Source organism: Daucus carota, chromosome 3, assembly GCF_001625215.2.
Source record: "Daucus carota subsp. sativus chromosome 3, DH1 v3.0, whole genome shotgun sequence".
Taxonomy (NCBI): domain Eukaryota; kingdom Viridiplantae; phylum Streptophyta; class Magnoliopsida; order Apiales; family Apiaceae; genus Daucus; species Daucus carota.
The window spans coordinates 31,293,636-31,365,724 of record NC_030383.2 but is presented as its reverse complement, the minus strand read 5'-3'; the positions used below and the strand labels follow the sequence as shown (position 1 = coordinate 31,365,724).

At 34.8% G+C, this 72,089-nt stretch overlaps 3 protein-coding genes across 4 annotated transcripts; 1 reads left to right on the top strand and 2 right to left on the bottom strand.

Annotated features, from left to right (window-relative positions):
• The first annotated feature begins 24,619 nt into the window (after nucleotides 1-24,619).
• Nucleotides 24,620-29,982, top strand: LOC108211008 (PHD finger-containing protein 1). Its single transcript, XM_017382487.2, has 6 exons — nucleotides 24,620-24,793; nucleotides 27,540-27,625; nucleotides 27,964-28,866; nucleotides 28,955-29,176; nucleotides 29,259-29,383; nucleotides 29,519-29,982. Exons 1-6 carry the CDS (start codon nucleotides 24,779-24,781, stop codon nucleotides 29,572-29,574), a joined length of 1,407 nt encoding a protein of 468 aa, XP_017237976.1. The 5' UTR covers nucleotides 24,620-24,778; the 3' UTR covers nucleotides 29,575-29,982.
• A 719-nt stretch (nucleotides 29,983-30,701) lies between these two features.
• LOC108210979 (F-box protein SKP2A) lies at nucleotides 30,702-34,037 on the bottom strand. Of its 2 annotated transcripts, none has more exons than XM_017382446.2 (5): nucleotides 33,849-34,037; nucleotides 33,294-33,565; nucleotides 32,278-32,626; nucleotides 32,054-32,195; nucleotides 30,702-31,257 (listed from the first exon to the last, which is right to left on the bottom strand). In XM_017382446.2, the coding sequence occupies exons 2-5, from the start codon at nucleotides 33,527-33,529 to the stop codon at nucleotides 30,893-30,895; spliced, it is 1,092 nt and encodes a 363-aa protein (XP_017237935.1). In that variant the 5' UTR covers nucleotides 33,530-33,565; nucleotides 33,849-34,037; the 3' UTR covers nucleotides 30,702-30,892. The 2 variants fall into 2 exon arrangements, with proteins under 2 accessions (XP_017237935.1, XP_063947001.1); XM_064090931.1 differs by having other exon boundaries at nucleotides 33,294-33,446; nucleotides 33,849-33,998.
• Nucleotides 34,038-47,874: 13,837 nt separating this feature from the next.
• Nucleotides 47,875-52,016, bottom strand: LOC135151478 (uncharacterized). Its single transcript, XM_064089938.1, has 6 exons — nucleotides 50,510-52,016; nucleotides 49,768-49,975; nucleotides 49,508-49,706; nucleotides 48,805-49,245; nucleotides 48,426-48,690; nucleotides 47,875-48,329 (listed from the first exon to the last, which is right to left on the bottom strand). Exons 1-6 carry the CDS (start codon nucleotides 52,014-52,016, stop codon nucleotides 47,875-47,877), a joined length of 3,075 nt encoding a protein of 1,024 aa, XP_063946008.1.
• Nucleotides 52,017-72,089: the final 20,073 nt, after the last annotated feature.

The window sequence follows — 72,089 nt, the reverse complement described above, 5'->3', positions numbered from 1 at the left end:
ACGTGATTGTTTGGTTGTTTTGATGATACCATGTTGTAGTACGTGTTTTTCTCGTCGATTTGGTATATAATATGTTGAATTTAGAGTTCGGAAACATAGAGAAAAGCTGGGTTGATTCTCGGATTAGGTGTTCATCAGTGTTCTTCATGTTCTTTGAATGTTTTTAATCGATTTTTAGGCGTTTTTAAATCCGTGAATCTGGGCTTGATTGGTTGCCACCGACACGTTTCCCTTGATGCCGTGAATCGTTTTATATAATTAGTTTGGGTGGGGAATTCACGATTGCACTCGCCGGAGTTTATGAACACCGGCGGTGTTCTTGACTTTCGGCCAAACATCCGGCCTGAATATGCAAGAGATGGTGAATTTGATTCCACGAATAGATTCCCGGTAGGCTAATCTTTATATCTGCACCTTATGGACAAGTTTGGAGCTCGGGTGAAGAATCCCGACGTAAATCCGACGAAAAGAGGGACGACCACGGCAAATTGTTGTTTGGTCCCCCAACGTTTTGTGATGCTGACCTTTGGTCACCATAGGTTCCATAGATGCAAATCAAACCCTGAGGTTGGAAAGGTTTACACCTGGCACCCTGCCGTATAATTTCAGAATTCTTACATTTTAAACTTTTTTCAAAATTTATTTTGAAAATTGATTTTTAATGATTTATTTTAATTTCAAAAATGCTTTTTAATTATCTCTTTATTTAAAAATAAATCTGAATTAGTTTATTACTTAATTTTAATTAGTAAATAATTATTATAATTGGTCAATTAATTTAAATATTAATTTATTAATTATTTTAATTATTTATCAATTGATTTTAATTGATTAATTAATTGGATTTAATTATTCTTTTTGATTTAAAACTCCGAAAAAATAGTTTCGAGCTTTGAAATATTTTTCTAAATTATGTTTAAGGCTTGATAATTGTTTATGAATGATTTCAAGTTCAATTTCGAGCATCTAGACTTGTTTATTTATTTATAAAATTGATTCTTTTGCCCGTTTTAATTCCGAAAAATGTTTAAAAATTTCAGAAAATTCCCTAAAAATCATTTTAAACCCGAGACTTGATTTGACATTAGTCGGGATGGGAAATCTTATGTGTTATGTGAGGTGTGTTATTGGAGTGATGTATTATGTGTTGATAGAGGAATTAGAAAACAGTTTTGATCATTACTTTTGATCTGTAATTCAGAATTGAGCGAAACGAAAAAGAGATAGAAGCTCGTGAAGCCTATTTTAATATAATAAGATAATATGATTGAACCTAGAATATGATTATATGTTATGTAATATGCAATATGTGTCAATATGTGACTTGTTTGTTGTGAATTAATGATTACGTGATATACGTGGTTATTCCTAGTTAGGTACACATGTGATAAATGATTTGAATGACGTAGTTTCATGTAATGATTGATATTGGATAAGAGTATATGGATTATAGGAATTCAAGTGGATTGATTGGTTGTTGGACAGAATAGGATAATAGGTGGATAGTCTTATTATAGATGAGACGATGTCAGATTTTCGACAGGATTTATATGATTGAATTGTAATATCTTATGTGGAATATGATTGACTATATGTTAGAGTCAAATCATGATTACGTGTTAAGTGATATGTGATAAATTTAAAGGGGTATTTAAGTGGGTATCGATATACGTGATATGTATATGCGATAAATTGATTGGTGACTATAGTATTATCTTATTCTCGTTAAGGATTGGACGAGACGTATATGACCGAAGACTTTCAGAAAGTCAAGTGGTGTTGCAAAGTGAATAAGGCACGAATCGAGGAAGCAAAGCTGTATTGAGAATAGAGTATAGCCAGGGATGGTCTAGAGATTATGATATGCACAGATTGTGAAAGTGGAAAGATGAGATTGAGATGTGAGACTGGAGTCAGATCTAAGGCAAGTATCCTATACCCTTCTTTTGGATATCTTGCAATTATTCTGATCCATTCTTTTCGTATGTCTTGCAAATATTCGTTCCTCTCTTTTTCATATTTGAAAGTGTAAATATTTTCTCCATCCTTTTCTAATCCTCAGAAATTCAGATAATTCTAGTTTTACAAATTAATTCGAAGTTCAGATTGTCATCGAAGCATGTGTTGCTCAGTGATGGTTAGAACCTAGAATGACTTGGGATTTTCTTGATTATTCAACCCGCCATTGTCATACTGGTTTAGCAGGCTAAATTTAGTTGCTTAGCCGATAATGGAGGATACTGAATAGTTAAGGATTTCCTGAACTATGATTTATAAAAGGATGGATCGTGGCTTATGAAAAGATGAATTGAAAGTTGATTTGAAATTATTCGGTTATTGATATTGATTGTGATATTGTTCTATTGATTTACTGACCTATTGAATTGAATTATAGAATTGGATTGTTGTTTTTATAAAATTATGTGGACCAAATGAGTGGTCAGACCAGATGTCATGTTAGGCCAATGAGTGCCTTGGATCCAGTGATAGAGCATGGCAGGGCCTGCTCGGGGTTAGGTATGACTGATCAGCATCCTAACCTTGGTTTTAATTAAAATGTGATAGTCCAATTCAATAATTCTTTTGGAAGAATTGAATTCCTCAGTTTCCATTGCTGCAAGGTATTGTGAATCATTTTATACAATACCCTATTCTTGTGATTTTCATATTGAATCTGTTGATGAAGTATCTTGAGCTTGTGAACTCTTTCTATATTGTTCAGAATTTCATTATTTATTTATACTTGCTGAGCATTGTTGCTCACTCTTGCTATTCTCTTTTAACCATTTTAGAAAGGCTTAAAGATGAGTAGCTAGACTGTGATGGTGAATAAAGCTAATGCTAGGAGGGGAGACCGAGTTGAGGATCCAGTGGTCAGAGAGTGTCCAGGAAGATTGATAAGGTTGGTGCTAGCTAGAGTTGTGCTATTGAGACTCAAATGTAAGTCATAACTGGAAAAGATTGGCAGTGATTCTTCTTATTGAAGATGATTTGATTTGGTAAGAGATGTTGTATAATAATTAGTGGTCGATTCTAATTTCAATACTGTAACCTGGATGCGATCCTGTTGCTTTTAGGGGGTTAAAGTGTTCTCTCTTTTAAATCTTTTACTAAACTTTCAGGTTTTAAATTCTTTGATTTTATTATCTTTTCAAAAAAAAATACAGGTTTTCAAAGTGTTTTAAAATGGTTTTTATGTGGTGACGTCAGAATCCAGGCCCCTGGATTCCTGGACCGTCACATGAAACTAACACCACTTCCGGTGAAGTAAATGTAAGTCTAAATGTAAAGACAACCCTATCTGTTACATAGGGATGATAACTCAACAATAGAACAGGACAAGTAAATAACACTACGCCTGCACCGGAATCGGAAGATACGAAGACAAAGGTTGAAGAAGCCATCTACAGTCTTGAAGGAATAAGCTCACTGGAAGAAGTTCATTAATATGTTCATGCCTCAGTGAAGAATAAAGATTGAAGTATTCAAGATTGTGGAAGCAATGAAGATGTTGTCCAAGTACTCGAAAGATTTCAGTGCAACCCCTGAAGCAAGATATTTCTATATATCTTGGTTGGTTATTTATAATCAACAAACTGAAGCATAAACTAACCCGGAACGGACTGATCAATGTTTGCTGACAAAGAAGGTACAATGTGTGACTTCAGTGTTAGTCGCTTGTGAACCAGACCAGTGCACTAAGCGTCAGCACGTACGGAGCTTGGCAAAGTATTTATCGATCGAAGAATTGATCCAGTCATATCAAGTCATTTGTTCCAAAGCCAAGTCAAGCCAAATGCCAGCTATGCCAAAGCTTACTGCTCAAATGCCATATGTCAAAGCTTCCACAGAAAGCCATATCAGGAAGTGACATTTTGTATATGTGTGCACTTATATATTTGTATATGTACAAATATAATTATATATGTATATATGTATATTTAATTAAATATAATATATATAATATATATGTATATATGTTTTTAAACATATGTATATGTATATTTATATGTATATATATTTAAATAAATATATATGTATATAGTATATGTATTTATATTTTACATAAACATTTATATATTTAAGTGTATATATATATATATTATATTATGTGCATAAATATGTGTATATTTATATCTATAGATAATTATATATATATATCCCTATATATATTTATATTTATATTTACATATAATTTTATGTATATTATATATATTTAAATATATGAGAATATATTTAAATATATGTATATATATATATTACTATATGTTTATATAAATATTATTTATATACATTTATATATATATCTTTATTTATACATATATTTATATAATATTATGAATATAATATAAATATATGGATGGAGCAAACTCAAGTCAATCTCAGTCAAAGGAGTGATAACAAGGAAAGCTCTTACTATGTGAGGAACAACATTTGACCGAAGTCAACAGCTCTTCCTCACTTAGAAAATTCTCTAAGTATCATCACAAGTGAAGACAATGCACTCTTGAGGAGCAAACTTTGACCAAGTCAAAGTTCGTCCCCAAGTGATGAGAGAGAACAAGGAAGCTATGTGAGGAGCAACATTTGACCAAAAGTCAACAGCTCTTCTTCACTTAGAAATTTTCTAAGTACATCACAATGGAGTATCCCACTCTTGAGGAGCAAACTTTGACCAAAGTCAAAGTTCGTCCCAAGAGATGAGAGAGAACAAGGGACCTTCACCATGGAGCAAACTTTGACCAAAGTCAAAGTTCGTCCCAAGAGATGAGAGAGAACAAGGGACCTTCACCATGGAGCACAAGTTGGAGTTTTTACTTAGAATTATTTTCTAAGTCTTGGCTGATCAACTGGGAAGCGCAACTTGGAGCGCAACCTTTGACCAAGTCAAAGGTTGCGACTCTAATTCATCTCACTGTGGCACTAGTTCAAGTAACTACAATTTGTCTAAGTAAGAAGACACACTGTGAACACAGGGAGGCGCAAGGTTTGACTAGGCGCCATGTTTGACTCCTGCTTGGCGCAACTTCAATTGCTTAGAATTATTCTAAGTAGAAGTTTTGCTTGAATCAGTCAAGCGCAACATTTGACTTAGTCAAATGTTGCGCCTCTGACTTATAATTCCTGGCGCAACTTTGAGTTTCTTTTAAGATAGTTTTATTTTTGGACAATTCAATTTAACCACAGTTAAATTGAATTCGTCCAGGACGAACTCAAGTCGTCCAGGACGAACTCGTTAACCATGGTTAGTTTATGAAAGCCTATAAATATGTGATTGTGATTCTCACAATTCACATCATCCTTCGGGATGGATGGCCAAGTGCTTTGCACAAACTCTCTCAAATATACACACACCCTAGCCTAGTTTTGTACCATAAATATTTGTAGTGGATAGGGCTTGTAATATTTAGAGGAGTGGTCATTGTAGCCAACCTTCGGGTTTGGATTTGTAGCACCTTCGAGGTATTTATCAATATACAGATATACCTTGGAAAATATTGTGTGTTGGTTTAATATTTTCATATCCTCAGAAACCGACCTAATAAATATCCGGAACACGAAACCCATTACAGGACTGCAATTTATTTATCCGCAAGATTCGAAAGAATTTTAAATTGTAGTGAGTATCGTATTCAACCCCCCCTTCTACGATACTTTGGACCTAACAATTGGTATCAGAGCAGGCTGATTGATATACAAATCAGGATCCTTATCGTACGGAAAATCAAGAACCTAGCTTTTGATATTTGATTAGGGGAAATGTTTTTCCGGTTTGTGTTGCTGAATTTGTCCGTAAGCCTAAGCAAGGATTATCTGTTGGATACTAAACTTTGGACCGGGACTTATAAATTTATACTTTAAATTTTAATAAGTTTATTTTATAAATTTGAATTAATTTATTTTAAACTTATTAATTGAGTTTATTATGAATTAATTAAATTTATTTTATGAACTTAATTAAATTTACTTTATAAACTTTACTAAATTCAATTATTAAATTTGTTTAAATTTATTTTAGACTTGTAAAGTTTACCCTTAGACTTTACCAAGCTTATCATAAATTTTTATAAATTTATTATTTAAATTTGTATAGTTTATGATTTAAATTTAAGTTAAAATCTAGAATATAAATTTAAGAGGATTTAACTGATTATGGATATAAGTTCAAGTTCAAGGGTTCAATTTAGTTTGTTCTGGAAGCTATGATTTAATTGGAGACGAGACACTTGAATATTTTCAAAAATTAAATTTATCAAATAAATTTGAATATATTTACTAAATGAATTTGAAATAAATTTATTCTAAACTTATTCAGTTTATTATGAATTTATTTGAATTTATTTTTTAAATATAATTAAATTTACTTTATAGATTTAACTAAGTTTATTTTATACTTTATTTTCTTTCATCTTTTAAAACTTTTTTAAATTTATTTTTTTTATAATTTAAACTTAGTTTAAATAATCAAGTGTCCCGTAACCTTTTTAATTATTCTACTCCAAGACAAATCAGAATGACATTTAGTTGAGACAGATCAGGCTGACAGATTACAAGACAAACACCGGGCTTTCAAATACCAGATTCTCAGAACCGGTAATGGAAGTACATTGATGACCCAATCCAATTGATTTCTCAAAGGATTATTAGAAGCAGTTTTCTATGTTCGACAAAGCTGATTGTGATTCGAAGAAGATTCTATTGAAGACTGATTGGACACTACTAACAGTGGATTTTGAAGAAGGTACTTCAGGCCTTGATCTGAGTAATTACTCCTAATTGATTATCAGATCACCAGATCAGGATGGGAACTTGCTTTATGTGTTGAGTGCATCTTCCCAGGGCTCGGAATATCAACTTTGAATGGCACCACTGGTATTAGGAAAATAGAAGTTTTTACGGATGAATCTTCAAGGATTTCAATCTAACTCAGTGATTCAGGGATATACAATTACCTAGTGAATTGTACCAATGCTAAATCTATCTGGAATCAGCTAAGATCAAAGACAGAGAACTGTGGAGGTTTAAGGATATAATTATCGAGTTACTACCGCACCAAATCAGTTTCGTGCATTTATGTTAGAACCTTAGGATTGAACAGAAGAGTTTGTAACTGCTGAATTTGAGGAAGCTCAAGTCGACAAAAGTTAACACTTTTGAAGAATGTGAGGACAGAACTTCAAGGATTAGTATAACACTGTCTGAGAGGTTTAGTCATGTCAGATTCAGATGGAATCTATTGGTTTCAAGCGGATACTCTTCAGGGTTCAGTTCAAGGAGGTTGTTTCAAAACTGAGTTGGTCAGTACACACAATATTGATTGGTATCTTTAGAAAAGAAGGGTTGTTATATATATTGAAGCCTCGACAAACAAGGATGATAGGGCTTGTCTGAAATTCAAGTGGATGTTTTGAAAGAAGCATCACAACAAGTTCTTATGCAATTTTAGGAAAGGTGTGAGCTGGATCAGTTGCTGATGAGAAGGATGATTATGGTTATCTGGCTATCCTAGCATTCTCTGAAGATGACTCAACTCGCACATCTCAGGTACGAATTCTTTCTAACTATGCATTACATATTTCTTTATATTCAAAGCATGTTATAAATCTCTGAGTAGAATTGTTTAACACACAAGCACAAGCATGATAGCATCACAATAGATAATGTTGAACTAGTATGCTAGATCACTGTTCTGGTAAATAGGATTGATGATAATCTTGTGCATGTGTCTTTAGCAGATTCTTAACATGTGTATGAATATTTAGGATTTGATTATTTGCAATAGTGAGATTAGAAGCTTTCCTTTGGAACACGACTCTTAGTTTTAGGGGTTATGATCCTAGCATGTATAACTTTGTTAAAACACGTTGTTTCAGATTCCCTAGTACAATTAGACTTGCTTATTTATCTGAATTGTTTGTTAAGGAATTTATTTGTTCTATGATGGAATGTCTACCTTGTGTCAGTAGAACTTTTAGAACTTCATGTTAGATCTAAAACTGACTTAGGTAATAGAGATAGTATAATGCCATATAACAACAGATTGGAATCAGATCCTTATGCTCTTAGAAGATTATTGAATATATGTAATTCTACTTTATACCTGTTGCACTTGTGTTAATTGGTTTAAGTAGAGAGTACTGAATCTTCTGAATTGCATAACTGCCTGTCTTGCTCTTGTCTTATCTTTGATTGTTTGCCATGTGTATTCAACATCATGTCTGCTTATTTTCATGTCATGAATGCATTTCTTTGTACTTGCATTGAATTTAGAAAAGCACATTAGGGCAATGTCTAGATAAGAATTAGCATGTTAAGGTTGCTTCTGTTGTTACCACTGTTAAAGAAAAATCTCTAATCCATCCGGACCCAGTTATGATTGGGGACCATAGAACTCTTTCCATTTGTGATTGCAGGTTACATATGATCCATATGATTTTTGGTGCACTCTGTTTGCTAAGTAGCTGAAATCATATATTCACCAAAAGTACCCTGTTAGCAAATGTGATCATGTGAGCAGTTCCGTCAATAATCTTTGAAAGATGACAACAAAGATTCTCTTGCGGGACATGCCTGTTTTCCTTGAATGTCATCATGGAAGCATATCTTTCTTGGAAAAGTCAAAGCACACAAATTCCTAGTATCAGACTGTTCTCTAACAAATGACAGTATGTCAGTTCATGGAATAGTGTTTTATCCCAAATCAGGAAGGATGTGAATTTTGCTCGTAGCTAATATGGAACTTCAACTGAAGATGGAGTGAGCTGTTTTGATAGTGAAGCCTCATCAGATGAGTATTAGCTATGGCACTTGAAGCTCTCAAACTTGTATGTCAAAACAAGGAGCTCTTTCTATTTGCAAGAAGAGCATTGGTGAGAGGACTGCCTCATCTGGAATTCATTATGGATGAAGATTATGAGGTATGTCAATAGGGAAGTCGAAGGAGCATCGCACAGAAGCAAAGATATGATCAACATTACTGAGCCGCTTCAGATGATACGTATGGATTTCGACGGAGCAGCTAATGTCATGTCTGCAAACAAAGCCAGATATCTTTTTGCGATGATCATTGACTACTCTAGATTTTTTCGTGTTGTTCGTATGTGTTCGAAGGACAAGACGTCACAAATGAAGGTTGATCAAGATGAACCCTGATCATTGATAAATCCAGAAAGACACCATTCTTGTCAGTGGCCAATCAGAAGCAAACACTAACTCTTGGTATGTGTTTGGAGGAAAATGCCTCTTTGCAAGTCTTGCATTTGAAGCTCAAAGAATATTTTCCTCTGCTACTCAATGGAGTCTACAGTCTACAGGGTGATTATGATTGATCAACAGAAGGTGATTGTAAGTCTGGATGGGACGTTGAACGACACTTTGCTCCAAGCTGTTAAAGGTGATATTATTGGTATAATGATAATTCAGATCCAAGCAGAATCTCTTTGCAAGGATAAGGATTATTAAAGAAATCTCAGCAACAGCTTAGGGGGAGCATTTGGTAGATCCACTAGTCAAACTCAACACCACACAAGATGAACAGGACATATCAAGAACGTATCTGCTTAGACAAAGGGTTTGGAGTCAATATCATTCCCAGGTTCTAGTTCTTAAATGTTCCTAACGGTGAAGTGAAGACTGGGAGAGCTATTGTGAAAGGATGTTATTTCTTTGGGTTTCAATCTGAAGCGAAACTTGAGGAAGATTCAGAAGCTCTTAAAGGGATCCAAATTGAGTGATTGCACAACAATATGATCTCAATCAATTTGAAAAGCAGATTGTGCGGATTCTGATACACTGACCTAAAGACAATTCAGTATTTAGTACTTGTCAGGTATTCAGATTCCAACTGGATGTTTTTGGCTCTGTTACGAGGGACAAGCCAAATTTGGTTGCTTAGAGTTACTTCAAAGGAGAAGGTCATGAAGATGATGGAAACAGAACCGTCAAGTTTAGGACTCTATATCTTAGAGGACTCAACGACCTTCATGATTGAACTAAAGCACCATTGACGAGACTCGGGTTCAGGATATTACAGTGAGCTAGAAGATGAAGCTTCATGCAACATTTCAAGGACTTTGCAGTTGCAGATCCAACAGAATTTATATTCTCTTTCTTCACCAGCTCTCTATGAGTTGCTATCCAACATCTGATGATCGTCACGGACATGGTATGACTTCTAACTAGCATATTTTTTTTAATATCTGTTTGCTAGAGTCATATTTGGTATCCAAATTATTACCTCTCATGATACAAGGCACACACAATACAACTATTTGTGCTGTGATACCATGATTATATTATATGTGGACTAACGTCACTTGTGCAAGATAATTGCTAAGTGAATGCAGATTAGTGATATGATGAGTTTGTTGGAAAGTTGCAATTCTTCATGGTCTACTAGTTAGCCTAAAGAATGATGGCAATAAAAGGAAGTCAAGGATCTTTTGAATATGCGCATTTTGGAAGATTCTAGACTTGCCAAGACTTATGCCAACAACCACTTGACTTGATCAGTACAAGAAAGGTACATCAACTGAAATGTCAAGTCTCAGAGGTATTCAACTTATCACTTTACTTCACTGCAAGTAGATCACATACTATATTTTCTATAAGGTATTACTTCTTTCATGAGCATGTCTATCGTATTTCTTGAATGAATTCATGAGTATTAAATTGTCTATACATAGGACTTGTGAATTTATTTAAAATCCAGTACCTCGTGCTTTTTGCTATTATATGTGATTGCCATTTTTATTGATTTGCATGCTTAGATGGTGATTATATGTTTTAGCATGAGTGTTTGTTATTTCAAATTATTTAAATTGTGTTGCATGATAATTAAGTGACTTACTTGCTCATGATTTAAATGATTAGAGATGACATGAAGCATGACTTAATTATGTTATTTTTCTTGATCTATACCTCTTCAACAATTGGTATCTAGTAGAGAACTTTGTCATAATCTAGTCGTGATATATCTGTTTTTGTGAACATACTTAGGATCATTTTCTAGGTTGAATTCATTTTTATAGGTATAAAATCTGAAGCATGACTTATTTGTTTCTAGACTTGTAACTTGTATCAGTAATTGGTATGTGGTTAGAATCTAGTTAGAATTTAGTCATGATATACTAGTATTTGTGGAGTTACTTAGATTCTCTCTAGGCTGAATCCATTTATATTAGTGTATATATTTGAAGCATAACTATTTGTGTTGGATATTTGATGATTTATTAATTGATATCTTATTTCATGTCTAACTGCATATAGTTGTGATACTTTTAGTGTTAGTGATATTTTGCATGCTTATATGTAGATCACTAATATTAATTGTTAATATGTTCTGCGAGGAGTTGTGTGAGTTTACTTGTACCCAATGCTTACATGTATAGGACTTGTGAATTTTTCTTCAACTTTTCCTCGGGCTTGCGAATATCTTTGTATGATTGTCATAATTTTAGTTGTTATATGCTGATCTGATAATTATATGATATTGCGTAGGTAATTATTATTTTATCTTAGTTAGATTGTGATCCATGACAATTATATGCTTATTTGTTTCATGATTGACTTTGATAGAATAATAGAAGCATGATTAATTCATCTTTGAAATATTTGATTGGTATCTTTTCTTGATGCTTTATTGATGTTTTATTTGTGAATTGATTGTGATGTATTGGCACTGGTGAAATATTGTTGCATATTTCTTAAAACCACTAGTGCAAATATATATTAGGTGTTTAATATTCTGAGTACAAGGGAGACAACAAAATCTTTATTTTGTCTCATATTTATGTTCTGGAGTGGTGAGTTTCTTCAAAGAAATTTTCTTATCAATTGATTTCAACAATTGGTATCCACTACTCTATTTCATAAATATTTCTTAGAATATTTTGCATCTATACATGTAGCGTCATAGGACGAGACATTGATTATCTTGTATTTGTGTACTTGGTGATCTTTGTCACTTGCAGCGTCTGTTTTGACGATGTGCTAGTATGAGGCTTTTTCACTAATTAGTGTGGCGAGTGCTTTATACACTGTAGCGCATAAATTTTCTTGTTTTCTTTTTAAATTGTAGTGAGAAACAAGAGTCTGTGTCTTTTTCAAAGACTAGTTCATTTAAACTTTTATGCATAGATTCAGACTCTCGTACTCAAACAAGTTTTTAATGGAAAACTTTGATTCTTTCATCAGTTGTGATTGTCGTTCTTTATGAAAATCATTTTTACAATCACAACTGATTCATTTTTCTCAAAAGATTAAATGCAATTGCTTTCAGTCAAAATCATAGATTTTCAAAAGTGCATTTATATCTCTTTCTGTTCTTTGGAACTTAATCAGCCTCTTGGCTTTCCTAGATAGTCATAAGGTTGAAAACCGACAATCTTTATCCCAGACTATAAAACCATATTCAGAACACATCCCAACTTTTCCCCTGGAGTAATAAGGAACTTATTAGACTAGAGGTCAATGAGGGAGAAACTGTACTTGTTGCAGCAAATAAGGATGTGAGGGATAGTGTACCCACAGCTCTACCTCTCAAGAAGAAAAGGTGTTTTGAACTTGAGGTAACTGTTGCTCATCTGTATTCTCTCAACAGAATATAGAGCTGAAAAGGCAATAAAACAGTCTCTGGAATCATTTTCTCAACAGGATGAGTCCATTGAAATTCGCTCGTCAGCCAGAGCATCTTGTATTGAGTCAAGCACATCATCAATAATCACTCTGATGAAGAGCCTAAACAGAAAATCTTATGGACACAATACAAGAGAGTGCACAGTAAGGTTAAAGGTTTTGTTCCAGAAGCAACTTCTTCATTTACCATTTTACGGTAAATAAGATGGTTGATGCCTTTACAGGTGTAAGGAGGAAACGAGGATCTCAATTGCCAAATCTTCAGGATTCTCGTCTCCCTCCCCAGATAAGAACAGATCTGGATCCAATCGGAATGGATTTTCTATTTATAGGAGATCGGCAACTCTATGACTATGAGTCAATTTATTGATGAGTCAGTTGAGGATCGGGGATTTACGAAACCCCATTGCACCGCCAGTGACCTCTCTTGAAGGGGCTATGGTGATTTTCTCATGCAGGTACAGAAGACCATACTTTGAGTGCTGAGAGAAACACTGTGAGCCAAACACTGAGAGTTAAACACTTGGTGAGATTCTGAGAAGAACCAGTGAGACATCAGAATGAGAAATATGTGAGCACGAGTGAGTGCAAACACATAGGATTTTGAGAAGAGTGAAACACTTGTGAGGTACATATAATAATAATTGGTATTGAAAGCTCACAAGTTGTTGAAAGAATTGACGGAAGCAACTACGGTTCATTCCATTTCACGGTGTGAACTTATGGTTGATGATTCTCTTGAATCAAGTGTCTTCACAGACATTGAGGAGGACTTAGGCCTTTGCCATAATTATGCCTTTGTCTAACCTCCCAGATCAAACAACTCTGGATCCTTAATTGGATAAGCCACTTAGTGGTTGGCAACTTGTGGACCATGATTCGGATTTATCTGATGAGTCTACAGGGACTGGGAATTACGAACTCCCAATGCACCACCGGTGACCCCCTTTAAGGGTGGCTAAGGTGATTTTCTTGCAGGTACTCAGCATTTTGGAAGCTCAGTATTTGTGTGGAGGGATACACTTACAGAACTCGTGAGTGACACCCTTACCCAAAAACCGAGAGAAAATTGAGTGTTGAGTGATACACCTGCAGAACATTTTAGTGAGACACCCACTAATTACCAAATTTATACCTAAAGACAAAGTGGATGTTGTTACTGGAATGTTAGTTTTTACTCATTACTTTTCCGTTTGGAACCTATTCTTTCAGCATAGGGACCAACCCAATCAAAGTAAACCCTTCTTCTGAACTCTTTCTTCGACCCCAGCTTTAGCGTTGTTTAGTTCTCTATGGGGAGATTATCTTTTGGTACAGGAAGTATTGTACACGTTCCTTGACCTATTTGATACCACATATCCTCGGAGGATTCCACAACTAAGGGGGAGAATATATTTAGGGGGAGAATATATGAAAGGGGGAAGAAAAAGTAAGTTAGCTTTCTTCTACTGTCTACAACTAAGGGGGATTAAACTACTCTTTAGCTGTGTACTACTGAGGGGGAGATTCTTCTTTCAACTAAGGAGGAGGATTGATCTTTCATCTAAGGGGAGACAACTACTTATCTCTAAGGGGAACCTGATCAAGGTAACGGGAGGAGAAGTATAAAGTTATATATTTATTCTTCAGTAAGTGGTAGACAGGAACTTATTCATTACCACTGAAGAATTCAATGAAGCTGCTGATTGTTCTTTGCATAATGGAATATTTTGAATTCTCTTCAAGACAGACTATGAGGATTATCTAGCAGGAAAGCAAGAACCAGAGAAATAAAGGTGATATGCACATTTGTTATTTCTATTCATGAAATCTGGAAATGTATTATATGATCCAGAAACTTTGTAGCATTATTTACTAGTCCAGGACTTTACTTTTTCTAGTGTTAGTTGAGTTATCCTCCAGAGGATTTGCTTGTTATGATTAACAAACAAATAGGGGGAGATTGTAAGTCTAAATGTAAAGACAACCCTATCTGTTACATAGGGATGATAACTCAACAATAGAACAGGACAAGTAAATAACACTACGCCTGCACCGGAATCGGAAGATACGAAGACAAAGGTTGAAGAAGCCATCTACAGTCTTGAAGGAATAAGCTCACTGGAAGAAGTTCATTAATATGTTCATGCCTCAGTGAAGAATAAAGATTGAAGTATTCAAGATTGTGGAAGCAATGAAGATGTTGTCCAAGTACTCGAAAGATTTCAGTGCAACCCCTGAAGCAAGATATTTCTATATATCTTGGTTGGTTATTTATAATCAACAAACTGAAGCATAAACTAACCCGGAACGGACTGATCAATGTTTGCTGACAAAGAAGGTACAATGTGTGACTTCAGTGTTAGTCGCTTGTGAACCAGACCAGTGCACTAAGCGTCAGCACGTACGGAGCTTTGCAAAGTATTTATCGATCGAAGAATTGATCCAGTCATATCAAGTCATTTGTTCCAAAGCCAAGTCAAGCCAAATGCCAGCTATGCCAAAGCTTACTGCTCAAATGCCATATGTCAAAGCTTCCACAGAAAGCCATATCAGGAAGTGACATTTTGTATATGTGTGCACTTATATATTTGTATATGTACAAATATAATTATATATGTATATATGTATATTTAATTAAATATAATATATATAATATATATGTATATATGTTTTTAAACATATGTATATGTATATTTATATGTATATATATTTAAATAAATATATATGTATATAGTATATGTATTTATATTTTACATAAACATTTATATATTTAAGTGTATATATATATATTATATTATGTGCATAAATATGTGTATATTTATATCTATAGATAATTATATATATATATCCCTATATATATTTATATTTATATTTACATATAATTTTATGTATATTATATATATTTAAATATATGAGAATATATTTAAATATATGTATATATATATTACTATATGTTTATATAAATATTATTTATATACATTTATATATATATCTTTATTTATACATATATTTATATAATATTATGAATATAATATAAATATATGGATGGAGCAAACTCAAGTCAATCTCAGTCAAAGGAGTGATAACAAGGAAAGCTCTTACTATGTGAGGAACAACATTTGACCGAAGTCAACAGCTCTTCCTCACTTAGAAAATTCTCTAAGTATCATCACAAGTGAAGACAATGCACTCTTGAGGAGCAAACTTTGACCAAGTCAAAGTTCGTCCCCAAGTGATGAGAGAGAACAAGGAAGCTATGTGAGGAGCAACATTTGACCAAAAGTCAACAGCTCTTCTTCACTTAGAAATTTTCTAAGTACATCACAATGGAGTATCCCACTCTTGAGGAGCAAACTTTGACCAAAGTCAAAGTTCGTCCCAAGAGATGAGAGAGAACAAGGGACCTTCACCATGGAGCAAACTTTGACCAAAGTCAAAGTTCGTCCCAAGAGATGAGAGAGAACAAGGGACCTTCACCATGGAGCACAAGTTGGAGTTTTTACTTAGAATTATTTTCTAAGTCTTGGCTGATCAACTGGGAAGCGCAACTTGGAGCGCAACCTTTGACCAAGTCAAAGGTTGCGACTCTAATTCATCTCACTGTGGCACTAGTTCAAGTAACTACAATTTGTCTAAGTAAGAAGACACACTGTGAACACAGGGAGGCGCAAGGTTTGACTAGGCGCCATGTTTGACTCCTGCTTGGCGCAACTTCAATTGCTTAGAATTATTCTAAGTAGAAGTTTTGCTTGAATCAGTCAAGCGCAACATTTGACTTAGTCAAATGTTGCGCCTCTGACTTATAATTCCTGGCGCAACTTTGAGTTTCTTTTAAGATAGTTTTATTTTTGGACAATTCAATTTAACCACAGTTAAATTGAATTCGTCCAGGACGAACTCAAGTCGTCCAGGACGAACTCGTTAACCATGGTTAGTTTATGAAAGCCTATAAATATGTGATTGTGATTCTCACAATTCACATCATCCTTCGGGATGGATGGCCAAGTGCTTTGCACAAACTCTCTCAAATATACACACACCCTAGCCTAGTTTTGTACCATAAATATTTGTAGTGGATAGGGCTTGTAATATTTAGAGGAGTGGTCATTGTAGCCAACCTTCGGGTTTGGATTTGTAGCACCTTCGAGGTATTTATCAATATACAGATATACCTTGGAAAATATTGTGTGTTGGTTTAATATTTTCATATCCTCAGAAACCGACCTAATAAATATCCGGAACACGAAACCCATTACAGGACTGCAATTTATTTATCCGCAAGATTCGAAAGAATTTTAAATTGTAGTGAGTATCGTATTCAACCCCCCCTTCTACGATACTTTGGACCTAACAGTAAAAGGTATGCACTCTTTTACTATGGTTAAAGACCAGTTTCCTTGCATATAAATGAAAATGCGAAGTAGTGTGACACCTTTAAATATTTGAGGCTGGACACGGTCAGTACACAACACACGACGAAACTGATAGCAGAGCAGAACTGCCAAGTGTGTTTTATTTCATTATTTGCATATTTTGATAATCCTACAAAAAAAATACTACAGTTTCTATACATGTATTACTTGAAGCAGTCAACCTGTTAGGCGCCACTTGCCTATACAATTGACTTGGTTATATATATGTATAACCAAGTGGCACCAGTATGTACACTGGAGGCGCCACTTGAGTTTATGCCTATATTTTCCAAGGTAATTGCTTATACACTGCATACACGGGAGATATTGGGCGCCACTTGGAGTTGCACACTTGTACCTGGCGCCAGTTGAAATGAATTAACCATACATGGTTAATTCTAGTGATCTAGGATCACTTGGTTAATTAACTGCACTTGGTTAAATAGCTAGTGATCCTGGATCACTTGGAAGCCTAACCACCCGTGGTTAAGCATTACAGATGCTGGATCACTACTCATAACCAGGATCACTACTCAGAATCGGGATCACTTGACTAACCATGGTTAGATGTTGAAGCCTATAAATAGAGCCATGTAGTTTCATTTGAAACTAACTACACACTTTGGAAAGTGCACGCGCTATACACATATGAGAACAAGATTGAATATCTGTGATTACGAGTGTTTGTGTTTAAAGTGACTTGTAGTCTCTATAGCCGACACTTGTGTTGGAATTTGTAACAGCCGAGGATTATTTCCAATACAAAGAATATTCCCTGAACTTGCTAGAGTTGTTTGATTACGATTGAATTTAGAACTGAACATAAATATATTCCGCAATCGAATTATCGACAAAATAGTAAAAGACGTATTCACCCCCCCCCCCCTCTACGTCTGATTTGACCTAAAAATTGGTATTAGAGCTTGCCAATCGATATATAGATCTGTCCGTTACCATTCTGATAATCTAGTTGACCTTACGATCGTAATTTTATCTGATAACATGGCAACTCACAAGTTAGGAATCAAGGTACCTCCATTCGACAATGATGACTACAATAACTGGAAAATGAAAATGTTGTGGTACATCCGAGCTGCAAATCCCCTGTACATTGGGATTTTGGAGAATGACCTCATGTGACAATGAAAATTATTCCCGAGTCTGTTGAAAATGGAGTTCGCACTCCACAGAAGTCTGTACCCAAAGAGAAGAGAGAATTCACTGAGACCAACAAAGAATACATTGTACATGACCGTAATTTGCAACTAATCATTGTCGAAGCAATGACCCACATGATACTTGGGCTTAAATCATCTAAGCAAATGTGCGATGCTCTTAAAGCATTGATGGAGGGATCTGAAGAAGTTAGGGAAAACAGATACAATCTGTTGATGGCCAAATATGAAGCATTCAAAGCTATACCTGGAGAGAACAATTCTCAAATCTATGAGAGGTTCAATGTCTTATACTCCAAAATAATAATATTCTTTTTTAATAAATTAAAAAATAAAATATTAGAAAATATCTATATCTATCTATATAATCTATAATCTATCTATCTATCTATCTATATATCTATATCTATCTATATCTATATTCTATATAATCTTAATTTGTGAATTCTATATAATCTTAATTTGTGAATCAACTAGCTTTTGCAAATGACCACAGATACCCTTCAACTTTTAAACTGTTGTTTATTAGCCAGGCCTAACTTTGTCCTTTACAAATCAAACTGGATGCTCCGTTCAAACTTGGATTTAACCTGTATCCGCTTTTAGTTCTTTTCCTGCTTAACTTTCTCTAACCCAACCTCAAATGGGTTATACCCGAACAATCAATAATCTTTTGTGCTGCAGCAACTGCCTCCGTCATTTCAGGAATGAAAAAGAACTGCTCAACTACTCTCCATGTTTCACACTTTCTTCTTCGTTTAAAATTCAAATTTCACCCTCGCTGTCCTCCATTTTTATTTGTTTTTTGTGGAATCATGATGATGGGAAATAGAGAAGTTACAGAATTATGGAAAAGTGAAGGTGCAGGAATCAGTACAAAGCGAAATCACGGGTACGCATTCTTAACTTTGTTCATCTCCTACTTTGTGATATATTATTGTTATTATGAATGTTGATTGCTAAATTTTCTTTCTTTTATGATTTTGATATACACTATTCCATTTAAGTATAAGTGTTTGATAAAATGCACAAATTGAAAGAAGTTTACTTCCGCATTCAGACTTTCCTCTATGCTCGATCAGATTCTGTTAGCAAGTATCCAGTGGGATGTAGATTTGTATAGGAATGTGTTCAACAATTAGGATTATATAGATTAGAATGTTATAGTTTGTATCATCATCCGTATTATAGAGTCTTATAAGCCTTACAAAAATTCACTATTTGAGTTTTGCTTTCATATTTATTTAGAAAAAAATCTTAAAAATAAGTTATAGAATCATATTTTATAAGAGAATTAAAGTGCGTGCCAAATAGTGAACCTGTAGAATCCACAGGGACGGAGGGACTACATATTTTTGTTTGTAGTATCATTATCTCTATTCATTTTTTAATTATTATAATGTTATGTAAAATAACATTATAATAATACTTTTTGTCTTGCTGCTTAACTTCAAATGTATAGGCACTGATAATATGCAGTTAATTAACTTCGGCCTTTTATTTGTTTAAGACTAATGCTTGATTTCAAATGTATAGCCAGTGATGATGTACAGGTCTGTCTATTCAAGATATCAAGCATTATTATGTTATAATAGCCATTTGCTTTGCTTCAATACTATATTATTACCCTGTAATTTCCACTTTGTATCATCTTATTTGCTTTTGCATCTACTGTTTTATAGTCAATTCACTGACAGAAAGAGAGGAGATGCAGTTGATAATAGTTTAGGAGCTGAATAAACCAAATTGAGTTTTTGGACAGTAAAATATGGTTAGTCTTTAGTACCAGTCATTTGTCAGCTGAGATGGTAGACATTCAGTAAGCTGAATCTACAATCATGTTTTAGAATTGTTGTTTTATCCTAAACAGATATTCTCACATATTAACAATTGAATGAGTGAAAGCCTCTCTATATAACTGAGGAATCTGTTGAGTTGTCAGTTTCTTATTCATTACAGGATCTCAATCTTTAGCAAAAAAAAAAATCAACTTCTCTGGAAGAGCTTGGTGACTCGCTCAACACGGTATCTTTTCGTCACAGCAGTTAGACATTATTTGGATAAGCATGAACAATCAATTTCATTCTCCAGTGGAATGATTAAATGCAGAAGAGATGACACGCTTAAAGAAGTAATCATAAAGCTTGGTAACAGGAAGATCCAAAGAATCTACGTTGTGGATGAAGTGGGAAATCTTTAATGGGTATTCGCACTCAGAGATATCATCTCGGAACTGGTATGTGAGCCTTCAGGCTCCTTTGGTGACTTTTTATATGGTGTTCTGCTGCTGCCTGCAAACATCAGGGTCTAAAGGTTTGCAGTTGGCTGTTTTGCTCATGCATATTTGACTTAAATTTTAGCTTCAGGAAATTGGCGTTTGAACGTGAGGCATTCATATTCAAATTTCACCAGTATGCACCACATACACAGCAATTACAATAACCTTTACTCACTATGACATTCTTCAGATTTGACTTCAATTCTAGGTTCTGGAAATGCACATGGCATGTTTTCCAATCCGTTTATCATAGTGATGCATTCCAGCGAGCACCACAAACCCAAGGTATCGGTCTCCTTCCTAATTCAGTCTGAATTTACATTCCTTTTTTTTTTACACTTCTCTTTAAACGCTTGGTCCGCATTCAAAGAGTTTAATAGATTCTCTTTGAACGTAAGGTGTAGTCGGACACCATTATGCAACACACACAAAGCTACGTGACTAACCTTTCCTCGCCGTGTCGTTCATCATATTGCAGTTATGACCAAATGTACAATATAAAAAAAATGAAGTATATGAAATGTACAATATAAAAAAATTGAAGTATACTTCTTTTTTTAGTAATATAATCAGTTTACATTTTCATATTTAGATAAATATGTTTGCATCAAAATTATACTTTGGAATGTTAGAGATCAATCGGTGGTTAAGAAAATAACAAGTGTCGCATGCATAATCTCTTATCCAAGTTCCTCCTACTCGCATTATGAATGTGGTATGCATTGCATTATTGTAGCATGGTGTTCTGATGAAGCAAGTACGAGACCAAAATATTTGATACATGCTTTCAACAAGGCTGTGGAAAAGAGTGGTTCAGGAAGTCACAAAATTTCAGATAAACTAAATACATCAATGCATAAGATGAAGTAGTCCATGCACCTCCAGTAAAAGTGATCTTTTGGTTTAAGTCTTGGCACATAAACCAAGTTTTTATAATTAATTTAATTTAGACATATTTGATAATTTAAAATTATAAAATAAAATTGAAAATTGAAAATAATTGGTGAGAATATTCACAATTATCATAACATAAATTTATTAAATTATTTAATAGTTAATATATATGGTAGCGATGGTAATTCTAGCAATATGACAGCAAATGTAGTATATGAAGAAGTATTCTACAATTTGCCAGAGGTTTGAGTTTGGAAGGTAACAAAGCACGGAACCATGGTTTTATACTACATTACTCTGACATGGTAAATAGACGTTGTGCCTTTATTGGAAATCAGTTAGGTGTTTTCTTTTTCTTTTTCATTGAGCTATGGACTGTCCGCATAGTGTCTTGCCTTCATCTGGAAAAGAAAATGTTGTTTTAACAATTATAGTTATATCAACGTCCCACTCATATCCTATGCCTATTCTCAAGTTTGCATTGTTAGTCCTAATATGTAGTATGTGTTAGGAGCTGTTTATATTTTACTATATTATTTATTTTTTAATATTTTTATTGTACGCTCTTTATTTAGATAGTTTTGTTCCTTGCATTATTCATTTAGAATTATTCTGTTTGTAATTCAAAAGCGACCTATTCGACAATTTGTCTTTTATTTGAAAGTTAATAATAGCTATAGCCATGAAATTACTTGATTTACAAAAGCTGCTAATACCTCGCGTAGCTAGATATCCAATTTACAAATTATCTTCAATATCTATTATAGATTATTAGTTTAAATACTGTTTACCTGTAGTTCAATAGTTAAGTTCAATCCATTATTACTATGCTCAGCTACATAATTCATATGAATTTATTATTTGTTCTTTTGTGCTGCAGTTTGTATGTTCTTATGGTAACTCTTGGACATCCTGGTTGAGCAGCTATAAATTTATAAGTTTAATTTTGTCACTGGATTTGAGAGCAATGCCTGATCGTGTTATGTGAGGTATGTATGATTTTCTATGTTCTTTGGATGTGTTTGTGTAATTTTTAAACGCACACGTGTGCTCCCACTTCCAAAACACTTGGAAAATTTCTGAAATACTATAACATATATGTCTGAATTATGCTCTTCATTTACTTCATCCTCAGTTGTGCGAGCTGTGGATCTGCTTGGGACAATTAGAAGTAGAGATTCCTGCCTCTGCAAAGGGAAAAAAGATTTCGGATAAACATATAAATCAAGTAACTTAGTCGTAATTTTTGTGCAATATTTGCTTTGACTACAAAGGATGTACTAAAATGTTCTCAAGCACTTCTTGCAGACACACGTTTGCATAAAGACTGCCTAGGCAGAATATCTTCTAAACAGGAAGAAAGTTTTAAGAGGGAATGAATTATTTGGCTAAGGGGGAGAAACAGGGAAGGCGCGCTTGTTAATTTTTTAAAACAGACTTATAACATCGGTTTGACCAAAACACCAATGTTTATATTAACAAAAGACATCGGTCGTTAAAAACCGATGTGGGAAACACCTTTTACATCGGGTGCAAGAGCAACCGATATTTAAGAGGCGGTGTCTATTCTACTTTTTCTAGTAGTGTTGGTTGTTAATCTACCACGCTTAAATTACACTACTGTATAAGAACAGTTTAATTCCTTTTATCATTACTTTTTCTCACAAGTTTAGATTTCAATTAGCATCTTAATATAAAATTAGCTGGTATTTGAGAGGTTAACAGATAAGTTTATTATTACTTTTACTCACAGGTCTTGCTGTCAATTAGAACCTTTTAAGATGAAAGCTGCAAAATATAAATAAAAGACAATAAATTATTGAGGCAGCTAAAGGGGTAAGAAATCCAAGGGCTTACTTTCATCTACTATTCCACCCTTTATCATATCAGTATCCCCCAGTAGAACAGTAGCACGTTGACTATCTACAAGACTAGAAGAAAGGAAATGTTGATTGATACCAAAAGCCAAGTGGATGTGGAACAATGCACAAATGTTTCTGCTAGGAATGAAAAGTTTTTTTTTAGCTATTTGAACTAATAATATAAAATTTGTACTTGATATTAAATGTAAGATTATTATTCAGGACAATATATGTACTAGCTTCATCGAAAAAAGTTGAGATATGTTTGTTATTATTTGTCTTTATAGTTTTAGTATGATTTTAATACAATATTTTATTTTTTCCAAAATACATAAGTTTATTATTATTGCAATTGTAATAAATAAAATTTTATAAATCTGCAAGTTAATCATATTTTTGTTGTTAAAATACAACTAAAGCTTAGCATTAAGAACATGTTAATTTTTTCATCACAATCTCAAACAGTTTTCACCATTTTAATATAAAATAAATTAATGAAGATCATAACTTTTTATTTATTTGAACTTTAGTGTGTCCAGTGTGAATCATTGAAAGTTAAATGTTAAAATATGGGTCAAGATATATTATGTGTGGTCAACACTTATAATTTAAACACATTACAATCAATTATTTAAATATAAAAATATAAAAGTCACCCGTGTGCGAAGCACGGACAAGAATGCTAGTAATTTATAATTAGTCAAAAGATAAAAAAAAAAGTAAAACTATTATTGGTAACATATATTAATATTTAATTTTTTTTATCAGTGATGATAAAATATATATTATTTGTAATACTCATTAACAGTATACAAGACTGTCACGTAACTTTTTTTAATTCTAATTTTGTCTACTATAAGACAAATAGTTAGTGATAAATGATATATTTTTTCTTACAAATGATAATATATGAAATATGAAAAATATGATTTAAAATTAATCGACAAACACCGTTATCTCATATTAATATTACAAAAAAATTACAGATATATAAGGAAAATCTTTATTGTTTATAAATAACCAATAATAAATTTCAAACTATATATCAACCCTACAAACCAAGGTATATGAAATACGAAAAATATAATTTAAAATTAATAAAAAAACACATCATCATATATTAATATATTATAAACATATTTACATAGATAATAAACATATTTATATTTATACTATCGATTTACAATATCAAAACACTAACATAAAACTTAAATTTTTAAGAGAAATTATATCAGTCAGTTAATATAATTTAATTAAATTTCAATTAATTATTACTAAAACATTAATAAAATAATATTAAAATTTAAATAATAAATTTTGAATTATATAATTCACACAAAGGCCAGTATAATTCAATACCATAAAAGCTGAGTTATGCTTGTTGAGATTGATATTCGGACATTGTTTCTCCTGTTTAATACATCTAACTAAAACCTCACAAACATCGACAGCGTTACTCAAAAATTAGCAGCCCATCTTTGACAACAAGCAGATAGCAGAGAGCCCTCGTTCTCTTGAAGGATTCGCTGGGGGCATGATATGTCTTCAATACTGGTAATTTCATGATGACCCTTTTCGAATTCACAGCTTTTGATTTTATTTATACGCTTTGTGATTTATGAGTTGATTTATATGGGTGGATATGCGATGGTTCATCTTATATGCTTTTGTGATTATGAGTTGATGATATTAGGGTGAATTATGTGATGGTTTATGAGCATTGCATAAACATGATAATGAAGGATTATAATCTTTTGCTTTTGATTTGCCTCAGCTTATGTTAGACTGCTTTAACTGCTTTAAGGCCTTCTCGACCAATTTCGGTTTAAAATATGGACACCCTTTTTCAGAATTGTATTGTTTCCTTTTAGGTAGAAGTGAAAATGTTAGGACATAAAAGAAATGGTTTTTGTAATGTCCACTGATCTCACAAAAATGTCTCAAATAGCTCCCCGATCTCCACGACGACTCATTTAAAGCGCTAAAATACTACCATATATCACGCAGTTAACTTCTTTAAGTAATCCCTAAGTTTTTTTACAAGGATATTCGATTGTCGTATTTTCTCTGTACAGTTTTTAATCCTAAACCAACACACACGCGTCTCTTCCGGTAATATGAAAGTGTTAGGACCTAAAAGAAGTGGTTTTTATATCAATGTCCACTGATCTCACAAAAATGTCTCAATTAGCTCCTTGATCTCCACAATGACTCATTTAAAGCACTAAAATACTACTATATATCACGTGATGTGAACTTTAAAAAATTTTGACGGTAGAGCTGTGTTGTCCAGTGACATGTCAATCCTTTTTGTAGTTGGCATATAACAGCTAGTTTGTGTTCAGTTGATATATCAGACATATGTATTCATTATATAGGTAAGAGTTTAGCATTAAACTTTCCATATCTCTTTGATTTGTATATCACTCTTTAATTGGGCACACATATATCATTATATATGGAAGCCCCATGTCCACTGTGTCGAAATCTTCCTCGTTGAAATCAGGGTGTACTTGGGTGGTGGTCTGTAATTGTTGTATGAACACAAGATACGACACAAAAAAAACTCAATAACAAGTAGTAGAGAAAACCCATAAGAAATTATCAAACATGGAGCATAGACCACAAAGTGAACACTCTAGTCAAAACCCTAATACGACCTACACTCTTTGCATAAGAAAGAAACAACGAGAGACTAGAAGTATTACCTAAACAGATTATAAGACGGAAGCTTCAATTGCATACAATCGATGAACTAGGGTTTTCCCCCAATTCAGAACGGGTGAGGATGTATATCGTCTCAGAAGTGCAAGTATTGCGTGTGTTTTGGCTTTCCCCCTGTCAGTATATGTAGATTATGTATATTATTTGATTTTTTTTATTTTAATGTTGTTTTTATGTGTCATAGCCACGTGTCCGTCTTGTCACCTAACACATACGTTACCAACAGCAAAAAATTGAATTCCGTCAAAAATATTTAAGAGATAACGGCGTGATATATACTAATATTTTAGTGCTTTAAATGAGTTCGGATAACATAGCATTAGTATATCTGATCATTCAATTTGTTGTAAATTATATGTTACATCGGGCCATAGATAATATACACCAACACCATGTGTGAAGTTTCATCATTGTATGTTTCTTTTTTCTTATTTCGTTCTAACACCATGTACGGAGTTTCTTTATATACAAACAATCGACCTCTGCCTCTGAAAACATGGTTTCATGTTAGGATCATATACTGTAATGAGTCGTTAAACATGGAAGTTAGATGCAATAAATGTAGCATATATTGTTTTTTATCTTTAAATTCTACATTTCTTAATTTAGGTTTCCACCTTTACTCTGGTTCACAATTAAGTGTAAAGTTTGATGATTTATCATTGATCACACGACTAAAGATTATGTGTTTATTTTGATCATTTTTAATAGTTATTGCAATCTAGTTCATTTGTTTTGTGATTTGCCTATTCATTATCTCTAACTTTAACATCCAAAGTCGGTTGCTTCCCCCTTTGAACTTCTGATGATGTTCAATTGTTAAGTTATTTCTTAAAGATTAAATCCTTTCTGTTTGATTTATCCTTTAACTGTGTGTATATGGGATTAAGACTTGTCACTTGTACATGTACTGCATAGGCGTTTACATTTTGTGAACATATAAGACGACTGAGGAGTAAAGAAATTGAATCTATTGCTTTGTCTCATTTTTCTCTTTTTGGTTCTTCCAAGTAGTTCCATGAGTGATCGTTGTAAACATGTAGTAAGATTTTCGCAGTTTGCTTCAAAGGCAGCACAAATTTTTGTGCAAGCAACTCAAATTATCAAGTTCTATTATTCTTGTTTTGACTTACATATGTATATAAGTTATCCAATAAAAGGTTTTAAAGTTATGTGCAAGCGTGTTGCAGTTTATACAAATAATAGCTTTGGGTGGAGGAGGCTAAGCTATGTTAGCAAAAATTACCTAATGTAAGCATTACGGTGATACTAAGGAGACACTTAAGCTCCCACCCACTTGAGATTACAAGCGATGCATTAATGTTGATACCAACGTAGTGCTTTCTGTGAAAATTTATACATTGGAATTTGGATGAATACCCTGATGAACTTGAATTTTGTTGACAAAGTTGGATTCCAAAACATAAATGTATTAAAGCTATAGTAGATGTTTATTTATCTCACAGTTCTCCTGAGCTCTTAGATTATTGAAGCTCCAAGTTGCATATTCTAGGCAGTAAAATGTGTATAGCACAGTACTATATTGTGCCGTGACCATTATTTTGTTTTATTGCAGGCAACAACATGCCTCAAGTGCGGAAGCCAAAGCTGGGACAATGCCTTTGTGTGTTGCTCTAGGTGTGAGGATTGTGTTGTTCATCGGTAACGTACCTAATTGCTGATCAGTCAATTTTCGTTATTGTTGTGTAGCTTTAGCTTTGACCCGTCTTTTCTTCCCTTCCCCTTCCCCTTCCCCTTCCCGTACTCCTTTCTTTCTGTTTAACATGACATGCACACAAGTTTCCCTTCTTTGATTAATGGACACCGCTTTTGATATTTTTCTTTAACCTATAAATCTAAGACACGAGCATTATGCAATTGGACTTAATGTAGATAACTAGAGCAATAAACAGATAGCATTCATCTAATATTATTGGTTGGTAGTCAATTCACATGGAGACTCGACTATTAATGGCAAAAACACTTGCCTTTGTTTTCAGTTATTGCTTAGATGTCATTCCCAACACACTTGATGAAATTGTGACTTGGTATTGTGAAGACTGCCAAGAAGATTTAACTCCGTCTACCAAGGAAGCACATGGCTCTGGTTCTATGAATATAAGGGACACCAATTCTACAGACACAGAAGACCATATGTTTGAGGATGGTTCCTCCCATGGGGTTCATTCAGCGCATAATGATAACCATAGCAGAAATTCCGTGGAGAATGAACAAGAGTCTCGTTTGTTACCTTATGGATATGACTGTGTGCAAGAGCATGTAATTCGTTCGTCTTCCAGGAATGGAGCATTTGAGGAAGCACGTGGCTCTGGTTTTACTAACACAGAGGAGCAGATCTTTGAGGATGATCCCTCCCATGGTGTTCCTTCAGGGCATAATCATAACCATAGCAGCATTTCCATGGAGTGTGAAGAAGAGTCTTGTTTGGCACCTTATGGACATGACTGTATGCAAGATCCTGTCATTCATTCTTCTTCTAGGGATGGGGCATTCGAGGAAGCTCGTGGTTCTGGTTCTACTAATATAAGGGACACCGATTCTACTGACACAGAGGAGCAGATCTTTGAGGATGGCACCTACCATGGGATTCATTCAGGGCATAATCATCATCATCATAGCAGCAATTCCATGGATAATAAAGATGAGTCTCTTTTGGTATCTTATGGGCATAACTGTGTGCAAGATAATTTAGTTCATTCCTCTGTTAGTAATGGGGCATTTGAGAGACTCCAAATGAGTTCTGAATATGATGTGAATCCTAGATTAATATGCAACACCGCGCACAACTCTGATGTCAGTGAGATCTCATATCTAGGTAATCCGACTCCGTTAGTGCAAGATCATCATATACCTGCACAACCGGTAAAGGATCCTATTTGGAGGTGAAGTTTTTGTACCAATGTGTTCATTAATAGTCATGCATAGTTCATGTCAAGTGTTTTGATAGTTTTTGCATCAATTTTTTGATAGGGGGGCTTTTGTCATAATTAACAAAAAGCGGGGTACTTATGATGGAGTTGTAGCTCATATATCGAACAAAGCATGCTCTAAAGTATGTGAGAAAGCAAGATCGCTTGAAAATTTTCTGCATTTTGAAAAGCATCCAAAGTCTGATGTCTGGCCAAAAAGCTTTCAGAACTCTCTTCCTTCTGATGAGAGTATTGCCCTGTATTTCTTGCCAGCAGACAGAAGGTAGTGATTTTAGTAGTTTATATTGTCCTGCGTACTTGGCCCGACTTGAATATCTTTATGGGATTTTTTTTTTCAATTGCAGCGGTGAGGAGGTTTTTGAAAATTTGGTGGACTATATGATAGGAGATGAAATAGCTCTAAAAGCCACCATTGAGGATGCTGAGCTTTTGGTTTTCTCTTCTACAGAGCTGCCTCTGTCGTACTGGAGTAAGCACAACTTTCTCTTTTTGCCAAGTATCTACAAATTTCTGTAAAAACTAAAACAGTAAATTGTAGACTCTTTGTAAATTGTGTAGTTCCCATTATCAGTGTCATGATGTTATCAAATAATGAAATTTGCAGGATTCCAAGGTAAATATTATCTGTGGGGAGTGTTTAGGGGAAAGCGAGCAGCTTGATGTTAGCAACAGGAAAAATATGATGCACAAAGTCCAGTTCCAGCCCATGGTGAAGGGACTTGAATCCAAACAAAAAGTTGTAAACATCACGGACTGGTAATCAGTGGGGTGAGAAATGGGGGGCAAGCCTTCCCCCTTTATTTTATAGTTTGTAGTATATGTACATGTTTTACAGGAAATGGATTAGCTGTAGTTGGTCATGTAACTTATTTTCGTTGCTTTTGCTATGTTTCTTCCTGGTCTTCTTAAAGTCGCCCAACCTTGGAAACTCTTACAGTTTTGCGGTGGCTTTTAGAAGATCCAATTGCTCGTGATTCTCGAAAGAAATGAAGTTTTAGAAAGGGCATATGAATGATCATGTAATAAAATTGTTTGTGTCTGGATTTGAAAAGACTTTTGAGTAAAGAAGTTCCCCTTGGTTGGAAATATTCATCCAGAGGTGGTATGTGGGAAAATACAATAAGCCCAGTTGGTCCTCTAAAGTCTAAGCAACACATGAATGCTGTCAATTTTTGGGGCATGTTTCATTGTTTTAGGAGAAAATGAGACAAGTGGATTTCTATAATTTTGTTTTAGAACTGGGATTAGTATTAGAATAAAATTTCAACTTTTTGGTCAGCCCATTCGAAAAACACCTCCATCAGAGCAAGGTTTTTTGATTGGCTACGTCCTTTTTCAACTCCAATAACTGAGGTTTGGAGTTTTGAAAATCAAACGGAAGCTTGTCTGCATTTTGATTGATACAGGAGTTTTTATGATTGTCTGTCCTTTTTCAACTCCATCGATAACTAAAGTTTCCTAGGTTTATTGATAGGAAAGTTCAAACATGCATTATAATAGTTCATCTATTTGATGCCAAGTAATTGATGGAGTGCATGAGAACTAACAAAACAAAGATTGATTTTAACGTCGATAGTCATCGACTCCATCCATCCCCTTATTCATCATTACCCAACAAGGTTTCGACTAGTACAATTGCTTATTTTTCCATCTAATTTATTCACAAACGATCACCATCGTATCATTATATGTGGGGTGCTCTCATGTCCCTGCCTTGATTGTTCTATATTCTTTTCTGGGAGAAATAAACTAGTACTATGTAGCTCCACACATGAGCACAACGGCAATGACAGACAATATCAATATGCAAATCACACAATGCCGAGACCATTAAGATGTTCGTCAATAATAAAATGTCCATATTACAGTCAGACTAAAGCAACATTCATAGTTCTTGCCACATTATTTCACCATCCTACTCCCCAAGCCCCACCCCAGCCCTGAGACAGAAACAGAACACTTTTACCTCCGCTCTTTTTTAGTGAGCTTGAACATTGTTGGTTGCGCGATGAGCTTGAACAGCACAAGCACAGTGCACAGACGTTAAGTTGAGACAGCCACTTATAATCAGTGAATGTCTTCCTGGGCACGTATGAAGTGCTGGGCATGAATCACACAAGGCTTGAACAGCTGGAGGAGTGAGAGCTGTGCACTGACTGATGTTAAGATTCTTAAGCCCTTCTTCCTCATATCTGTTTTTCACAGATTCCCATACACTCTGCTTGTTCTTCACTCGACTGTGAGCCAGAGCATATATTGCTCTGTCTGTGATATTTTGGCAATAGTAGAGACCGAGAGACTGCAGATGAAGGCAATTGTTTGCCAAAGCAACTACGCTCGCATCTGCAAGGATGTACCAAAGGAAATATTTTGGTGAACAGTCTCCATCAATGAAGATACATCGAGCATGTGAAGGAGAGTACATAGTTAAGACTTCTGTTGACATGTATTACACATAAAGATAATATGAATTGCATATTGAAGCATAATATTCATGTTTAGTTTAATTTAACCGCCTGCAGCATTCTCAGCAGAACTGTGCACCAGAACTCAAATTATCTAGACCGGGCAGATATTAACTGCCTTGATATGCTAAAATTACATTGTCAGTTATCAGCTTTCTCACTAAGCTCTTGTAAGAAATATGGTGTGTGTTTTCATAGCACATGTAACAATATAGAAGATGAAAACACCAACCCCAAGCAAGTCATAGTATTCCGCCAACCCACTACACAAGACTATGTAAATATACATGCCAAGAGACCGTTACTTCAGTAAATATTATAGTGACAGGTACCTATGTTAATAGAACGGAAGGACTTCAAGACATTACACACCTATTTCAACAAATAAAAAAGTAGATTTTCTCACTGATATGATGAAGGAGAATATTTGGACTTTATAGAAGTCGAGCCTTACCTCATGTTTTATAATACTACTTGTACTATTGACTACTCTGAACCCTGTAAGATCTTATCATTTGATCTTTTTTCTTGATATCTGTGTGTGTGTGTGTGTGTGACTATTTTTGGCATTTAAAGCTTTTTTTGACCATGAGAAACTTAAAGTCTCATGAACACAACAGAGATTTCGTAACAGAAAACAAAAACATAAAGATACAAATAAGCTATGTTTATACCTGTTATAAGAACACAACCGCACAAGTCGAGGATTCTTAGGTCAGGACATCCATAAGCTAAACTCATAACACCAATATCGCTAACATTCTCGCACCATCCCAGATTGAGATACTGCAGTTGAGTACAATTATATCCAATGGCCTGCGACAGTTGTCATAAAGATTAATATAAACTCGCATGATGATAAAGCAGTGAGCTACAAGTAGCTCTTGTTCTGGCCTACCTTTAGAGCGGAGTCAGATGCAGCTTTTGTGCATCCACAAAGGTTTAAGGTTTTTAATTTTCTGCAGAAATCACTTAGATATGCAAGGGCGGTGTCACTAAATGCTGAGCACCCACTGATGTTCAGCTTTATAAGATTAGGGCAACCATGAGCTAAAGCATGCAACGAGCGATCAGTGAGTTTGAAACTCTTGCTAAGGTCGAGATCCTTCACGTCATGACAATAATTTGCAATAGTTTGAACGGCATTATCCTGCAGCTGTGATTTATCCTGACGCAAAACTAGAACTTGCAGTTTCGAAAATTTGGGAGTGAGAGATAACACCAAGTTATTCATGTTCTTCTTGCACCTTCCAAAAATTTAAAAATATAACTTCAAATCGTAACGGAAATAATGGAAATATATGAAATTTATAATAACGGAGTGAACGCCGAATAAACTTTACAATCAAAAAAGGACTCTTCTTATATACCCTTTATAGATACATGTGCTTGCACATTTGTCATTATTAAATGGTTTTATTTCCCCCAAAGTTTTACTTATATACACAACTTTAAGATAAAAATATGCAGTAGCTCAATTAAAATACTTCGTTAAGATGATTATGTGGATAAAGCTATTTAAACCATGAATAGGCTTCTATTCATGTAAACATAATTACTATTTGATATGATATATATGCTTTGGATGGGATTTTTCTCCATGTATAAGCCTCCACTACCAAACAAATAACTGCTCATTGCTCAATCTCATTTTACGACTTAAGGAAAAAATGGGAAGAGTGGAAGTGCAATGACAGAAACATTTTAATGACAAATAAACGAAAAATATATATATACACAGAAAAAGATTGTCAAATATCAATAGAATGTATAGAGTTGGAAGAAACATAATATAATCAATAAGGCTCCTTGTCAATACACCGGAAAAACAGAGAATCAACAATACGGACATAAATTTATACCCGGAAATAAAAACACGATGAATAACAGTAAATGGAAGGAGTTGGATTATACCAAGAAAGGGAAAGCCGTGTAAGACCCCAACAGATAGCATCTCTCCAACCGCTACATACACCCGAGGCAACAATGACAGAGCGATCATCCACAAGTGACACAATTCGCAGCAGAAGCTCCATCGGGATGTCTTTCCATTCAGTCATCACTCCACTACCACCCATTTTCACACAAGCAGAGACAACCATCAGTTTCTCAAAACTATGGTCCAAACTTGATTCACTTTCATCAAACATCTGCCTTTTTCTACTCTCCTAATCTCACTTGTTAGTCTGTAATCAGGGACAAAACAAACTAATTTATAACACGGAAACGAGAGAAATTGACTTGATAAACTATAACAAAAAGGGCATAATTAGTTAACGAATCATCAACACCAAAATTCTCACAGATATATATATATATATCAAGCAAACCCCACCGAAAAAACAAAAAGATTACTTGTAAGACATATGTGTTTTTCTGCGTCAAGGATTAAACTTTACAAACATAAGCCCCAAACGAACAAAGCCACAAAAGTGAATAGGGAGAGAGAGAGGGAGAGAGAGAGATTACTTATTGATCGGATGAAGGAGATAAAGAAAGAGTCTTCTATGTTGTGTTGTGTGAGCTTGCTTGTTGCTTCTCCTCTTTATTACCAGAGTTATAACAGCTATTCTATGTATTTTGTTGTGTGCGAGAGAGAGAGAGAGATTGAGGCGAGCGTACAGTCGAGAAAGAGCATTTAGGCGACCTTATGACGCCACGTGGCATTGAGTATGACTCAGACAATTTGTGGGACTACCATTAATAACTAATCTCAGATATTCCCTCTTAATAATTATTTTGATATTTTTAATACAATATTCTCTTCAAATTTCAATATAAACTTTTTTATAGGAAATACTATTTTTTAGTATGCAGTTATTTTTGATGTATTTGATATATAATTTTTGAAAAATTTTAAAATGAAAAGCGAGTATATGGATATCATGAGTGGTGTCCGTGATGAATAAAACATTATTTATACTCCCCCTGCTTTGAAATATAAGTCGTTTAATTTTTGGCACACACTTTTAAGATTTTTAACCGGATAGTTAAAATTATTATTTTTGAAATTTTCTTTTTTGAATAAAAATATATGATTAATATTATAATTCAGAAAAAAAAATTAAAAATAATAATTTTAACTATACAGTCAAAGGACTTAGAAGTGTGTGTCAAAAAGTCAAGCGACCTATATATCAAAACGGAAGGAGTAATTATTAATTAATTAGTTGAGTTGTCAACTCTTACGATTTATGAACACTTACTTCAACTTTATTTTAAAAAGATTTCCTACGCAAACTGATTTTAAAAGTGCAAATATTTTAAATAATAAAATATATTTTCACGCTCACACTACTAATACAAAAGTATATTTATTTTTCCCAACTAATTATAGTCAACAATATATCTTTCAATATACATAGTTCTCGACATATTAATAGTTCTTCATATAAATTTAAATAATTAAATAATAATTGGTCGGTATAGTATTTTGATTAAGAGAGTCAATATGAGTAAAATACTATTTAATGTCCATAATGAATAAAATATTATTTATAATTAATTAAAATATTAACTATTATAAATAGTCACTTCAATTCCCATTACAACTCTAAAAATGATTTCTTAAAACAACTAATTATATATAGAGATTAGAGAGATAGGGGGCTAATGATCAAATACAAAACAATACAATTTAGTGGTATTCTCTGTAAAAAATAGTGATTTGTGTTGAAAAATTTGATGAAAACTCTCAGAAATCGATGAAAATCTACCAATATGTTCTTGTACTTACGGTAGTGGTGGACGTGGAGATGAAGGTGATGTGTGCTGCTCCAGATAATCGAGCTTTGATGGCGTTTTTAAAATTGTCTTTAAATCAGGTGACTCACGTATGAGAGATATATAACTTTCACATCTGTTTGTTGATGGTAAATTGTCTTCCAGACATGGACAATGAGGGTGGTGATGTTGTCAATGGATAGAAAGGGATTGGTGGAGGGGACGGTGAAAGTGATAGAGATAGGTCGGCGGACATGAGTTGCTCGAAATGAAAGTAGAACCGATGGTGGTGGAGGTGGGGTTGTAAGATGATTTAGCTGATCATAAATCTCTCTAATCTAATACATTTATATATTTTAGCAATGTCAAAATAAGAGTAAAATGAATCGAACAAGTTTTAGAAATCTAGAGATCATAATATTATTTATATTTGATGTCTCGAGTGCATTGTGATTAATTTTAAGAGAAAAAATATAAATAATTCAAAAAATATTTTCAATTGTTTTTAAATCTAGTTGGTAATATATGATATGTTCAACTCATATTTATAATAACTAGACTCTTCTATGCACATAAATTACCGAATTAAAATTAGTCATATGCTTGTTACATCACTTAAGAAAAAAAATTAAAATATAATTTGAAATACTATGGTTAGTCATTTTAAAATGAAGTAATTGCATATCGCACCCCCTAACAATCGTTCAAAAATGATATTGTACTCATACTTTGAGAAACTCAACTCACACCCCCTATCTTTACATTTCAAAAACGATACGCACTCCCATCCGTTAAATTCCGTTAACTTCCATTAAAATACTCTTTCTGTCTCAATTTACATGTTCTTTTTGCTTTTCGAGGAGTCAAATTGATTAATTTTTGACCAACTATTAGAAAATATTTATTTATTATATTAGAAAATAGAAAATCACATATTAAAACAAGCTAGTTTTACCTTTTTGATGATATTTTTTTAAATTTTTGTTTAATTAAGCTATCCCAAGTCAAAATGATTTTACATATCAAATTTTGGTTTAATAAAAGTGTGTATATTTATAATAAATATCACATAATTTTTATTTTTTATATTTAAAATAATGTATATTTTAAGTACTTAATACACATATCACTAAAAATTTAAAATCATTTGATATGTAAAATCATTTTGACTTGGGGATAACTTAATTAAACAAAAATTTTAAAAAAATATCATCAAAAGGTAAATCTTGTCTATTTTAATATGTAACTTTCTATTTTCTAAAAAAATAAATAAATATTTTCTAATAGTTGGTCAAAAATTAATTAATTTGACTACTCGAAAAGCAAAATTGACATGTAAATTGAGACGGACGAAGTATTTTAACATAAGTTAACGGAATTTAACGGAGTGGGTGCGTATTCTTGAAATGTAAAGATAGAGGGTGTGAGTTGAAATTCTCAAAGTATGAATACAATATTATTTTTTAATGATAGGTAGAGGGTGCGATATGTAATTATCTCAAAATTTGTGCCGATGTTACGTACCAGATAGAATTAAAGATGAAGAATTATTTTGAAAGGAGTCAATTATATGCGTTACAAACAATGAAGCAGAAACAAAGATGTCGCTGATTTGATTGTGCACATTATCTTGAGCAATAATGGTGACATAATGCAGGTTTCTAGAAAGTGCGTGACGGGTATTTTGTAACGATAAATAATAAATACCGAAAAGGTGGAGAAAATGAAGAAAGGACGGAAGGTTTTGTCGAGAAAAGAAGCCGCGCCAAAATAATATTCGACAAAATCCAAGCAGATAGGGCGCCTTTACTTTCTGGCTTGTCAAATGCCCCACCACTAAGTTTTCAACATTGAGCCCCATAATTTTATTTTGTTTTTCTAATTAGCATTGAAAAAATTGCAACCCTGGCTTCTCGCTTCACGTGATTTGCGGCTAGTGGCCGCGGATTCTTACGTTAAAAAAAAATTGCGTCGATATATACTTTTTATGGAAAGTGGTATTTATTGAAATTTAAAACCCTTACTAGCAATTTAATTTTATAATTTACATATAAATATAATTTTTTTCGCAAAATTATATTTTGATATATAAAAATAATGGAGACGATATCACGAATATCTGTTTTTTTTTTTTTTTTTTTGTGATTCAGCTACTCTCTTTTTATTTTTATTCTATTTCTCCATGTTTCTTTACCCATTTTTTAAATCAAAAAGTTGTGTCAATTCAATTTTTTTTTCTTTTTTTTGAATAAAAGAAGATTTTCATTAAATAATCAAAGCATCCGACAATAATGTCCCCAACACAAACTGCGGAGGAGACTGAAAAATAATGAAGCTATTAAGCTTTAGCAACTTATGTGCTACTTTGTTTCTAACAAAATTAACCGATACCCCACCCCTACTCCTGATCATATCCTTGCACTGCTGCACTAATGCTCCTAGCTCCAGAAGGTTGATGTGCTCTCCTTTAATAGCCTTAACACTTAGCATTGAATCACTTTCAAGTTCCACTTCAATTCCTGGAAAATCATGCAGTCAAGACAGAGCTTCGACGATACCTATCATTTAATTACATGTTAAATTTGATATTAGCTTAGGATACTTAAGATATATTATATTTTTTGATAACGTTTAATTTATTTATGATAATTGAATAGAAGATTGTTTTACGGGAGAGAAGAAAAACTTGATGTAGTAACATGTTGTGTTAAGATTTCTTTTTACTTTTTTCATCTTTAATTGAAATTAATATATTTTTAGTATTAATTTATATTTTATGATACTTATATATAGTATAGTCTTATCATAAAAAGTTATTTCCTGTTAAATTAAAGTAAAGAACTTCCTTAACGGCAAAGAAGCAGAGTACATATACTACAGTAGTAGGGAAGCATACAACAAAATGAGATAAATTGACGTGGATGTTGTGATTTCTGAATCTTGCTCTGCTCGCTGTCCAGATACATTCTTCAAACGTTATGATGTACTGTAGTGGATTGTGCGAGTAAATTAACAAGACGATTATTGCTGGAGCCGCTGCTCTCTCTGTTTGAATTTATATATCCATTTTTCAAAATTTTTTGTCGGTATTAGGAACTATCAAAAAACTCCTTCCCCTCTCTCTCAAAATTAGGGGTTGCAGTTTTGAGAGTCGACCTCCAAAGCCGCCACTTCTCCGCTCTTCATCCTTCATCCCCTCTCTTGATTAATCATCTTCGGTCTTCCATCTTCTCTTTTATTTATCAGTTTTATCAATAAAACCAAGATCTAATCCTTTTGGGTGAGTTCTTGTTGAGTACCTTGTCATCAAGGTTGTGCTCATCTTTTTGAAATGTTTGTGTTTGTTTTGATGTTTCTGTGTGTCTTGTTATGTGTTTCGGTAACGTTTTCAAGAAGGTGTTACATGATATTTTTTGGGTGATCCGTATGGCTTGTATCAAATATGGCACGGTGGTAAATATTGCAAGTGCTCACCTTTCACGACATGATAGTGTTCATGTTATGGGGTCGTTTTTGATCCAATATTAGTGGATGTAACTGATAATTCTGAACATTGGGCTACAAATGCTGCTGCTTATGTGAAGGTCGATTGTGATGCTACTATGTTCACAACTGATGTAGGCTGGATTGTTCGAGATTTGATTGTAATACTTTTTGGTTCAAAGAATTTAAATATTCTATTTGAAAAGTGATCTGAAAACAAAGCGGCTATATGTTTAGCTCGTTTTTTTGTTTATTAATCAAGTTGTAATTGACAGTTCAAGGGTTTGTCTCAGCTGGATTTCGGTTATTTATTAAATTCTTCGCTTTTCGTCAAATATATATATATATATCCACTTTTCAGAGTAATTTTTTTTTTAAATTTAACTGTACATTTCAACTATCAATGCTAAATTATATTTTCAAAACCAATACGACTTCACATATATATGTTATTTATATTTCCCAGATCAACTTCATTTCACATATTACCGTCATTTAATGCAAATAATTATGTACGGGTTAAATAGCTAATTCATCACTGTACTCATTAAAAACTTGTCGTTTGGTCCTTTTTGCTGAAAAAACTCATAGTCAACTAATGAAGTATTTAAAAACTTTCATATTAGTAATTCCTGTAAGTTTTGTTAAAAACATTAACGGAAATAAGCAGTCTTTCGAAAACATCATTACAAGAACAATGTTATTTTACACAAGACTAGTAGAAAGATTATAAAAGGGGGGTTGAATACAATGTTTTAAAAATTAAAAGATTTGAGAACACAAACACTAGCAAATGTGCAGAAAAGAAATAACACCAAGTATTAAAAATACGAGTGGATTGTTTGATCCACCCGTGAAAATATATTAAGAAGAATCTGTGGATTTTTACAAACTCACAGCTGCTGGTTTTCAACACTAGAACACACAAGAAAAGCTCTAGCTTTGCTAATGTTTGGAACAGTTCTAATATTGCTACAGACTTGGTTATATATCCTAAGTTTACAAAGTTAACTAGAATACAAATATTGCACTCTATTTGAAACTTTGCCGCACCACATTGTCTTATGCATGTTTTCTGAATTGTCTTAATCTTTGACTAGTCTTCTTCAAATCTAGGTTGCATTGCACAAAACAGATTTGTTTCTATTTCTTCTTTATTGTCCCAATGGTCTACCATGTATCTATCAGATTTAAGCTCTAGTCGTTTTCAATGGATATGGACTCATCCGTTGAAATATGCTTCATCCGTTGATTGATTTACAAGTTTTTTTAGGATAGAAAGCAAGTGAATGTAAGTGAAAGCAAATGTGCTTTCACTTTCATCCCACTTTTGTAGTGAAAGTTTTGGAGTGAAATTATGTTATAATTGCATCCATTTTTACTTACTTTCATCCCTTTAAAAAACTCGGGAGCACAAATAAGAGTGAAAGTTATATAAATTTACTTCCTCTTCACCTGCTTTCCTCCCTGTTTATAACTCGGGAGCAGGACGCTAATTTGAACAAGTTACAATGTGTTATTATCACCAAAACTAGTGATTCCTAACAAACAATAATTCAAAAACATCATTTCATACATAATTAGCATCACCCCCTGCAGTTACAGTAATAAAATTATCATCCCCTTCAGTTACAGTGACAAAAGAACTAACAACTATTCCCAAGTTTACAGTCTCCAAAAATCAAGATTAGATTTAGACTTTCCACTGTATAACCTTCCCAATTTAATAGTATTGTCTTCCATGTTGTTTCCTTATGTTCCTAAGCCCTTCAAAATAGACATTACTAAAGTTAGGTATAACAGAATCGAAAATCGGTCAGGCCTTAAAGAGTTGCATGTGTTGAGTTTATATAACTGAATGGGCAACAGTAGGAGACAACGGAGACTGTGGATCACTAAATCTTTTAGCTGAATTCCCAGAGATTTTCTCTTTCTCACCAATTTTTTTGCATTTTCTCACTAACTTTGGTTTGAAACCTAACTTTCATACTCAAAGGTAGTGTAATAAGCGAAAAAAATTACAACTAACCGATACTCATTGGATCATGGAACCGTAGCTTGTATCATGTGAATAATCAAAGAAATTTACAACAAAACATAATTTGTGCAATCATGGAACCATACCTTGTATCATATCTTCAGACGTAAACAGGTTCCATGATCTCGTGGAACTTTCATCCTATTAAAAGGAGAAAACACAATGTCAATACATAGACTCTGATCGCCAGTAATCGAAGCTATGAAAATATTGAAAATTATACATGTAATGAACAATCAGCGTAATAACAAATGAATTTCATTCAAAATCAAATACATTAGACATTATCCGGAAATCAATGATTCGGTGAAATTTTGTTTTAGGCTTAGTAAAAGTACTGAGCATAACATAAACATAAATATGTAATAAGCATTAGTATAAACTCTAATTTCAAATTTGAAATCTGAATTGTAAATGAATTAGAAAATACAACAGAGTGAAGTATAGTAACCACCCGAGCTTTGTCTTCCTGAGGAAGCTTGGTTTCAATTTAAATTAACAGTACCATGCATTCTTTTAGGAGCTGTAATAGTCAATCTTAATTAATTATATAATTGTATGTATGTATGTACATAGGGGTGTAAATGAGCCGAGCCGAGCCGAACTCTAGAGTGCTCGTGTATCGTTTGTTAAAAAATTAGCGAACTCGAACTTGAGCTCGAGCTTGGATCGAGCCAAAAATACTGTTTGAGTATCGACTCATTAAGGAATAACTCTGTTCACGAACGGCTCGCGAACCGCTCACGAACATGTCTCACGAGGTTTTGCTCACGAACCGTTCATTAACTTACGCTCACGAACGTGTCTCACAAATTCTTGCTCATCAACCGCTCATTAATTTTGTTTACGAGCTTGTTTAATAAATTTTGCTAACGAACTAGCTTATGCTCATAAATTTATTTACGAGTTTGTTTGTTATTTAATATAATTTAAAAAAATTAAAATTCTAACAGTATTTTAATTTATGCTCTATGGAATCATAAATTCATAATAAATCATCCATTAATAAAACTCCCACATCCACGAGCCATGTTCACGAGTCAGGTTCACGAGTCAAGTTCACAAACTCATAATTCGAACTTGTTCGCGAACTATCGAGTCGAACTCTATTGTGCTCAAGTTCAACTCGTTTATAAAACGAACCTTAAAGTTGTGCTCAAGATCGACTCGTTTATGAATCGAACCGAGGTCGAACCGAGCTTTTTTCGAACCGAACACCGAGCGGTTATCGAGCGTATCAACTCATTTACAGCCCTATATGTACATGTCTTACTATGTGACAATTGGCAGCGCACGTGAATATAAACACATAAAGGTACTACTCATTAGACTTTGTCGACCGCAAAGTGGAGGCAACATGCAGTCTTGACGTGTCAGCGGCTGAAGGTATCATAAGCAGTGGCAGGAGGTGTAATTTCAAGCAACCTGAAAGGTGAAAGCCAATCTGGGAGAAGTTACTGTTCAAAAAAGGCAAGAGGACCTATTATATACATAGATACATAGATTACGCTAGAGGTGAGTTTTCTCGTAACTTCCGGGAAGTAAAATCGCTACATCGCTACGAGTGGACGTTTTTCGATAAATAAATAATTACTAATTAAATATAAAAATACATAATTAAATCCATAAATAAATTATAAAATCACACAGCAATCCATAAATCAATATGAAAATATCATAATAAACTATATTTTATCCAGAGAATATACAAATTGAAATCTCCGAAATACACACACATATAAGCAATCAATTTAATAATCCAGGTAACACAAAATTCACATAATATTCATAAATCACCATAACTAATTAAACGAACCGCTATACACATAACACTTAGGGGCCGTTTGGGTTAGCTTAAAAGAAGTGACTTCTTGCTTATAGTAAAGAAGTGGAGTAGGAGTGAGAAGTAAATAAGTTAATACAGTGTTTGGAAAATAAGCAGAAGCAGTGAGAGAGAAGCTATCATTCTCAGCTTCTAAAAAATGCTTCTACTTCTTTACACAAACGGGTCAAGAAAAGCAGAAGCAAGAAGCAGCGTTTGCTTCTTGCAAACAAACACCACCTTAGTCTCGTAATGATTATATTTATATAACAATCATCTAGATTTTTCAAAATAATATATGAAATAAGTATTGAAAACACAATCATATATTAACAACACAATAACCCGGAGTTTAAAATATAATATTTTGAAAACTCATTAAACTGGAATAAAATATTAAATCATATTCCTTCTTTTTTAGGAAAATCACTTTTATAATAATAAATAGATTTTTGAAAAAATCCCGGTCATTACAATCTACCCTCCTTATCGGGATTCCGTACTCGGATTAGAGAAAGGAGGACGCATAATCTTTTCAAACTATATGACTCAACATATTAATTTTACTCACATACAGATTAGCACACAATGTTCAATTAACACCCACAACAATATTCAATTGAAGCTAACAATAATATCTAGACAAATAGATCTATAATAATCAAATCCAAATTTTAAAAAAATCTGTGATATTACAAAGTAATCCAAATCATTAAAAATTCGATTAGTATAATTGTTTATAAATTGTATTCGTCCCCTTACCATATGTGTAGAACGACAGTTTCTGTTAGGTCCCGATACGATTGTAGAAGGGGGGGTTGAATACAATCGTCACAAAATTCGCGCGGAATAAATCTGATTTAAATAAAACAGGATAATCAGATTTTAATTAATTAAATAAACAAGGTTCAAGTAAAAAGTTATTTAAACTTGAAAGTCGTTATTAAATTAATTAAGGTTCAGTTTTAATGTCCACTAAATATTTTAGAATAAATTTGACAGGAAGTATTCTAATTTAGGGATTAAAACAACCGAATGATCAAAGCACAGGAAACTGTGGATTTAACGAATAGCAAGTTACAAACAACTTGAAAGTTTACAAGGCAATGAACATTGAACAAATGAAGTGGTGAAGCCATATTTATAGGCAAACCATTGAACTAATATGACAAAGCTAGGCATGACAACCCTAGGAAGCTTTATGACAATCTAAACAAGTGCTATGACAAAAGGTATGACAATTAGAAGCATTGTCATGGCACAAGTGAGAAGGTATGACAATCTAAGAGAAGGTATGACAATCAGAATGACAAACCAAGGGAAGGTATGACAATCAGAATGACAAACCAAGGGAAGGTATGACAATTACAAGCATTGTCATGCTCTCTTAGAATAGGTATGACAACCGTATGACAAACGGTATGACAATCAGTGGGAAGGTATGACAATTGATACTTGGTGGCTAAGGTAGAGTGGCATGACAAACGGTATGACAAACCAAGGGATTGTCATACCTTGTGACTTCGGTATGACAATGAACAATTGTCATGCCTAAGTCATTCGGTATGACAAACCAAAGGTTTGTCACGCCTCCTGACTAAGGCAGGAGACATAGTGCGGTATGACAATCAATTAGATTGTCATACCGTGCTCAAAAACCATATAAAATGTATTTTCTTGTATATAATTAATTCAATAATTATCCACTTAATTATATTAATTATATAAATTCATAAATTAAATTAATTCGAGTGTGAATTAATTTAATAAATAAATTACATAACTTATATAATTATTTTGAGATGTGAATTAATTAAAAGAATAATTATATTGAGCACTTCTTCAGCAGCAGGTCTGAGCGGCGGTCTCCTTGTCCTTCCTTTTAGCCTTCTTTCTTTTGCTTTCTTTTTGTAAATTAATTCTAAATCAATTAACTTATTAATAAACTTAATTATCAAATTAATTCTAATTGAATTAATTTAACAACTAAATAAATTAATAGAGATTAATTATTTAATAAAGAATTAATTAAAAACTCTATATTCCAGAAAGCAAATGTCTTGAGCCTTCATCTTGATCATCTTTCGCTTGAACGACCACCTTCCTTTGATGTTAAATATTCAATATAAATAGATGACACACGAATGTACTGTCTGGTTCATCTGTGCCTAACTAAATTGAATATTCTCCATCAACCAAACATTTGAGCCGTGGTCGGGTCTTCGAATCTTTGTCTTCTAGTTCAACTTCATTTCAGTACACATATGGAATCTCTGATGAAATAAATACTTGAATCTTCGTACCTTCTGAAATCCTTGAACTGCTACACAATTTATTTAACACTGAGGCTTGATCATATGAAATGAACTTCTTCCAGTGGCTTGTAGCGGATATCTTGGAATTCTTCTGATATTCTGATTCTTGTATCCACTTTACTTTCTAGATCTGATTCCAGCTAAACTATCTACTATCTACTGACATAACTTATCAGAGACTAATCCAGGTTGAGTTACAAGTTGAGTTACAAGTAGAAAGGTTATCAGATACAATTTGAGTTATCACTGGTTGTACAAATAGGCTTAGACATGTACCTTGCAATAAGGCCTTTCAATCTCCCCCTATTTGTTTGTTAAACACTAACACACAAATTCAGATGAGGATAACTCAACTAACAACAACTAACAACTTTCTATGACTCAATAAACATTAATACCAACTCAACTTATTAGGAAACAATCCCAATTGATAAGAGAAACATAAAACATTAAAATGTACGTAGTAGATGGTTTCTGGTAATACATATAACATTGTACCAGTCTCCATTTTTCTTCAGACAGCTACTTCTTCTGAAATGCCTTTCAATCACTTAAGACCTTTCAATCTCTCCAAGGCCTTTCAATCACCTTCCAAGATCTAACATGTAATTCTCCCTTAATCTTCTCCCTCATAGGTTCCTCCTTAGATGATAGATTAGAACATGAATATTCTCCACCTAAGTGAGGCAGGCATAAAACATTCTCCCCTTAAGATCATGGATCATAGAATATTCTCCTCCTCAGAGTTCCTCAGAGTTCTGTCAATATTTCTCCCCCTTAGTTGAGGAATCCTCAATTGTTATCAATAATGATACCAACTGATTAGATAAGACATTGAATGACAGAATCCATTATAAAGAAGACAGGGCTTCGTAGAAGGTGCATCCAGTAGAAAAGTAACCATAGTAAGCATCCACTTAGATACAACATTATAGATACCAATTCTGAACAATAAGGTTTAAATTTGGTAAACAGTGGGTGTCTCACTAAAACATTCTGCAGGTGTATCACTCGACACTCAAAATATCTCTCAGTTTATGGGTAAAGGTTTCACTCACAAGTTCTGTAAGTGTTTCACTCCACACAAATCCTGAGCTTCCATAGATGGTGTGATGTACCTGCAATTAAGATCACCTTAGCCTCCTCATGGAAGGTCATTGGTGGTGCAATGGGAGTTCGTAATTCCCAGTCCTCGTAGACTCGTCGGATAAATCCAAGTCATAGTCCACAAGTTGCCTACTACTTTCAGAGAGTAGTAAATCCTTAAAGGATCCAGAGTTTGATTCTGGGAGGGTAGACAATAGGCCTTTAAATGGCATGAAACCTATGTTTCCCTCAGATACCTGTTAAGGCACTTGATCCTTAGAAGAATCCTCTACCATAGTAGATTGCCTTTCACCGACAAGGGTGAAAGATCCCGTTGGGGATCCGGAAATGTTCCTTCCGGGAGGGTAGACAAGGACGTTTTAGATGGCAACGTGTCCAAGTTTCCCTCGGATGCCTATGAAGGCACTTGGTTCAATAAAGAACCAGCAATTCCAGTGTCTATCCCTGATATGGACGACAAAGTTATTGCAACCGTCAATTACTTGAATATTTACCAACGACAAAAATATTCACAATATTAGTATTCACGACATAGATACCAATAAGAAATACTTTACAAGCATGCAACAAAATTAAAATAGAAATAAACATAAAAATAAAAATAAAACTATTTACAAGAGCTCATGTCATGTTTAACATTCCAAGTCCACAAACCAATCTTGAGAAAGTGGATTCATCAAGTGGTTTAGTGAAGATGTCAGCAATCTGATTAGCCGATGGTACAAAAAGTAGCACCACAATTCCATTCATGACATGTTCTCTAATAAAATGATACCTGATGTGGATGTGCTTGGTTCTAGAATGTTGTACAGGATTGTTGGAAATGGCTATCGCACTTGTATTAACACAAAATATAGGAATTTTGTTTAATACAAGTCCATAGTCATTAAGCTGATTCCTAATCCACAAGATCTAAGAACAACATCTACCTGCCACCATATATTCTGCTTTCGCTGTCGAGGTAGATACTAAGTGTTGATCTTGTTGTACTAGGAAACCAACCATCGTCCTAGAAACTGACAGCTTCCAGAAGTGCTTTTCCTATCAATCCTGCATCCTGCATAATCAGAATCTGTATAGCCTGTTAGGTCAAAACCAGTGTTCTTAAGGTACCAGATACCTAAATTTGGTATGCCCTTAAGATATCTAAAACTCTTTTAACAGTTATAAGATGTGACTCTTTAGCATCACTCTGGAACCTTGCACATAAACATGTTGCAAACATTATATCAGGTCTACTAGAAGTGAGATAGAGTAATGAGCCAATCATACCTCTATTGCTTGAAATATCAACCTTCTTACCAGATATGTCCTGTTCAAGCTTAGTGGCAGTGGTCATGGGTGTCTTTGCCGGTGAAGAGTCTTCTAGATATTATTTTTTCAGAAGATCTCTGACATATTTTTATTGGCAAACGAAGATCCATCATCTTTATGACTTTCTTGAAGACCAAGAAAGAATGACAGTTCACCCATCATACTCATCTCATAGTTACTCTGCATTAACTTAGCGAATCTCTTGCACAAGTTATCGTTAGTAGAACCAAATATAATATCATCAACAAATATTTGAACAAATATCATATCATTATCATGCAATTTGTAAAAGAGAGTTTTGTCTATGACACCTCTAGTAAATTTGTTTTCAATTAAAAACTCAGAGAGAGTGTCATACCATGTCCTTGGTGACTGCTTGAGCCCATAGACAGCTTTGAATAAAAAGTACACAAAATCAGCAAACTCTGGATTTTCAAAGCCAGGGGGCTGTTCCAGATATACTTCTTCTTCTAGCTTTCCATTCAGAAATGCACTTTTCACATCCATCTGATAAACCTTAAAGTTGGAGTGTGCAGCAAATGCAAGAAATATTCTGATGGCTTCAAGACGTGCAACTGGAGCGTAGGTTTCATCATAATCAATTCCCTCTTCCCGGGAGTAACCTTTAGCAACCAGTATGGCTTTGTTTCGTACAACAATGCCATCACCATCAAGCTTATTACGGTAGACCCGTCAAGTTCCAATAACAGATTTATTTTGAAGTCTTGGAACCAGGGCCCAGACATCTTGTCTCTCGAATTGATTAAGTTCTTCTTGCATGGAAAGAACCCAATTCGGATCGGCTAATGCATCTTCAATTTTCTTCGGTTCTTCTTGAGATAGAATACCCGAATATAGACATTCATCATGAGTTGCACTCTTAGTCCGAACACCAACATCTGGATCACCAAAGATTAGATCAAAGAGATGATCTCTACTCAAGATCCTCTCCCTTGGAAGATTTGATCTTGATGATATGCCAGAATTATCATTGTGATGCTGTGTTTGACCAGTTGATCCACCATCTCCCCCTGAGTTGCTGCCAGGTTGACTAGATGATCCACCACTGGTACTAGTAGAGGCTTCATTGTTTCCATTGTCTCCTCCACCATTATCTGGATCATAATCACCATTGTTAGTCTCATTACCTGTTGCAGCATCAGGTTATTCATCATCATCATCCGAGTCTGAGTTCAGATAATCATCAAAATTTACTGACTCAGATGGATCTTCAATTTGGATACTTGGGAGTCTAGTGTCGTCAAAAGTAACATTGACACTTTCCTTGACTTGTAATTGATCAATGATAAACACCTTATATGCTCGAAGAGAATAACCAACATAAAAATGCTTGAAGTGCTTTGGGTTTAAAATTGCCACGATGTTCATCTCCAACCTTAAGCACAAAGCATTTAGCTCAAATACATGAAAGTACTTGACCGTTGGTTTCTTTTCGTTCATACGCTCATAAGGAGTTTTCATGTGTTCCTTGTTGATCAGAGTTCGATTCTGGGTATAACAAGCAGTATTCACAGCTTCAGCTCAAAAGTAGATGGGCAACCTTGATTCTCTTAGCATAGTTCTTGTAGCTTCAATCAAGGTACGATTCTTCCTTTCTACTACTCTATCCTGTTGTGGAATTCTTGGCGCTGAGTATTGTCTTGTTATGCCATTGTCAGAGCAAAATCTTTTCAGAGTTTCATTCTTAAACTCAGTTCCATTATTTGACCTTATTTCTCTGACACAAAGTTTATCATTCGAATCCAACTCGATCTCCTTGATAAGATCAATTATCAATTGCGGAGTTTCATCCTTAGAATGTAGGAATAAAACCCATGTGAACTTAGAGAAGTCATCAGCAATCACCAAGGCATATCTCTTTCTTGATAAAGACATCACATTGACTGGACCAAATAAATCCATATGTAATAGTTGCAGTGGTTCAGTAATGTTACTGGTGTCTGTGCCTTTGTATGATGCTATATTAGCCTTCCCTTTCTGACATGCCTCACAAAGTCCTTGTAGAGTGAATTCCAAAGGAGGCAGTCCTCTCACCAAATCCCTCTTGACCAAAGAGTTCACAATTTTAAAATTAAGGTGAGACAGCTTCTTATGTTATAGCCAACTATCTTCAGGTGAAGCCTTTGAATAGAAACAATTATCCTCATCATTGGTTCCTGAATTGAGATCAGCTACGTATAAGTTAGCTTTTCTTACTCCACAGAGAGCAAGACGGTCATCTTTAGTGTGAGATATCAAATACTTTTCCTTGACAAAGTTTACTTGGAATCCCTTGTCACAGAAGATTGTGCTTGAGTCCTTCAACCAAAGAAACTTTTTCAATGATAACATTTCCAGCATGTAAATTGCCATATCCCATAGTACGACCTTTGCTGTTATCTCCAAAGGTGACAATTGGGCCAGCTCTCTCAATCACATTTGATAGCAGGGCTCTATCACCGGTCATATATCTAGAAGATCCACTATCGAGGATCCATACAACCTTTTCAACCTTGTTTGGCTCCCTGCACATATCAAACGAATTAAACCATCTTCGGAACCCAAACTTGGTTGGGCCCGGCATACTTAAAGAATTGACCTTTGTCAGCTTTGACAATAGATCCTGTTCGAATAACATTAGCATCCACCTTGACTGTACTTACTTTCCTACAAACAGCCTTGAACACTTTAGGTTTAGGCTTAGGAACATAAGTATCCTTCTTGATAGGAGAAGGACCAGCAGTCTTGGTTTTTGCAAACTTACTATTCATGTGCTTTCTAGGTGTTGTGTTTTCTTTGTTAGCATGCATACTTTTGAAATAAGCAGACATTACATTAAACGCACACAACATGCAATTATCAACACCACAAGGTTTATGGCACATATCAACTAAATGAACAGTAGGCATGTTATTCAGAACAACAGGGGGTTTAATAGTTTCTACATTAACATTTTCAGAAGTTCTAATGTTATTAGTAGAAGAGCATGTATTGTTATCATTCCTGCATTTAACAAACTTATTAGGCTTGTTGAAATTATTCTTTAAGCCATTGGCACCTATGCCAGCTTTGGGCGAACTGAATGTGCCCTCAACTTGCATTGGCTCTACAGATGCCAAAATCTCCCTCTCATTCTCAATATCCTCTAAATTCATTTCATATTTAATAATCACGGGCATATCAAGTAATGGTTCTGCGACAGGGGTTTTGAATAAAGGTTTGGGAGCATCCTTTAAAACATGTGGGATACCCCTGTCTTCAGCACTCTTAACAAAAGGAGTTATATTACTAGCCTTACCTACCGACTTGTTGTAATCGAAACCTATACCAACTTTCCTTTTAATCACTTGTTGGTCAACTAGGTTCTTAACAATATTAGTCGACTCCTTATAAGCAAGGCACCTAACCTTCTCTTCAGCTAACTGCTCATTCAACTTTTTCTCCCTAAATTCTAACACTTCGACTTTATTAGTCTGAGTCAATAACTGACTAGTTAGTTGTTCAATTTTAGGGGTGAGAACAAGTTTTTCTTTTAACTTTAACTCATGAACTTCTTGCTTTAAAGCTTTGTGTTCAAGAGTCAGAGCTTTGAGCTTATTACGAGCGTCATCACGTTCAAGTCCTAATTGCATAAATAGTTTAGGGCAAGTAGGATCTACCGGAAATCCACCAGTGCGATGTGGAGGTTTAGAAGGTTCCATGAAAGCCATTAGAGCAACATTCCCCCGCTCTTCCTCCTCTTCACTATCTGTGTCATCCCAGCTTTTTCCTTTTGCCACATAGGACTTCCCTTGGATGCTTTGGCCTTGATGCTTCTTTAGCAGAGCCTCATATTTCTGCTTTAGCTCGTCATAAGATTCTTCCTTCTTTGCCAGCTGATTGGGCTTCTTGCACTCCGATGCAAAGTGACCAGGCTCATCACAGTTGAAACATTTAAACTTGCTTCGATCAACCATCCCAGTCTTATAAGCCCCTTTTGAAGTGGACGAAGATCCCCCTTTCTGGAATTTATTACCAGAAGATTTAAATCTGTATGAGGGATTCTTCCTGAATCTCATGTTGCCAAACTTCCTGGCAAACATAGCAAGAGATTCATCCTCCAGCTGATCTAACTCTTCCATCGAGTAAAATTCATCATCTCCCGTACTTACTGAAGTATGTCCCATTTCCGGCACAACATACTCTTGGGAGCTTCTTGAAGGTACAACAACCTTCCTTTCTTTCACAAGAGGTGATTCTACTACGAGGGCATTAGAATTGATAACAGACGTAGACGTGTTGAGTGTCTTTCCCCATCCGTATCTCTGTTTAGTTTGAGCCTGTTCCAATTCATAGGTTTTCAGAACCCCATACAGCTGTTCTAGTGAGATCTCTGTCAAATCTCTGCTTTCTCTGATGGCGGTTATCCTATGCTCCAGATGCTCAGGGAGCGTCAACAAAAACTTCAGGTTCACCTCTTTGTTGTTGTAGTATTTCCCGTTCAGATTCAGATTATTTATCAAATTGTTGAATCTGATGAATACTTCAGAAATTCCTTCTCCGGGAATAGAACCAAATTGCTCATATTGAGCCACAAGAATTTCCTTCTTGTTTTCCCGTACTTCCTCAGATCCTTCATTGATAATTTGCAGAGTGTCCCATATCTGCTTAGCACTTGTACAATTGACAACATTATTGTACATTATTGGATCCAATGATTCGATCAGAATGAGCTGTAGAGTTACATCCAGATTTATCAGCTCATTATCCTCATCCGAGAACTCAGTAGGTGTTTTCAGATAGGTTCTGTGAGGAATAGTAACTCCATCTTCAGTATGTTCCAGGATAATATTCATTGGGGGCGAAAGACCCTTCGTCAAAATATTTATGTATTTTTTATTCGCCGCCCGGAGGAACAAAAGCATGTGTCTCGTCCAGAGACCAAAATTAGCCTTGTCAAAAGGTGGAATTTTAATGCTGCTAATTTTTGCGGTAGACATGGTAGAAGATTGAGTGTTTGAGTGTTTGGGAAAAGATTTGGATTTTGAAAGAAAAATAATTTCCAATCAAAAATAATTTTTGGAATAAAATTATCTCGAATTAAAAATTATTTGAAAAAAGATTTGAACGAAAAATAATTTTTGATCAGAAATAATTTTTGGAATAAAATTATTTCGAATTAAAAATTATTTGGAAAAATATTTGGAAGAAAAATAATTTTCGATCAGAAATAATTTTTGGAATAAAATTATTTCGAATAAAAAATTATTTGCGAAAAGATTTGAAATAAAAATAATTTTTGATCAGAAATAATTTTTGGAATAAAATTATTTCGAATAAAAAATTATTTGGGAAAAGATTGGATTTTTGAAGGAAAAATAATTTTCGGTCAGAAATAATTTTTGGAATAAAATAATTTCGAATAAAAAATTATTTGGAATTTTTAGAAATTTTCAGAGTGAGTATAGGATCTGATAAGGTAGATTATATCAACTGCTCTGATGCCAATTGTTAGGTCCCGATACGATTGTAGAAGGGGGGGTTGAATACAATCGTCACAAAATTCGCGCGGAATAAATCTGATTTAAATAAAACAGGATAATCAGATTTTAATTAATTAAATAAACAAGGTTCAAGTAAAAAGTTATTTAAACTTGAAAGTCGTTATTAAATTAATTAAGGTTCAGTTTTAATGTCCACTAAATATTTTAGAATAAATTTGACAGGAAGTATTCTAATTTAGGGATTAAAACAACCGAATGATCAAAGCACAGGAAACTGTGGATTTAACGAATAGCAAGTTACAAACAACTTGAAAGTTTACAAGGCAATGAACATTGAACAAATGAAGTGGTGAAGCCATATTTATAGGCAAACCATTGAACTAATATGACAAAGCTAGGCATGACAACCCTAGGAAGCTTTATGACAATCTAAACAAGTGCTATGACAAAAGGTATGACAATTAGAAGCATTGTCATGGCACAAGTGAGAAGGTATGACAATCTAAGAGAAGGTATGACAATCAGAATGACAAACCAAGGGAAGGTATGACAATCAGAATGACAAACCAAGGGAAGGTATGACAATTACAAGCATTGTCATGCTCTCTTAGAATAGGTATGACAACCGTATGACAAACGGTATGACAATCAGTGGGAAGGTATGACAATTGATACTTGGTGGCTAAGGTAGAGTGGCATGACAAACGGTATGACAAACCAAGGGATTGTCATACCTTGTGACTTCGGTATGACAATGAACAATTGTCATGCCTAAGTCATTCGGTATGACAAACCAAAGGTTTGTCACGCCTCCTGACTAAGGCAGGAGACATAGTGCGGTATGACAATCAATTAGATTGTCATACCGTGCTCAAAAACCATATAAAATGTATTTTCTTGTATATAATTAATTCAATAATTATCCACTTAATTATATTAATTATATAAATTCATAAATTAAATTAATTCGAGTGTGAATTAATTTAATAAATAAATTACATAACTTATATAATTATTTTGAGATGTGAATTAATTAAAAGAATAATTATATTGAGCACTTCTTCAGCAGCAGGTCTGAGCGGCGGTCTCCTTGTCCTTCCTTTTAGCCTTCTTTCTTTTGCTTTCTTTTTGTAAATTAATTCTAAATCAATTAACTTATTAATAAACTTAATTATCAAATTAATTCTAATTGAATTAATTTAACAACTAAATAAATTAATAGAGATTAATTATTTAATAAAGAATTAATTAAAAACTCTATATTCCAGAAAGCAAATGTCTTGAGCCTTCATCTTGATCATCTTTCGCTTGAACGACCACCTTCCTTTGATGTTAAATATTCAATATAAATAGATGACACACGAATGTACTGTCTGGTTCATCTGTGCCTAACTAAATTGAATATTCTCCATCAACCAAACATTTGAGCCGTGGTCGGGTCTTCGAATCTTTGTCTTCTAGTTCAACTTCATTTCAGTACACATATGGAATCTCTGATGAAATAAATACTTGAATCTTCGTACCTTCTGAAATCCTTGAACTGCTACACAATTTATTTAACACTGAGGCTTGATCATATGAAATGAACTTCTTCCAGTGGCTTGTAGCGGATATCTTGGAATTCTTCTGATATTCTGATTCTTGTATCCACTTTACTTTCTAGATCTGATTCCAGCTAAACTATCTACTATCTACTGACATAACTTATCAGAGACTAATCCAGGTTGAGTTACAAGTTGAGTTACAAGTAGAAAGGTTATCAGATACAATTTGAGTTATCACTGGTTGTACAAATAGGCTTAGACATGTACCTTGCAATAAGGCCTTTCAGTTTCCCAGGATAAAACGGGTTACAATTTCGTTGCATAAAATTGAGAGAGAGAGAGTATGTTGTGTTTAGATGATCCAAAACCCTATAACCTACATGGGTATTTATAGGTGCAGAGAGACTTGTGTGCTACTCTTTTCTATAATTAAATATTCTAAAACAGAATCAAATTAAAAACTTGCAAGCTATTATATTCCATAAATAATCTGAGACAGAATCAAATTAATTTATGCCAAGATATATATCTTATTTTTGATATTTTTCATCTGTGAAACCGAATCAGATTAAAATTTTGCAAGTTATTATATTCCATAAATAATCTGAAACAGAATCATATTAATTTATGCCAAGATAAATATCATATTTTTGATATTTTTCATCCAAAAATTCCAGAAAATTAGAAAAATAGAACGGAGGCACGGAGCTATTTGAGAGACGCCACCTACACGCCCCCTCGCTTCTCCTTTATATAAGTATATTGATTTTTCTTTGCCTATGTATCTTCTCCATCTAATATAATATAATAATGAGTTACACTATGATAGATGTTTTGAATGGCGATAGAGATGATTGATTGACAAGAGTAAGAGTTTTTCGGATGTGGGAGTAGACTGCTATCTCCTGAATTTAAATTGATGTTTTTGCGGATAACCGATCCAAAAATTTTGGAGGAAGGAGTCACTAATATACACCTGCATGGATTGGAAGTCATACGTCTCGACATGATTAATGTTCGTATAACTAGGACATAATGTTTATCCCTGTTAAAACTGGGGATGGTTTCGGAGTTGCATCTCAATATCTTTTTGACTTTTACGCAATTACGTTTTTGCAAGCTTACTGATGTCATCAATCAGTTCTATTAAAGAGTCGTATGCTTTTTACATGTAGGGCATGGTGTATATGTCTAAGAAGTAGTGTTTGGAAATTAATGATAATGTTAAAGAAAAACATGATTATTTTAAAAAAAAACACAACTAAAATTAAGATTCGTCATGCTTTAAATCGCTAATTATATGTAGAAATTTATTTTCATTTTCCACTCATTAATTATAGTCCAATTTTGTAATTTTATATATTAATATTGGTATTGCATCGAGATGTTTATAATATAAATTTATTTTATTTTACAAATATTAATTTTGAATCATTAATATAATTTTTATAGACTGCCACACATTTATTTTATCTTACAAATACTAATTTTGAATCATTAATATAATTTTTATAGGCCGTCGCAACGCGCGGCTTCTCAACTAGTTATATAAGGCCGGAGAAGTATGGGGCGTGTAGGTGGCGCCTCTCAATAGCTCCGTTCTATTTTTCTAATTTTTTGAAATTTTTAGATGAAAAATATCAAAAATTAAAACAATCTTTTTTAGTTTCAGATATATTGGAAGCAAGTTTCAGAACTATTTTTTTTTCAAAATATCAACAATCAAATCTACCTACCTTTTTCATTATAAAAATAAAAATTACCTTTTTTAGTTTCAAATATATTGGAAGAAAGTTTCAAAATTACCTTTCACAATATATCAAAAATAAAAACTACCTACCTTAATAAATATCAAATCAGAATTTGAAACTTCTTTTCAATTATTTTGATACCAAAAAAGGCTTACTTCTATTCCAAGACTGACCATATTTATGGAAAAGTGTTAGGTCCAATCAGACGTAGAAGGGGGGGGGGTTGAATACGTCTATACCAATTTCTTCGATTTAATTTAATTGCGGAATAATTCTGTTTCAGTCCATGTTAAATCAATCGTAAATAAACAACTCCAGCAAGTCAGGGAATATTCTTTGTATTAGAAATAATCCTCGGGTGCTACAAATTCCAACACAAGTGTCGGCTGCAGAGACTATAATCACTCTATTACAAACTCTCGATAAAATCGATATTCTAACTTAGCTCTCGAGAATGTGTATAGTGTGTGCACTTTACAAAGTGTGTAGTTGTTTTCAAATGAAAACACCAAGCTCTATTTATAGGCTTCTCAACATCTAACCATGGTTAACGAGTTCGTCCTGGACGACTTGGGTTCGTCCTGGACGAATTCATTTTAACTGTAGTTAAAATGAATTGTCCAAAATAAACTAACTCAAATATATACTTGAAGTGGCGCCAATACACTATACATACATATATATATATATATATGGGCAAGTGCTCAAATACAAACTCCTTAGTGTACAAACGTACAAACAATCATTAAATGACTTGAACAGAATCACTAAATGATTGAACATAATCACTAAATCTACCAGGGGGTCTGATGGAGAGATAAGGGGAGGGGAGCACTTATGGGGCGGCATAGCCGAGTGGTGGTGCAGCGCGGCCGGCGGCAGCCGCGACGCCGGTGCGAGGGCAGTGCTAGAAACACGATTGAGGGAGATGAGAAAAGCAGTGGTGAATGTGTGTGTTTGTGTGTGTATAGCACTAATCGGTGAGCGAACAACCAGAGAGAGAGAGACGCTGGCAGTGGTGGTGGTGGTGGTTGGTGGTGGTGGGTGAGAGAGATAGAGAGAGAGAGAGGTGTTGGGCAGTGGTGGTTGGTGGTGGATGGTGGAGAGGGAGAGAGAGTGGCGCTGGGCAGTCGTGGTGGGTGGTGGTGGTTGTAGTGGGTGGGGTGGTCGTGCGTGGTGGTGGTGATTGGAGGTGATTGTGGTGGGGGTGGTGATGGATGTATGTATATATTTGTTAAATTAAAATCTGCTAATCACTAAATATTATTGTCATAATCACCGGTTTGTACGTTTGTACAGTAAGGAGTTTGTACTAGAGTAAGACCCTATATATATGTATCACAAGGTTGCGCAACTTTTGAAAGTCAAAAGCTGCGCTAGAGTTCCTTGGTCAATAGTTGCGCTAGACTTGTGCTTCACAGTAGAGTATGACTTAGAAAATATTCTAAGTTGGATTGATCCCTTGAAAGAATAGCTTGGAGTCGCAAACTTTGACTTAGTCAAAGTTTGCGCTCCAGGTGAACTCCTTCAGTTGCCCTGTGGGCACTTTACTTAGAAAATAACTCAAGTGAGTTGTTGAGTTGGCGCCACTGTTGACAAGTCAAAGGTTGCGCCTTTGACTTTGGTCAAAGGTTGCGCCTTTGATACTCCACTGTACAGTAGCTCCATTGTTATCACTTAGAAAATTTTCTTGACGGAAAACCTTCAAGCTTTGACTGAAGTCAAAAATGGCGCCTTTGACCACTGTGTTGCCATGTCCATGACTTAGAGCAAATTCTCTTGAGATAAACTTGTGCTCCTTGTCTTCATATACATATACATACACATATTTATATATATATATATATATATATGTATTAATTGTTTGTCACTTGAATTGATTTAATTCAAGTGACTTAAATTAATCATAAAATATATATACATATATATGCACATATTAATTTAAGTCTCTGGCAACTCATTCAGGAACACTTGTTTGACTTGATCAATTAATTCGTTGAACGAATCCACTGAATAACTTCGTATGTCCTGACGTCCTGTGCACTGGTCTGGTTCACGAACGACTCGAACTGAAATAATTCCTTGAATTCTTTTGCTTGATAATATACTTGATCAGTCATTCCGGGTTAGACGTTGCTTCGATAAATTTGATTATAAATAATCAAATTAAATATACTGGAATCTTCTGGTCTTTGATACTTGATCTTCAGGCAATCTTGATAGCAGAAACTGATTGTGCTTTATTCTTCACTGAGGCTTGAACATGTAAATGAACTTCTTCCAGTGGACTGATGCTCGTCTCAGATATCTTGATTGTCTTTGTCTGTTCGTATCGAATCTCCAACCTGTAGATTCCTGTATTATACTTACGTATTGTTTCCTGTCTTTTGTTGTGTTGAGTTATCGTAATTACATTTACGTTACATTATGCTTTACAATCTCCCCCTATTTGTTTGTTATAGTTCGACAAGCAAATCCTTTAAGAGGATAACTCAACTGACACAATGAAAAAGCACACTAATTTAAACAGGAAATAATACTAAGTACAGTCTGGATTATATCTTACAATTTCCAGAATTCAAAAGTAAATACAAGTAGCCATTATTCCTCTAGACTGAACTACTGTTAGGTCCAGATATGATTGTAGAAGGGGGGGGGTTGAATACAATCAATACCAAATTTTCGCGGAAGTGAATCTGATTGAATATGATTTGTTAATCAGATTATAATTAATTAATATAACAATGTTTGAAGTCGTTATATAATTAAAATGGTTCAGTTTTAATGTCCACTAAAGTTCGTAGAATAAATTCGACAGGGTATATTCTAGATTTAGTGATTAAAACAACCGGGTTATCAAAGCACAGAAAACTGTGGATATAACGATCAAACAAGTTACGAACAACTTGAAAGCTTTACAAATGCTTTGAATATCAAAGTGATGAACACTTTCTAATGAAGAAACTAAGCCATATTTATAGGCAAAGCTTTGTACATGCAAGACAAACACAAGACAAGACAATTACAAAGAGGGTATGACAATCTAGGCTTGGGCAAGACAAATCAAGGCAAGGAAAGACAATCACAGATTGTCTTCCAAGCTTTAAGCAAGTCAGAAAGACAATTAGAAGGGAAGGTATGACAATCTCATTGACAGAAAGACAAACACTACAAAAGGCAAGACAATTGAGGATTGTCTTGCACACCTTCAAGCATTCGGCAAGACAAGACAACAGGATTGTCTTGCAGAAAGTGTGACCCTCGGTAAGACAAGACAAATGGATTGTCTTGCTGCCACACAAGTCCTTCGGCAAGACAATTCAGTTGAATTGTCTTGCACACCATTGATACACACGGCAAGACAAGACAATTGAATTGTCTTGCACCTTGTCTTCAACCCATGTGACCAGTTCGGTAAGACAATCACAGATTGTCTTGCTGGGCGGTTTTGGTGATAAAAGAAATGCAATAATGTAGTAAATAAAAAATAGAAAATTATTCACTTAATTAAGTTAATCATGTAAATTCATAAATTAAATTAATTCGAGAGTGAATTATTTTAATAAATAAATTACATAATTAATATAACTATTTGAGAAGTGAAATAATAGTCTATTAAATATTTAATCACCCAATCTTCAGTAGAACTGCTTCCTGTCTTCTTTAAACTTTAATAACTTCTTCTTGATTTGTCGAACGAACGAACTACCACTTCTGCTTGACTTCAAATATTTAATTTGAATAACTGATACACAGATGTATTGTCTGGTTCATCTGTATCTAGTTAAATCAAATATTCTTCGTCATATAAACAATAAGAATTTGGTTAGTTCGTCGAGTCTTCGTCTTGTACGTACATCTTCATTAAATGGAATCTTCTGATGAAATAAAGTATAGAAACTTTATGTCTTCTGAACTCCTGGACGTGCCACAAAAGATTATTTGTGCACTGAGGCTTGAACATATTAATGAACTTCTTCCAGTGGTGTGCAGCAGCATCCTGGAACTTATCTGACATATAATTTCCATAAATCATTTGACGTTCTTCGTACTGATTCCGATGACTTGCTATTTACTGAGCTTTCTGATCTGAGTTGAGTTGTACCTCTTTAAATACAAATAGGCTGAACATATGCCTTTCAATCTCCCCCTATTTGTTTGTTAACATAATATGCAAATTTCCTAGAGGATAACTCAACTAACAGATAAGACAAAGATTTAAACAATGGAATGTAAATAGCAAAAGCTTATGGCTTGCATTAAACATTAAACCATGATCATAAATAGATTACAAAAGGATGTTCCTCGAACATATCTAATAAATATCCTAATCAATCTATTCACTCAGAACGAGTGACTTCTCCTTCTTCAGCATCTGAATAGTGAATAATTGGAGTAGAAGGCTCATTCTGAGTAGGCTCTTCAGCTGCAGTGGATTCTCCACGCTTCTTTCTTTCACGAGCCAGAGCTAGCTGGTGAAGTACTTCCAGTTCCACAGGGTCTTCACGGAAGTCAGATGGCTGAGATTTTGTTACACCCTTCATCCTCCGAAAGGCGAAAGTATTGAGAAATATTTCTTCGAGTGCAGTAGGATGAGATTACATCATCAGCATCAGACTTGGCTTTAGAAGCGAAGCCCTTGGTTCTTAGTAAGGTGGATGCTAGAGCCAGGCGTTTGGCAGGGTACTTTGGCAAAGCCTCTTCGTTTAGATAGACAGTGCAGAGGATTTCCTGGTGAACGAACTTAACACAGTATGGGTTTTTAACAACCTGAGGACTGTTGAAAACAGCACAATCCAACAGTTTGTCACGAAGAAGTTCATTCAAGTTGGAGCAACGCTTGACTTTGTTGCGAAGTACCCAGAGCTCAGATACAGAGAATGATTTGAGAAATTCGACAGATAGTCTGAATGAACCATTCCTCTGTGTGTAGACAATCAGCTCCCACTCTTCTAGCAGTCCCCTAACAACAACAGTTACATATTCCAGTTCTAAGGCAAAGGCATGCATAAAAACATCCTCATCGGGGTTCACCTCTCGAAGATCATAGATCAGAGATAAGAACTTCCTATCATCGAAAGTTTCCCTTTGTGGTCCATTGAATATTCTTCTTGCAATGTCCCAGCCTTTTCCTTCTTTTCTTTTAATCTCAAGATTCTTCTGCTTGATCGCAGCATCATAGATTTTCTGCTTTTCAATCTTGATTTGTTCCTCTGTGATCAACTTGTCTTCCAGAAGTTTCTGATAATCACGAAGCTTACGCTTCCTGGCTTCATTTTCTACTTTGAACTTCCGGACATTCTCCTCGTGTTCAAGATCAACAGGTTCTTCCTGAAACAAATAGCTTTCATCAAATTTACCTTCTTCTTCAGCCTGACGATAGGTAGCATCGAATACGTCATCATCATCCATGTCTTTGGGATAATCATCATAATTGTCAGTGTTGAAGACATTTTCAGATTGATGTAATGGTTCTTTGCCTTTGGATCTTTTATAGCTTCTATCAGCTTCAGAAGATTCTTTGCCACTTGCTCTTTCTCCACCCTTGTCACTCCTGTCAGCATCATCCTTATCACTCCTATCAACAGCATCAGCATTGCTGTGATTATCTTTGTCATCCTTATCTTCCTTATCCTTCTCCCCCTTAGTTGAGGGATCCTCTGGAGTAGACTGAGTTGTTGACGGATTAAGCTTTAAGTGATGAATAACTTGAGCCAGAGTTTGCTCCAAGTTGCCAAGCTTTGTCAGACAGAGCTCCTGAGATTTATCAAACTTGTCCATCCTAGAGTGAATACCCTTGACATGAGCATCTAATTCCTGTTTGAGAGAAGAAAATGAAGGATCAACAACCTTTTCCTGTAGAGTCACCAACTCTCCACTTCTGAATCTGGCATTCTCAGCATTCAACCTTGAAATCTCAGCTTTCAGAGCAGCCAATTGTTCCTGTAACAGATCAGTGTTGGTGTGTGCACTCACCTCACAAACATTCAAAGATTTATCACTATCCTCTCGTGCATGTGTTTCGCTCGGTGTTTGCCTGATTTCACTCGTGTTTATCACACCGTCACCAGTACCTGTATATACAACCATAGTTCCCTGAAATGGAACTGTAGGTTGTGAAGGAACAAATTGTCCTTCAGATGCCTGTGAAGGCTGATGTACTTGCAGGTTGCCAAGTAGAGCCTGATCCAAAAAGAAAGAGTGATCAGAAAGTTTTTCATATGACAATTTTTGAACATCTGTGCTCTCTCTAAGTGAAGAATTAAAAGACAAAGGTTCTACTAGCGTGAGTGCTAGTTGTGTGCTTGACTCATTACAGGATACCGCGGTCGGACGGCCAAATTCAATAAATGCATTCTGTGGAGAGAATGAATCTAGAGACTGTATATTTACCATTTCAGTGTCCAAATCCTTTTGGGAGGAAATGGATGCGGCTGCAGTTGTCTCCGGTTCTGCCACCCTTTGCTTCTTATGAGACAGAGCTGCGGGTTCTCTCAGAATTGCACTCCCACTCCGTTTCCGGGCTACCTTTCGAACAACTGGTGTATGAGTAGTGTCGGTTGATGTGTTTGACGAAGAATCAGTTGTTGAAATGAAAACGTCAGCTTGGTTATGAACCTGGGTGTTTACAGGTTCATTTCTGGGAGTCTGGAAATCAAATCCAATGTCACAATCAAAATCTGTAATATCAATATTAAAGTTATCATTGAGATTAGAAAGTACCTGAGCTACCTGTATTTCTGTCCTGAATTCCTGTAGCTCTGGATTGATAGCAGAATCAGCAGGCAGAGGCTGAGAGGCAGATTTTGGTAGAGGAATGGTATTTGTATGTGTAGCTGACGGTGTTGGTTCAGACTGAGAGGGGAAGATGGAGGCTTGTTGGTCTGGGAAGAAGTTGTAATGTGGAGTGGATTGGTTTGGAGATAGTTGAGGAGAGTTGTATGATGATTGGTGAGGTGATTGTTGTGGTGAGTTGTAAGGAGGGTTGTATGGAGAGTATTGTGAGGATTGGCTGGAGGATTGGTAATCTTGTAGAAGTTGAAGTGGTTGGAAGTGTTGAGGAGGAGATTGTTCCTGAGGTTGTTCTTCTTGAAGTTCAGGTTGAGCTGGTTGTTGTTGATCAGGTTGATATTGTTGCTGTTGTAGAGGCTGTGGAACTTGGACAGGTTGAAAGGGAACATTAAACTGTTCCAACATGTAGGGAGTCACAACAAGAGGCACACTCTCATGCTTCTTTTGATTAGCATGTCTTGATTGAATCTTGGTGCAAGTTCTTAGAATGGGCACCACTGCAGAATCAACGTACATGGCTCTATCTGCATCATTCATTTTGTCACTTAAGAATAGCATTAAGAACCTTGGAAAGTGACACTCAACCTTGTCATTGTCCTGAATGGATCTCTGAGAGACAGAACCCATTTTTCTGATAATCTCCTTGAGTAATATCTTCCCGAAATTAATTCGACGATTATAAGCTACAGAGAATCCAAAGATTTGTAGCATGGAAGATATATTGTGAAAATTCTGTCTTGTAGTTGGAGCAAATACCTTTGCCAAGGTATCGAAGAAGACATCCCATTCAGCCTTCAATTTGCTTTTAGACATTCTAGGAAGAAAAATCTGTCCCTGGTAGTGGATGTCTTGGAAGAATTGAGTAATCTCAGCACTGGTTGGTTCCACTTGAAAGTTATTCCTTGGAAACCCTAGAATCCGGTTCACATCATCGACAGTTATAACAACCCTTCGTCCATTTGGCAGATCACCAATCAACTTATAATTCTCGAGAGTTGTAGAGTTGACGGCATTAGAGTAGAAGTCGAAGAGTGGTTGCACTTGTATGGGAATATCAGCGGTTAGTGCAGTACTGACAAGGCTTTGTTGAGTCAGGAAACGGATCCACTTCTTGAATCTATCAGAACAATCCTCGAAATTCAGATTAGCACAATAATTGGTCTCAGCAATCTCAAATTCTCCGGCCATTTTTTAATAATTAAAAATTGAATTAAGCGAGAAATTTTCAAATAAAATGTTAATTCTCAATTATCTCGCAAAGTTCAATTAATAATTAAAATTGATTAATTAATTAATAATTCGAAATATTAGAATAATATCGAATTACAAGTTAATTAAGTAAAATGGCACTTAGTCAATTAATCCAACTAAGAATTTCACAAGCCAAACGAGTCCTTAATATCAAAACCCCCAAAATCAACACAAACCCTAACTCCAAATTCGATTAAATCAGTTCGAAGAACACACAATCAACACAGAATACTCGAACCCTAGGCAAGTCACAGCGCAAACTCAGTCGAAAAGCTTTGAAAACGGACTAAAAACCGACGAGAATCCGACTAAAATCCGGCAGAGGTTCGGCTGAAATCCGGCGATTTGAACCAAACCAGCAAGCGAAAGCTTCATAAAATGTAAACCAGCAAGTTTTCGTGGTGAAACTTGAAAACCGAGAATGATCGAGTGTGTGATGTTCTTGTATGCAGTGGTGAAAAAGATGAAGGCAACGGGCAAGACAATCGAATTGTCTTGAGATCTATATATACATACAGCAAGACAAAGAGGGGAGTGGTCTCGGTAAGACAATTCGAAATTGTCTTGCCGAGACCGAGTAATGCAGACAAACGGTGTGTTAGTAAGACAATTAGATTGTCTTACTGATACATCAAATGACTTATGGCAGACTCGGTAAGACAATGGGATTGTCTTGCCGAGTTGTTTGAAAAACAGGCAAAAACCAGTTCAGCAAGACAATTTAATTGTCTTGCCGAGCCAACCTGTAGACAATGCCATTGTCTGCTGAAAAACAAATAATAATAATATGATTTTTGATTATTTTAAAAGATAAAACATTTTGCATTTAAAATCAAAAACCTATAATAAAACAATAATATATATATTACACGAATATTTTGTAAATTTCAACTTTAATTAAATATAAATATTTATGAATTTAACTTTAATTCAATAAAATGAATTAACTTAAACTAAAATATTTATGCTTAATTAATTTTGAAAAATACAAAATAAATACAAATAATTATCTAAATGCTTAGAGAGTATTACAGGGGAGTGTATGAGCACTTAGAAAATTACAGACTAATATACAAGCATGCATAACTACTCAGAATATTATCAGATAATATACAGAATATCATATAAAATCTAATAATATAGAAATAATTACACAGAAAATTCACAAAAAAAAAACATATAATACATATGAAAAATATATACAAGAGAACTATGTCATATTTAACATCCCTAACTCACAAACCAGCTTAGAGAAAGTGGATTCATCAAGTGGTTTCGTGAAGATGTCAGCAATTTGCTAAGACGTGGGTACAAAATGTAACACCACTGTTCCATTCATGACATGTTCTCGTATGAAATGATACCTGATATCAATGTGCTTGGTTCTTGAATGTTGAACCGGATTGTTGGAAATGGCTATGGCACTTGTATTATCACAAAATATGGGAATTTTGTTTACTACAACACCATAATCATTCAGTTGATTCTTGATCCACAAGATCTGAGCACAGCAGCTACCAGCAGCTATATACTCAGCTTCAGCAGTAGAAGTAGACACGGAGTGCTGCTTCTTGCTATACCAGGAAACCAACCGACGTCCTAGAAATTGACAGCTTCCAGACGTACTCTTCCTATCAATCCTGCATCCTGCATAATCAGAATCTGTATAGCCGGTTAAGTCAAAACCAGCATTCTTAGGGTACCAAATACCTAAACCAGGTGTACCCTTAAGATATCTAAAGATTCTTTTGACGGCTATAAGATGTGATTCCTTAGGACCAGCTTGGAACCTAGCACACAAACATGTTGCAAACATGATATCTGGTCTACTTGCAGTGAGATAAAGTAAAGAGCCAATCATACCTCGATAGCTTGTAATATCAACTTTCTTACCAGATTTATCCTGGTCAAGCTTTGTGGCAGTGGCCATGGGTGTCTTTGCCGGGGACGAGTCTTCTAAATTGTACTTTCGAAGAAGATCTCTGACATACTTGGATTGGCAAATGAATATTCCATCTTTCTTTTGGCTTACTTGAAGACCAAGGAAGTAGGACAGCTCACCCATCATACTCATCTCATAGGTACTCTGCCTTAACTTAGCAAATCTTTTGCACAAGTTATCGTTAGTATAACCAAATATAATATCATCAACATATATTTGTACAAATATCATATCCTTATGATGCAATTTGTAAAAGAGAGTTTTGTCTATGACACCTCTAGTAAAATTGTTTTCAATTAAAAACTCAGAGAGAGTGTCATACCATGTCCTTGGTGACTGTTTGAGCCCATAGACAGCTTTGAATAGGAAGTAATCAAAATCAACAAATTCTGGATTTTCATAGCCAGGAGGCTGTTCCAGATATACTTCTTCTTCTAGCTTTCCATTCAGAAATGCACTTTTCACATCCATCTGATAAACCTTGAAGTTGGAGTGTGCAGCAAATGCAAGAAATATTCTGATGGCTTCAAGACGAGCAACTGGAGCATAGGTTTCATCGTAATCAATTCCTTCTTCTTGTGAATAACCTTTTGCAACCAGTCTGGCTTTGTTTCTTACAACAATGCCATCACCATCTAACTTGTTACGGAAGACCCATCTAGCTCCAATAATAGACTTTCCCTTTGGTCTTGGAACAAGGGCCCAGACTTCTTGTCTCTCAAATTGATTGAGTTCTTCTTGCATGGCAAGAACCCAATCAGGATCAGCAAGTGCTTCATCTATTTTCTTTGGTTCTAACTGTGATAGAAAACCAGAGAATAGACATTCATTTGTTGTAGCACTTCTAGTCTTGACACCAGCATCAGGATCACCAATAATTAAATCAAAGGGATGATCTCTGCTCCAAATCCTTTCCCTTGGAAGTTGTATCCTTGATGATTCAGCAGTATTGTCAGTAAGCTGAAGAGTGTGACTAGTTGATCCATCAGCTCCCCCTGAGTTGTTGCCAGGTTGACTTGATGATCCACCACTAGCATTAGTGGAATCTCCAGTGTTCCCACCATTTCCTCCACCATTGCCTGGATCATTACCATCATTGTTGTCATCTCCTGTTGCAACCTCAGGTGGTAAATCATCATCTGAATCAGAATCTGGATAGTTGTCAAACTTCAGAGATTCAGATGGATCAGCAGATTGTAAACTAGGGAGTTTAGTGTCATCAAATGTAACATTGACACTAACTTTCATTGACAGAGTATCAATTACAAAAACTCTATAAGCACTTATTGTATAACCAACAAAAATTGCTTCAGATGCCTTTGGCTCAAACTTGTTCAAGTTCTCTTCACCATCCTTGAGAACAAAACACTTGGCTCCAAAAACATGAAGATGTTTGACATATGGTTTCTTGTCTTTATACAAATGAAATGGAGTTTTCATATGATCCTTGTTGATCAAAGTTCTATTCTGGGTATAGCAGGCAGTAGACACAGCTTCTGCCCAAAAGTACAGAGGAAGCTTTGCTTCAGCAATCATAGTCCTTGCAGCTTCGATCAGTGTACGATTCTTTCTTTCGACGACTCCATTCTGCTGAGGAGTCCTTGGTGCTGAATACTGCCTTCTAATTCCCTTCTCAGAGTAAAAGTTGATTAGTGTTTGATTCTTGAATTCCGTGCCATTATCTGACCTTACAGCTTTTACTGGCACACCCTTTTCTAGTTCAACTGACTTTATATGATCAATCACTGTCATCGGGGTTTCATCCTTAGAAGCTAGGAAGTAAACCCAGGTAAATTTCGAGAAGTCATCCACAATGACTAAGGCATATCTTCCTCCGTCAATTGATGCAACATTCACAGGACCAAACAAATCCATATGCAGTAAGTGAAGTAAATTTGTAATGGTATTGATGGTCTTGCCTTTGTGAGATGCTCTCTTCGCTTTTCCTTTCTGACAAGCTTCACAAAGATCATCAGATGAGAATTCCAGGGAAGGCAAACCTCTCACTAGATCTCTCTTGACTAGAGAGTTCATGGTTTTGAAGTTGAGGTGTGAGAGTTTCTTATGCCATAACCAACTATCTTCAGCAGACGCTTTGGCGTAGAAACAGTGAACTTCGTTTCCAGGTCCTGAAGACAAATCAGCTACGAATATATTGCCTTTCCTTATGCCACATAGTGAAGGACGTTTATCCTTGATATGTTTAATGATACATATCTCCTTTTCAAAATGAACATAATATCCCTTGTCACAAAACTGACTGACACTCAGGAGATTATGTTGAAGTCCTTCAACTATAGCAATATCTTCTATGATGATCCTTCCAACTTTGTACTTGCCATATCCCACAGTACGACCTTTGCTATTATCTGCAAAGCTCACTGTTGGGCCAGCTCCTTCTCTTATGTCTTCCAGCAGGGATCTATTGCCAGTCATGTGCATTGACGCTCCACTGTCAAGCACCCAGGTAACACGAACAACTCCACTGGCACCCTGCAAAAGACAACTTGATTAAGCATTCTTTGGGACCCACACTTGATTGGGTCCAGCAAATTTAAAAAACTGATTTCTATCAGGTGTAACAACAGAGCCTCTTGGACTGATACTTGGTTCAGACTTGACTGAACTTACTTCCTTAACAACAGCCTTATAAACCTTGGTTTTAGGCTTTGGAACATAAGTCTCCTTCCTAACACAAGGAGGACTAGCAGTCTTTGATCTAGCATGCTTGTTGTTTGTGTGTTGTCTAGGTGATGTGTTTTCATTTTTAGCATGCAAATTTTTAAAATAAGCAGACATCAAATTGAAAGCACAAGTCATACAATTATCAACACTACAGAATTTATGACATGCATCAAAAGCAGGAACAACAGGAGTATCAGTCATAGTAGTAGGAATATCAATAGATTCTACTCTAACCTTGTAATCAGATTTAAAGTTCTCAGTATAATGACATCTATTGTTCTTGTTCTTACTATTCACAAAATTATTGGGCTTGTTGAATTTAGTTCTCTCAGAGTTGACACCTAAACCAGCTTTAGGCAACCTAACATTGCCTTTCACTTTGATTGGTTTCAGTGATGTCAAGATCTCATCTCTCTTCTCATTACTCTCTTTCAATTTAAGGTCTTCCTGTTTGAGTTCATATCTAATGACAACAGGAGTCTCTAAAAGAGGTTCAGCTTCTGAGGTTTTAAACAAAGGTTTAAGGGAATCTTTCAAAACAAAAGGAATCCCTCTCTCCTCAGCACTCTTCTTAAAAGGAGTAATGTTACTAGCCTTACCTACAGATTTGTTATAGTCAAAATCTATTCCAACAGTTCTCTTGATCTCTTGTTTATCATTAAGTTCTTTGACTATCATGGAGGCATCCTTAAAGGCTTTACATTTCACTTTCTCTTCGTCTAGCTGAAGTCTTAAAGCAATCTCACCTTTCTCTAGAACTTTGACTTTAGCACATTGTAATGCTAAATCCATAGTCAACTGTTCTATTTTAGGTTTTAATACTTTCATCTCATTCATCTTATAAGCATGAATTTCTAAGACTAAAGTATCAATTTTAAGATTAGCAGCTTTCATCTTTTTAATAGCATCATCTCTTTCAAGTCCTAATTGCATAAACAGTTTAGGGCATGTAGGATCTACCTGAAAGCTTCCAGCAGGAGGAGGTGAAGATGATCCAGTATTAGCCATGAAAGCAACATTCCCTAGCTGCTCCTCTTCATCACTATCTGTATCATCCCAACTTTTGCCTTCTGCCAGATAAGACTTGCTCTTGAAGTTTTGACTTCCAGAAGTACCATGATGCTTTCTTACTAAGGCATCATACTTCTGCTTCAGCTCATCATACGAATCCTTTCTCTTTCCTTGAACCTTGGGCTGCTTGCACTCAGTTGCAAAGTTTCCAGGTTCACCACAGTTGAAACATTTAAATTTACTTCTGTCCACCATCCCAGTCTTGTATCCTCCTTTGCTTGTAGAAGATGAATAGCCTCCCTTCTGAAACTTACTAACAGTAGGTTTGTATTTATAGGAAGGGTTCTTCCGGAATCTCATGTTTCCAAACTTCTTGGCAAACAGTGATAGAGATTGATCTTCTAACAGTTCAAGTTCTTCCATTGTATAGAACTCTTCGTCACCACTGGAAGAAGCAGTCTGACCCATCTCAGGTACAACAAATTCCTGAGTAGTCTTAGAAGGAACAACAACATCCTTCTTTTCTTCCGGTACAGGTGACTCAACAACTAGAGCTCTCGAATGATTCAGTGTTTTACCCCAGCCATATCTCTGCTTGCTTTGAACTTGCTCGAGTTCATAAGTTTTCAAAACTCCGTAGAGTCTTTCCAGAGAAATCTCATTCAGATCTCTGCTTTCCCTGATGGCAGTGATTCTGTGTTCCAGATGTTCGGGAAGGGTTAAGAGAAACTTCATGTTGACCTCTTTCTTGTCGTAGAATTTCCCATTCAGATTTAAATTATTTATCAAATTATTAAGTCTGATAAATACTTCTGAAATCCCTTCACCGGGATGGGAACCAAACTGTTCATACTGAGCCATCAGTATCTCTTTCTTGTTTTCCCTAACTTCCTCTGAGCCTTCATTGATAATCTCTAACGTATCCCAGATTTGCTTGGCGTTCGTACAATTTACAACAGCATTGTACATCACTGGATCTAGAGATTCAACCAAAATTAGTTGAAGAGCATCATCTAAATTCATCTGTTCACTCTCTTCATCTGTGTACTCAGAAAGTTCTTTCGGAATGACCTGATGAGGTATTAACACACCATCCTCTTCGTGTGCTAATATGACATTCATCGGAGTAGTAACACCTTTGTCCAAAATCCCGATGTATTTTCTGTTCGCAGTGCGGAGGAATAGGAACATGTGCCTTTTCCATAGGCCAAAGTGTTCTTTGCTGAACGGTGGGATTTTAATGCTACTGATCTTTTGCGTACTCATTTTTAAAGATTTAAAATGAATAGTGTTTGGATGAGATTTGGATTACTGAAAAAAAAATATTTTAAATCAAAATTATTTTTTTAAAAAAAAAAAATTAATTCGAATTTAACAATATTTGAATTTGAAGTGAATAGTGTTTGGAGAGATTTGGATTTTTGAAAGAAATATATTTTAAATCAAAATTAATTTTTGGAATAAAATTAATTCGAAAAAAAAATATTTGGACGTTACAGAGTGTGTATAGGATCTGATACAGAAAATGATATCAACCGCTCTGATGCCAATTGTTAGGTCCAGATATGATTGTAGAAGGGGGGGGGGTTGAATACAATCAATACCAAATTTTCGCGGAAGTGAATCTGATTGAATATGATTTGTTAATCAGATTATAATTAATTAATATAACAATGTTTGAAGTCGTTATATAATTAAAATGGTTCAGTTTTAATGTCCACTAAAGTTCGTAGAATAAATTCGACAGGGTATATTCTAGATTTAGTGATTAAAAAACAACCGGGTTATCAAAGCACAGAAAACTGTGGATATAACGATCAAGCAAATTACGAACAACTTGAAAGCTTTACAAATGCTTTGAATATCAAAGTGATGAACACTTTCTAATGAAGAAACTAAGCCATATTTATAGGCAAAGCTTTGTACATGCAAGACAAACACAAGACAAGACAATTACAAAGAGGTTATGACAATCTAGGCTTGGGCAAGACAAATCAAGGCAAGGAAAGACAATCACAGATTGTCTTCCAAGCTTTAAGCAAGTCAGAAAGACAATTAGAAGGGAAGGTATGACAATCTCATTGACAGAAAGACAAACACTACAAAAGGCAAGACAATTGAGGATTGTCTTGCACACCTTCAAGCATTCGGCAAGACAAGACAACAGGATTGTCTTGCAGAAAGTGTGACCCTCGGCAAGACAAGACAAATGGATTGTCTTGCTGCCACACAAGTCCTTCGGCAAGACAATTCAGTTGAATTGTCTTGCACACCATTGATACACACGCCAAGACAAGACAATTGAATTGTCCTGCACCTTGTCTTCAACCCATGTGACCAGTTCGGTAAGACAATCACAGATTGTCTTGCTGGGCGGTTTTGGTGATAAAAGAAATGCAATAATGTAGTAAATAAAAAATAGAAAATTATTCACTTAATTAAGTTAATC

Excerpts from the sequence above, each read along its gene's own strand:
- LOC108211008 (XM_017382487.2), top strand. Across the intron at positions 27,626-27,963 it reads GAGGATTGTGTTGTTCATCG|TTATTGCTTAGATGTCATTC; the intron begins GTAACGTACCTA and ends CTTTGTTTTCAG. Across the intron at positions 28,867-28,954 it reads GTAAAGGATCCTATTTGGAG|GGGGGCTTTTGTCATAATTA; the intron begins GTGAAGTTTTTG and ends ATTTTTTGATAG.
- LOC135151478 (XM_064089938.1), bottom strand. The coding sequence starts at position 52,016 with ATGAATATTATCCTGGAACATACTGAAGATGGAGTTACTATTCCTCAC. Across the intron at positions 49,246-49,507 it reads TCATTGAAAAAGTTTCTTTG|AGGGATTTGGTGAGAGGACT; the intron begins GTTGAAGGACTC and ends TCTTTGGTCAAG. Across the intron at positions 48,691-48,804 it reads GAATTCCACAACAGGATAGA|AATCGAACTCTGATCAACAA; the intron begins GTAGTAGAAAGG and ends TGTTATACCCAG.
- LOC108210979 (XM_017382446.2), bottom strand. The coding sequence starts at position 33,529 with ATGTTTGATGAAAGTGAATCAAGTTTGGACCATAGTTTTGAGAAACTG. Across the intron at positions 32,627-33,293 it reads ACACGGCTTTCCCTTTCTTG|GTGCAAGAAGAACATGAATA; the intron begins GTATAATCCAAC and ends AATTTTTGGAAG. Across the intron at positions 31,258-32,053 it reads CGGTTGTGTTCTTATAACAG|ATGCGAGCGTAGTTGCTTTG; the intron begins GTATAAACATAG and ends ACATCCTTGCAG.